General features: G+C 30.7%; 2 protein-coding genes and 1 pseudogene across 3 annotated transcripts; 2 read left to right on the top strand and 1 right to left on the bottom strand.

The window, feature by feature from the left end:
* The first annotated feature begins 190 nt into the window (after positions 1 to 190).
* Positions 191 to 1810, top strand: LOC124934182 (autophagy-related protein 8C). 2 transcript variants are annotated; one of them, XM_047474674.1, is made up of 6 exons: positions 191 to 220; positions 382 to 465; positions 942 to 997; positions 1075 to 1127; positions 1276 to 1394; positions 1490 to 1810. In XM_047474674.1, the coding sequence occupies exons 2-6, from the start codon at positions 429 to 431 to the stop codon at positions 1582 to 1584; spliced, it is 360 nt and encodes a 119-aa protein (XP_047330630.1). In that variant the 5' UTR covers positions 191 to 220; positions 382 to 428; the 3' UTR covers positions 1585 to 1810. The 2 variants fall into 2 exon arrangements, with proteins under 2 accessions (XP_047330630.1, XP_047330629.1); XM_047474673.1 differs by lacking the exon at positions 191 to 220 and adding an exon at positions 240 to 277.
* A 9851-nt stretch (positions 1811 to 11661) lies between these two features.
* Positions 11662 to 12669, bottom strand: LOC124934857. The gene is made up of 4 exons (XM_047475354.1): positions 12619 to 12669; positions 12418 to 12552; positions 12133 to 12357; positions 11662 to 12018 (listed from the first exon to the last, which is right to left on the bottom strand). Exons 1-4 carry the CDS (start codon positions 12667 to 12669, stop codon positions 11662 to 11664), a joined length of 768 nt encoding a protein of 255 aa, XP_047331310.1.
* A 24182-nt stretch (positions 12670 to 36851) lies between these two features.
* On the top strand, positions 36852 to 65026 carry LOC124934856 (annotated as a pseudogene).
* Positions 65027 to 72089: the final 7063 nt, after the last annotated feature.

Genomic DNA, 72089 nt, shown 5'->3' with positions numbered 1-72089 from the left:
TATTTTATATTTATTTTTATTATATTTATATTTGGTTTCCAAAGAATCTAATTTATAAAAAAAAATAAGATTATTTTGAAATAAAATAACCCCTAACCGATGCCACTAGATTTGTGAAGGTTCAAGAACGACGTCGTTCAGCCTCAAACACATCTTTATCCCTGATCGCGTAAGAAAGGAGTATTTGACGAATTCACGATACGGTTCATCCTCAACGAAGGTATCGAAGCTCTCTCTCTCTCTTTCTCTCTTTCTCAAATCTCAATTATTGTTTCAGGCAAGCAAACCGTTTCTTATTATCCTCCTCTAATGTCTGATTCATTATTCTGACTTCAAGTTACGATCTTTTCTCCTCCCCACCTCTCTTTCTCTGTTTTGCAGACAACTAATTTCTTTCTCGTTTTTGAAACATCGATCAAGTTCTAGCCATGGCCAAGAGCTCCTTCAAATTGGAACACCCTCTGGGTTTGTTTCTTTTTCTTAATTCGTTGCCTAATTTGTATTTTCTTCACTGTTCAAATCTAGGGTTGGATTTTGTTTTTCTTTATTTGGTGCCTTCGGTAATCGTTTGTTGATTGTTACGATTTTTCCGTATCTGTTACGTGATTTTTAATTCATGTTCTTTATGATATGCGTTTGAGAGGTTAGGGTTAGCAAATTATACAAAAGGGTGAATAATTCTATAGAAGTTTTGATGTTTCTTTGGCTTGATCAGCTTATTTGAGGCTTTTCTCAAGCTCTGTTATAGCTTGTTCTTGTAAAGGCAAGCAATTCGTTTAATTTGTTTATTCTTTTGGTTGGTAGGCAAGCCTGATATCCCTCTCAATCAATGAATCCAAATTTGCTAGTCTTTTTTCTATCAATTTGTTTCGATATTTGTAATGATTGATTGGTATGCGTAGAATTTGTTGTTGCTAAACGTATAAGATATGTTTATACAGAGAGGAGGCAAGCAGAAGCTGATCGTATTAGGGAGAAGTACCCAGATAGAATACCAGTGAGATATTTTGAATTGTTCTTCAATTTGTTGGGTTTAAAGAGTATTATTCTTAATTATTGTATTTTTATTTGTAGGTAATTGTGGAGAGGGCTGAAAGGAGTGACATTCCTGACATTGACAAGAAAAAGTTAGTTGTTTGCTTAACTTGTTATCATTCTATTGTATAATGCTGTCGTTCATCATTATAAAGATGAATCTGTCGCTTGATGATTGAGTTTGTTCAAATCACGTGTTCATGATTTAGTTTGAGAATGTTTATTTTTCGATTTGTATAGGTACTTGGTTCCTGCAGATCTTACTGTTGGTCAATTTGTGTATGTGGTGAGGAAGAGAATCAAATTGAGCCCTGAAAAGGCTATCTTCATTTTTGTCAAGAACATTCTACCGCCCACAGGTCAGTTGCGAACTTGCGATTGATAATTACATGCAATAATGAATTCTATTGAATCTCTAAATAGGCTATCGTTGAATTATTGTATTGTGTTGCAGCTGCTATGATGTCTGCCGTTTATGAGGAAAATAAGGACGAAGATGGCTTTCTTTACATGACCTACAGTGGTGAGAACACTTTTGGGTTGTTTTAGAACTAAAGGAAGAAGAGATGAATTGTGAATATATCTTTACTCATTTGAAATGCTTTGTTTTCGGTCTGTTTTAATTTGCTTCCTATTAAGATGGGATTTGTTGATATGGTATTATTGCAAACATAATTATGGTTACTTTTTAATATATGCCACTGGTTGTAAAGATGGATGATTCTCCTTTAATATGTTTTTTTTTTATGTTTTTTTATCTGAATTAATAATTTTACATGTTAGCTCCAAATTCATTTTTTAACATATCTTTTAGTCATAGCAATCTTCATGGTGGTATATAATTTCACATAAATTAACTTGTTTTGATTATTAAAATATATTAAGTTAATATTTTTTATATACTAGTGTTTAGATTTACATTAAATAACTTGTATATGAAAAACTAGCATTGGTATTTTAGTGTTATTCTTAGCTTTATTAGATGTAAGCATTTTTTTAATTATTTTTATGATCAAACATTATATTAAAATAGATGAATGTGATTTTGACTAATCATAGACAAAATTAATTTGCATACTAAATAACCTTGGTACATTATTATACAAAATGAACAAAATCAAAGCTATCTCACTTAAAAAAAAAATAAAAAAAAAAATTAACAATTTTAACTAATTAAATTAAACTTAAGTATGCATTCAATATTATAGTCACCTCTAGACGACAAAGTCCAAGACTAGTGCATACAAATCAATATGTCACGACCCGATCCAAATATGACCCAAGACCCGTTCCAAATATGATATAACTCAGACACAAGTACAACTGATCCACTAATGTTTATCTTTATCTTAAATATGCACACAAATCAATAAGAGTCTCTTAATCACGACCATATCCAACCATGAAATAACGCTTAATTTGAAAAGTTGAGGGTGTATTTCACGCTCTCTCCAAAATAATTCTCATATCACAAGGTATTTTTTCATATTTTTCTCTCTTCATTTATGAATTGTTTTTCTTTTCCACACGGTTTATATATTTTCATGAATTCTATTAATTAAGTTTCATCGTTAATTATTTTAGGTCGGTTACTCCTTTATATATATACTTATATATATATACTTTTATATATATATATATATATTAATATTTTTTTATTAATTATTTTAAAAATAAATTTAATAATTTTCCTCTAAAATATTATATATATTAATTGAATTTTTATAAAAAAAACAGTAAGAAGAATAAGAGTTTTAGTTAATATATTATATTAATTATAAAAAAAATATTTATATTAATTCAATTTAATATTAAATATTAAATATAAAAATATAAAGAATAAAAAACTTTCAGTTATAATATTATAATTATCTATTAATTTAATTTAACATTAAATAATGATTATATCAACGTATATAACTACAATTAAACCAATATGTTAAATCAACCAGACTTTTCATTTTTTTCTCCACCCAAATATTTTCTCCTATAAATAATCTTAGATCAACAAGGTTCAATTGAAGAGAGAATAGTCATATCGACTCATAATATTCTCAATTTCTCTATCAATATCATGCTTTCAATAATTGAAATTGCATTATGTTATGTTTCAACAATTCGTTGTTCACGGTTTTGCATTTTTTTCCAGGAATTTGATCATTTCAGGCAGCTACAACAACATCATCGGTCTCCAAGCGTGTTATCTCTGTATCGACTCGTAATCTTCTCAATTTCTCTATCAATATAATATTTTCAATAATTGAATTTGTATTAGGTTATGTTTCAACAATCTGTTGTTCATTATTTTGAAATTTTTATTAGGAATTTGATCGTTTCAGGCACATGCAACAACGTCATACACATTTCATCGATCTTCTTTTGAATCCGATCGTTTCAAGCAACTGCAATAACATCCTACGCATTTTATCGATCTTCTTTTGAATCCGATATGGTCAAAGTATGAGTAATGATTAGATTTTATGATTAATTAATAAAATAAAATAAAAAATTAAATGCATATGATCTCCATATTCTTAGCCTAATATTTTTTACTATTTTCAATTTTTTGTAAATATTATTATTATTTATTATAACATTTAATTAATTTATTTATTATTCACATTATTTTATAATATTTGTTTAATTTATTTATTTATTATTCTCATTATTGTATAATATATGTCTTGATTATTCTATTTAATATATTCATATTATATTAATAATAATGTGATTTAGTATAAATTTAATCATAGCATGTTGTTAATTCTATCATCATTTATTATTTGGTCATGCGGTGTTATCCTATTTGTTCTTCTCGCTAGATATCTACTGTTTTAAGATGATAACGTGATGGCTATGTATAGGAAAATCTGTAAATGGGATTTCAAATGCCCCAAAAAAAATGGGAAATGAAAGAAGACAAGGATTTGAAATCAAGAGAAAACCAAAAATTCTTTGCCTCCGTGAATTTAGAAAAAAAAAATTAAAAAAATTATTTTTTATTTAATTATTTATTTATATTATTTCATAACACAGTCTAATAAGATATTTTATAATAAATTATAAGTAAAATTATATTTTAATAAATAATATTAATATTTTAATTATATGTATATAAATGTTGGAGATGTACATCAAGCTCTCTCCAAAATGATCTTCATCATTATATGTATTTTCTCTTTCTTATATATATATATATATATTATATATATATATATATATATATATATATATATATATAATATATATATATATCATTATGTTATGTTTCAACAATTCGTTATTCACGGTTTTTGCATTTTTTTCCAGGAATTTGATCATTTCAGGCAGCTACAACAACATCATCGGTCTCCAAGCGTGTTATCTCTTTATCGACTCGTAATCTTCTCAATTTCTCTATCAATATAATATTTTCAATAATTGAATTTGTATTAGGTTATGTTTCAACAATCTGTTGTTCATTATTTTGAAATTTTTATTAGGAATTTGATCGTTTCAAGCACATGCAACAACGTCATACACATTTCATCGATCTTCTTTTGAATCCGATCGTTTCAAGCAACTGCAATAACATCCTACGCATTTTATCGATCTTCTTTTGAATCCGATATGGTCAAAGTATGAGTAATGATTAAATTTTATGATTAATTAATAAAATAAAATAAAAATTAAATGCATATGATCTCCATATTCTTAGCCTAATATTTTTTTACTATTTTCCAATTTTTTTTGAAATATTATTATTATTTATTATAACATTTAATTAATTTATTTATTATTCACATTATTTTATAATATTTGTTTAATTAATTTATTTATTATTCTCATTATTGTATAATATATGTCTTGATTATTCTATTTAATATATTCATATTATATTAATAATAATGTGATTTAGTCTGAATTTAATCATAGCATGTTGTTAATTCTATCATCATTTATTATTTGGTCATGCGGTGTTATCCTATTTGTTCTTCTCGCTAGATATCTACTGTTTTGTTTTAAGATGATAACGTGATGGCTATGTATAGGAAAATCTGTAAATGGGATTTCAAATGCCTTAAAAAAAAATAGGAAATGAAAGAAGACAAGGATTTGAAATAAAGAGAAAACCAAAAATTCTTTGCCTCAGTGAATTTAGAAAAAAAAAATTAAAAATTATTATTTTTTATTTAATTATTTATTTATATTATTTCATAACACAGTCTAATAAGATATTTTATAATAAATTATAAGTAAAATTATATTTTAATGAATAATATTAATATTTTAATTATATATATATAAATGTTGGAAATGTACATCAAGCTCTCTCCAAAATGATCTTCATCATTATATGTATTTTCTCTTTCTTATATATATATATATTATATATATATATATATATATATATAATATTTTTTCATATATACATATATATATTTTCTTTAATTCTTAACAAAATTTCATCAATAATTATTCTATGTCGGTTACTTTTTTTATATATACTTTTATATATATATATAAATATTTTTTTATTAATTATTTTAATAGTAAACTTAATAATTCTCATCTAAAATATTATATATATTAATTATAAAAAATTGCAAGAATAATAAGAGTTTCAGTTATCATATATATTAATTATATAACGTGATGGCTACACATAGGAAAATCTGTAAAGATGATTTCAAATGCCCTGCAAGAAAAATGGAAGACAAGGATTTGAAATCAAGAGAATGCCGAAGATTCTTTGTCTATGTGAATTTAGAAAGAAAAATTAAAAATTATTATTTTTTATTTAATTAATTATTTTTATTATTTCATAACACAGTCTAATAAGATATTTTATAATAAAATTATAAATAAAATTATATTTTAATTATATGTACATCAAGCTCTCTCCAAAATAATCTTTTTATATATATATATATATATATATATATATATATATATATATATATATATATATATATATATATATATATTATTTATTCTATGTCATGTCAGTTACTTTTTTATATATATACTTTTATATATATATATATATAAATATTTTTTATTAATTATTTTGAAAATAAACCTAATAATTCTCATCTAAAATATTATATATATTAATTATAAAAAACTTCAAGAATAATAAGAGTTTCAGTTATCATATATATTAATTATTAGTTAGTGAAATTTTAATCATTTTATCATAAAATTCGTTTATAAAAAGATATTTTGATTTTTTTATTGCATTAATTTCTAATTTTGTTTGGTTTGTTTTAGGTACTTTAAGTCATTGTAGGCCATTATACTATGCAAGCTATTGTACTTCTAAATGTTTGTTCACTTAAATACTTTAATTTTAAGATAATTGTGTTTAGCTCTAGATTTATATATTCATATGTATACACTAACTTGGAATAACTAAAATCAAAGTATTTTGTTTAATACTCCTATTTTTATTGAAATAATAATGTGTTTTATAAATTTAATTTTATTGTACAACTTTTATTTTTATGGTAATACTTTTGTTTTTTATACTCCTAATTTTAAAGAAAAAATGTTAGTAAAATGATGTTAGAGGTATGATTCAAACTTGCAACCTAACAAAACAAAAACAAGTACAACTCTTTAACCAACTAGGCTACAAATACTTTATATTTTAAATTCAACACCAAATTTTATAAATGCGGGACGTTTTAATATTAATATAAGTTCAACTTTTTAACTAACTAATCTATATATATATAATGATGCTTAATTTTTAAAGTGTCCAGATTGCCGGGTCGAGAGCTGTGGTTAATTTGGATACTTGGGTCGGATTATGGGTTGACCCGTTTTTAAATTTAAAACGGTTAAAATAAAATTAAAAATGCTAGAGTTATATTTCAAACTTGCAACCTAATAAAACAAATGCAACTCTTTAACCAACTAGGCTACAAAGACTTTATATTTTAAATAATCTATATATATATATAATGATGCTTAATTTTTAAAGTGTCCGAATTGTCGGGTCGAGAACTGTGGTTAATTTGGATATATGTAAGAGTAAATGAATACTTGGGTCGGATGGTGGGTTTACCCGCCCATATAAATTTTACCGTAATATTTTTTTCACGGTTTTTTATATTATTACCCGTGCAAATGCACGGGATACATGCTAGTTTTACTAATATAACTATTTATATCTAGTTATTTACTTTAATTATCTAATTTTACTATATTAATTAAATTAAATCTTAGTTTCATTTATAATGTTAATTTTAATAAAATGATTTAAATTATTTTATAACTTTAATTATTATAAATAACATTAATTAATAAATATAAAATAATAATTTGAATTTTATAAAATTAGAATTATATATATATATAATTTAAAATTTCTCCAATTTCCCGAAGAGCAGTTCATTTTGATATTCATGTGAGTGTAAACGAAACTTTGGTATGTGAGTGTAAACGATACTTGGGTCGGGTTCAGATAATATTTGTACGTTGAATTATTTAAATTCGCGAATCTAAAACCCTACTATAAAAGATTAAAAATTTATGTTTACTTTTTCTCTTTACAATTTTGTTCTATTTCATTTCCCTACAGGGTCTCTAGACTTTTAATCTCTCTCGACATGTACAATCTCCTTCAACGACACCGCTACTGTTCCTTCTACAGTTTATCCGATTGTGAGTTCCTCCCCTTTAGCTCGACCCATACCAAACCTTAGCTTTCGTGATCTTTCTTCGTACGGATCTTCATTAGATCTAAGGGCATCTCCAACCCTACAACATTCTCATACCTATAATGGGTTTTCAGTTCCAACAACACATCAAACGTAAATTTTCAACTCATAATTCCATTATCAAATCCAAAATGCAGTAAATATCACATCAAACAAATATCACATCAAACAAATATCACATCAAACAGTAATTCATCTCTAACCCAAAAATCTATTCTCTAACCCAAAAGAATATTCTTAAAATATTCCTTTCTTATAATAACTTTTTAACCTTATTAATATTATCTATATATTTATCAACTTTACTTATTTAATTTTAATCTTTTTTCTTTCATTTAATAAAATTAAGATAAAATTAATTATATATCAATAATTCATAAACATCAAAATAATTCTAATACATTTAATTAAACAAACATATTATATTAAAACAAACATGGTTAACATATTATAAGATAATTTATAAAATTAAAGTTATAAAATATAAGTTAAAAATATAAAATAAATTATAAAATATAAAATAAATTATATTAAATTTCAAGTATAATAAATTTAATAATTTAATTATATATTTAAAAAACAATTTAACTTTTTATTTTAAAAATAAAAAAATATAAGTTGAAGGATTAATTTAAATGTAAAGAAATTAAAAATTATTAAAAAAAAATAACCAAAAGCTATTTTTTAAAAATGGCCCAAATACAATATCTATATATACGTTTGGCTTGACAAGAGAGGGGACAAAAACCAATTTGAGGTTTTTTTTCAGTACGGTTAGAGCAATAAAAGGGCACTCAATACCGTTGGAGATGGTCTAAACCTAAAACTTGTTTTCCCCCATTTTCTCCCTCCCAAAACGCATATATGCGTGGAAGCATCCTATTAATTAAAATTTAAAAAAGTCTTTGAAGTTTAAAGATGTTTTAATTTCGATATTTAATATTTTTATATATTTATTTTAAACATTTCATTTGGTCATTTCATTTTTAATTAAAGTGAATTATTATATTTATTTTTTTATATATAATTTTTTTATATGTTTAATTTTTTATTTATCCTACATATTTTTATTAATATTTTTTACCCATCATAAATTTATAATAATAAATAATATTGATAAAAAATTAAAAAATTAAAAAAATACAATAATTACATTTTTTTAAAATACTTTAGAAATAAAAATTATATTTATATTGATAAAAATACTTTAGAAATAAGTATGTATAAGTTATTAATCTATAATTAATTTTATCATACATATTTTTAATGGGGTAAGTTTAAAAGAATATTATGGTTTAATTTATAAAGTTAATAAATATATAGATAGTGTATTGAAAAAATTAAAAAGTTGGTTTAAAAAGGAATATTTTTAAAAATATTCTTTTGAAATTAAAAATAAGTTTTTGAGTTAGAGATGAATTATTGTTTGATATAACATTTACTGCATTTTGAGTTTGAGAATGAATTTTTAGGTTAGAGATGGCCTAAATAGGTTTCCAATTTAATATTATGATATCAAGTACCGAAGATTACAAACAACATTTTTATGTGTAAGGTCTATGATTTATGATATCAGGTGCCGAAGAAGACAAAGATTAGTTGGATCTTCGAATAGATTTAAATGAGTTCCGATTCCGATTTCATGATTTATGATATCAAGTGTCAAAACACCTATTTATGTATAGATCATAATGATTTATGATATCAGGTGCCGAAGAAGACGAAGATTGCTTGGATCTTCAGGTAGATCTAAATGAGTTTCCAATTTAATAATTTATGATATCATGTGCCGAATGTTGGCTTTTGACTATTGGATCTTCTAAGAACAATTATGAAAAAATGAAACTCTGAGAAATAGATAAAGACAATAATCTTTGTTAAAGAGGAAAAGTCTTAAGAGTCTTAATTATCAACCATTACAAACAAACCTTATAAATGAGTAATTAGTCTAGAAACCCTAAATTACATATACATACATGCTCAAATCCATTAATAATTAAATAAGACATAATTAAATAAAAGACAATAAATGCCAACAACATTCAATTTTCTGACAATCAATGTTTAAACTCATAATCTCCACCGTAAGCTTGATTTGGTTCGAGATTCTTCACACCGAACAACTCTCACATCCTTACAAATTTAATTCTTGCTAGTGCCTTGGTGAGAATGTCTGTACGCTTCTCTCTAGTGCTTACGAACTCTACAACGCTATCGATTCTCGATGCATTCACAGATGAAGTGAAATCGAGTGTCGATGTGTTTGTTGCGTCCATGAAACACTAGATTCTTCATTAATGCTATTGCAGACTTATTGTCGATATAAAGGGTTACGAGCCTCGGTTCGTATCTGAGCACCTCGCTCTATAAGTTTCTCAGCAAAAGTCCTTGACATGAACTTCAATAGCTGTCATAAACTCCGCCTCACATAAAGATAAAACTACAGTTCGATGCTTCTGAGATTGTTAGGTGATCAGATTCCCATTGAGATAAAATACCATCCCTCTGGTGCTTTTTCTATCGTCTGTGTCACCAGCTAGGTCACTATTAGTAAAACCAACGAGTTCTTCAAATTCTCATCCTCTTCTTAACTAAATCCCATAGCTCGTCATTTTCTTTCACGTAACGAAGAATGTGTTTTACTACTTGTTGATGTAGGGTGGTAGGCTGCTCCATGTATTGACTCACTATGTCAACTGCATAACAAATATCGGGTTGAGTGTGCGTCAAGTACTTAGGACACCTGATGATACGCCTATACTCATTTAGATCCATTAAGCTTCCTTCCACATCCTTACCGAGTTACAACTTTACTTCCATTGGATACTTGCTCGAGTTGCAATCCTCATTGCAAACTGTTTCAACACCTTCTTCGCATAATCTTCCCGCTTCACCTCGATGCTATCTTTCTTCTGGTCCACTTCGATACCAAGATTGTATGAAAGTAGCCCGAGATCACTCATCACAAACTCCTTCATCATATGTTTTTTGAACTCATCAATACTCTTGACGCTTGATCCTGTCACGATCAAGTCGTCGACGTATACACTAACAATGAGTACTTCTTCTCCATGGTTTCTCGTGTACACGACCTACTCTTGCGAACATTTCATGAAGCCAAGACTCATCATTCTCTTGTTGAAGAAAGTGTTCAACGCCATTAGTGCTTGACGTAGTTCGTAGAGAATCTTGTATAACTTGTACACCTTATGCTCTTTATTCTTGATGATGAAGCCTTCAGGTTGAGAGATATAGACTTATTCTTTGATGTCACCATTGAGAAATGCTGATTTGACATCCAAGTGGCGAATCTCTTATCTACGATGAGCTGCGAAGACAAGAATTAGCCTGATTATTTCAATTTTTCCACCGGTGTAAATGTCTCCTCAAAGTCAACGCTTTGCTTCTGCACAAAGCCTTTCGCTACCAATATCGCTTTGTGCTTGAGGATGTTGTATTTGCTGTCTCTATTCAACTTGCTAACTCACTTTAACACGTTGGTCTTGTGACCGGGTGGTAAGTCGATGAGCTCCTATGTCTTATTCTTCCTGATAGACTCGAGCTCTTTGTTCATGGCCTCATTCCACGACTCTTTGACTACCGCCTCGTGATATGTTGTTGGCTCGGCGGTGGTGAGCAACAACAATTTATCAAGATCCATCTCTACTAGTGGTGCCTCCGCATAGACATCTCGTAGGATTCTGAACTCCACAAAATTTTGTACGAGCTTGTTGTTGTCGTTACACCACTCCCACTTATTCTCCTCCTCGAATACGACATCTCTACTCACATAGATTTTCCTACAATCTGAATTAGGAAACTTGTGCGCCTTGCTTCAATCATCGAACTTCACATTTTTGGTAATTTTCTCATCGAGCTCATTGAGCTTCTCTCGATGGCCCGTCATATGGTTGTGTGCTCAATTGTCAAGGTACCACATATTGGTGTGATTACACTCATCGCCACTTGCGAGGAGTTTTTCCATGACTTTCTCTTCATTAAGCAACACCACCTCTAGTTCCTCCTTATACGGTTCTTGCATGAACTCTTCAAGGTTTGTCTTCTCGTCTTCGGGAAAAGCATTTGTCACTCCTTTAACAAACATTAAGACTGGTTTCTCGTCATATAAGCTAGTGAGGTTTTCATCATCATCTTTAGGCAAAACATTCTTTACTACCTCAACAAACATTAATGCTGACTCCTCATCATAGAAGCTAGTAAGGTTTGTCTCATTGTCAGACCTTTTATTAGGGCACTGAGACGCGTAGTTCCCATACTTTTGAAAAGTGTAACACTTCACTATACTCTTGTATTTGTGGGGCTTGGTGTCTTCTTGTCGATGTGAGCTTTATGCACGACCTCGCCCTTGACCTTGTCCTTTGCCACGAACTCGGTTATCTCCACCATTGTCGCTACGACTCGACGATCTAGAAGAAAAATTGGCTTCTCCATTTTTCTTCATTCGTGGCATCCATTCATCATGCGTGAGAAATATATACTTCTCCTCTTGGTATTCATAGCCGCGAAGTCTCTCATCGTGGACTTTGAGATGACCGATGATCTCCTCGACGATCATATTCTTGAGGTCACCAAATTCCTCGATCAGTGTAACGATCTGCATGTATGTTTGTGGTAAGACTCTAAGGAACTTCTTGACGACGGAGATCTCCTCCACCTTCTCTCCCAACGAGCGAATACCAATAAAGATGAATGTCAATTTCATGGAAAAATCATCCACCAATTCCCCATTCTTCATGCGAATCGCCTCGAATTGTGTCTTCAAGGTTTGCACTTTTGCCTCCTTGACTCTCTACACTCCAATATACATTGTCTTTAGCATATCCAATGCTAGCTTGGCCGAATCCTTCTCAGCCACCATGAGAAGGACGTCCTTAGGGAGTGCTTGATAGATGGCGGCGAGAGCCATTCTATCCTTCTGTTTGTTGACCTCGTCGAGCATCACAACTTCCCACACTCCTTATGCTTGTAAGTTTACCCGCATCTTTAATGCCCACATCGAGTAGTTACTCTTCATGAGTAACAAATAGGAGAGCGCCACGTTCCCTTCTCTTCAATCTTCATTGCCGCCGCATCTTTGATTGATCTTGTCGACGATATGTTCTTCAACCTAGGTCTAATACCAAATGTTGGCTTTTGACTATTAGATCTTGTAAGAACAATTATGAAGAAATGAAACTCTTAGAAATAAATAAGGACAATAATCTTTGTTAAAGAGGAAAAGTCTTAAGTGTTGTATTATCAACCTTTATAAACAACCCTTATAAAGGAGTAATTAGCTTAGAAACCCTAAATTACATAAACATACAGGCCCAAACTCACTAATAATAAGCCCTAATTGCATAAAAGACAATAAATACCAATAATTTTCAATTCTCTAACAATCAATGCTTAAACTCACACCAAAGAATATGAATCAACCTATTTATATGTATAATAATTTATGATATCATGTGAATTCAAAGAAGAATATGAATAAACCTATTTATGTGTATAATGATTTATGATAACAGGTGACGAAGAAAATGAAGGTCGCTTGGATCTTAGATAGATCTAAATGAGTTTTTGATATGAATCAACTTATTTATGTGTATTATCAACTAAAATTAGATATGACCTATTTTCTCTCTAAAATCTCTCTACTTGTAATATGATCAAGTTTTCGTTGATGTTCAAAATCCGGTCCAAGGTCAATTCCTTTAAATTCCAATTAATTTTTTAGAGTTTACTCTATCATCCATTAGATTAGAAGTTTCATGTATTATTTTGTTTCTCTATTTCCTTTATTTATTAGAACATATTACTAATTTAATTTCAGCATATTACCGATTTTAATTGTTATTTAGGATATGTTCTTATCTACAATATAGGTTATGAGAAAAATATAAATGAGTGCAAGAAAAAGTTGAAGTTACAATATTTTAGTTTGGATCTGATCTAATTTATCTATAATTAATAAAATCAACACAATTATTGATAATAAATTGGAAGCATTCCAATACAGCGAACTATGCGATCTGTGCAATCAGTGTGTCGTGTGCACCGCGATATGCCGATAATATTATCGCGGTCATAATTTTTGTTGAAGAAATCCTTGGTCACAGTCACAAAGAAATCACAAACCGTTCATTGTCGTGCAAACTGTGTCATCTGTGCGATCTGTGTTCCGTGTGCGTTCATCTCTCGATCGGAAGGGTCGTCTTTTCGCAAAAATTTACTAAATCTCCTCGTCGATCTCTCTCGATTGACAATTGATACCATTCTCGTTCAATACTAGAGTGCATCAGGAAATCAATTTCTTTGAAATTTTACGAATTCCAAACCTATGTTTATTGTAAAGTTGTTAAAAGCTTCGCTGACACGAATCTGTCCATGTCGGCCACTTTAAATATGACTTTTGCAAACATCGTAGGTTCAGTAGTACGGGCAATTCCCTCTTTGACAACAGTTGGTACAAGCCCGACCAACTTTCTTAATCGAGTAATGGGTGAATCCAACACCTACTCCCATGATCCTAAGACTATTAATTCAAATGCAACTAATCTCCACAAAGGCTCAGTAGAGAATCTCACGAATATCCTCCTTGAAAATCATGGATCTCCATAGCCAAGAGGAAATCGTAGAGATCAGACTAACGTGAGCAAGATCAATGATAAGGATTTTATAGTCAACATGCCAGGTATGTTTTCTACCGATCCCAATAACACTCATCAGATGAATGCAAATGATAATAGAACTGTTAGTGGAATACACGCTGATAGCCTAAATTGTGATAGTCTAGGACATGCTCTAGGAAAATATAGAGTAGTTCAGAAAAATAGTTTAGAAAATAAAAATGCACAAGTTATTAACTCGGATTTAATGGGAATCAAATTCAACTTGAGACTATTGAGATACCTGAATCAGACGAAGAAGCGGGAAAATTAATCTAGAAATAATTTAAATGAGAAAGAATTAATGTAGAAAATCTGGGTGAAATAGGAAAAACGTAGAGAACGACAGCGAAAACATTGGGTAAAGAAATAGACCCGAGGAAATGGAGGGTCGGTTTTAAAGAAAGGGCCAACCTGAAAGGGCTTAGAAATCAAATAACAAAATTATTAATACTGGGCAAGAAATGACAAATCGTTTTAAGAAAGAGAAAAGTCAACCGTACACAGAGCAACTCAACCTACATTACCTGCAAGATTGGAATCTCTTAAAAAAAGAGAAGTGCTATACTATTGTGAGCTAGCCTGTTGAAACTTTGAGAGAGCTCTGTAAATGCCCCAAAACCAGAGTCTACTTCATAAAGAATAATTCTAATTGGAATGAAGACCAGGTCTGGAAGAAAGCTAAAGAACAAAGTAAAACTCAAGGGAAGGATCAGAAAACAGAGCAAAAGTAGAGTAAAGATCAGAAAATAAAGAAAAACCATAGTAACGAGCAGAATGAACAACAGAAACAGAATGTAGGGCAGAAGAACAAAGGGGAAACAAAAGCTTACAATCCCAGTTCAATAAAGGGGAAAGATTTTCCTTAGAAATATTTAAGCCAAAAGTTGAAATTACCGATTTCCCATTTGAATTCAAACTATCCTTAAGAATTTGAGGAATATTGTGTAAAGTCATGAAAGAATGTCATAGTGGGCAACTTCATCGGAAGAAACAATGTGCCATTTCTATTAACCAAAAAAACCCTAATGGAACAATTGGGGAAAATGGTCTAGAAAATGTAATATCAAACATTCATGACTTGTACTTTCTCAAATTCAAAGAAGGATTAGATCTCGAAAGTATTCTGATCAACGGGCACACATTTTTGGGAAGAACTGCATGAAACTTGAAAAATGGGCAGAAGGTATGAACCTCTTCAACAAGCCCAAAGAAACTACGCAAATCTGATTCCAATTGCGCAACATCCCTCCCCACATGTATAACCCTAAAGCATTAAGTCACTTTGTGAGCCTATTTGAGAGTTCACTCTACATGAACCCAACTACAGAAAAAGGTGAGCATATGACTTATTCTAGGATGTGCATTGAGATACACCCAAGATCAAATCTTCCATACCAGATGACGGTAACGGACAAAAAAGACGAACACACAATTATGAGAATCTCATATGAGTGGAGGCCGAGTAGATGATTTGACTATAACACATTCGAACATGTCTGTTACAAGTGCCTGAAAATGATTGATGAAGAAATGAAAAAAAAAACCGAGCAAGAGACAAAATGAAATAGAAAGAAGAACAGGAAAGGTTAGAAAAGGAAAAGGTTGAGAATGAAAGACTGAAAGAGGTTACTAAAGAATCAATATTGAGTAAGCAGAAGAATCAAGATAAGGAAGAAAATTCAGAATAGAGTTTTGAAGAACAGGGGAAGGAAGATAGAGTAGTAAGAGATTCAGAATCAAAGACTGAGAATGAAGAGGTAACAAAGAAACTTGACCCGAAAGCAAGAATCAATACTGAAGAGGTAGTGGAAAGGGAAAGCGGGGGAGAAAGTAAGAAAGGGGAAGTGGGTGAAGGAAATGAGAAAGATAAAGTAGAGGCAGCTGAATCAGATAAAACTGTGTAATCTCCAATTCAGAAGAAGGTTGACCCGAGAAACACAAAATCCCAAAACAGCAAGGTAAACAAATTAAGGAAAATACAATTCCTTATAGCCCTACTATATGGGAAAAACAAAAAGGAAGATGAGGAAAAAGAAGGGGAAGTAAAACTGGAACATCTTTTTTTCATTCATGAACTTAATGACATGGAATATTAGATGGTTAAATAACCTTATAAAGAGAAGAGAGATTAGAAGAATAACAGAAAGGAATGAAATCACATTATTTGGAATTATTGAAACAAAAGTTAGACAAAGTCAAATAGAGAACGTTGCCCAGAGTTGCTTCAAAAAAGAATGAGAATTTATTCATAACTCTGATGGGGTTAAAAGTAAAATCTAGGTAAGATGGGATAAAAGAAGGGTTGAAGTCAAGAAATGTTTTGAAAGCAAGCAAGTTATTTTGATAGAGGTTATCAATCTAGTGACAATGGTAAAAAACTTCTTTGCGGGGTAGTCTATGCAAGCAACTCTAGAACAGAGAGGAAGACACTTTGAAATGATTTGAGAAGAAGCATTATAGACGACGAACTGTGGGTTATTATGAGAGATTTTAACGTTACAAGATTTAGGAATGAAAGAAATCCTGAGATATATATAACACAAGACATACAAGATTTCAATGAATGTATTCGAGACAAAAGCTGTATTAAACCGTCTTCCTCAGGTAATCTATTTTCATGGTCAACTTCAAGAGGGGAGGACAACATGAGAAAAAGAATAATTGATAGAGGCCTAGTGAATGAAAAATTGGTGGAGTTTTACCCAAGAAGCCAAATCCAGGTTTTACAACCAGGTATCTCTGATCACTACCTTTGAAATTCTTTTAGGTGAGGAAGAAAAAACAGAAAAGACCTTTTAAGTTTTCCAACTTCTGGATGAAAGATGAAGAATTTAATGAAATCCTTAATGAAACCATGAACATCAGAATTAATGGAACAAATATGTTCAGATTGTGTGAAACTAAGTATAACATTAATAATTCAAGGAAAATGTAATTTTGTCATTAATAGTCAAATGTACACTTTATTTTGTCTTGCCCCTATATCCAACCTAATGAATATGGTATTCTTATACTCAATAATTTTTAATTTAAATCCTATAGTTTAGACAATACTATACATATAATACTAACCAAATATGAATAACTAATAATCATAACCTAAAAAATAAGAAGACAACAAAAGTCAATTTACTGAATAAACTTATCAATGTTTGGAACAATTGTTATAGTCTCTTGAAGCATAAGCTTGTATAAGATAGTGGTCTTACCAAATACATCCAAAATATTATAAACATACACATATTCATTTTTATAAATAACATTTTGAAGAATTTGGTGAATGTCAATTCCATTTTACAAAAAGTTTTAAACGACTAAATAGATAAACACAACTAACAAATATGCATATTTATTAGTGCCTATAATTGATTGATCGAGATCAAATGACATGTTAGTCCTAAGCACCATAACTTAGGAAATAAAAAAAATGTAACAAAAGTAAATTTACTACTTAAACTTAAGTTTGTACAAGATACTAGTCTTACCAGTAACATCCAAACATATTATTAGCTGAATTTCGATCCAATAAAGTCGCACAATTTTCTTGTTTATAGTTGAATTATTCAATTGATGGAGAGCCTCTTCAACATTGTTTTGAATGTCAAAAATAAATTTTAATTAGAGAAAGAAGAATTCATCTTTGCAACTTAACAACAACAAAAAGATCTTTTATCAACAATAGTTCTACCGGTTAACAAATTACACAAAAACCACACCATTTGCTGATATGTATTTCCACATAAACTATTGTTGGAATTTAAAACTAATTCTATTAATTAAATGGGAATGAGAATTTGGATAAATAAGTTAAATGTAATTTAATCTAAATAAATATGAATTCATACCAAATACAAATGTGATTTTTTTTTTGTAAAATTTAATGTCAATGGATAAGATCGAATGCCTAGAGTCTAAAAATGTCAAGAGTCTAGGAATGACAAATGTGGGATGAATTATTAACCGTTGGATTGATAAGTGAATTTATTGTGATGGTTTAATTTCCATCTATACATATCCCCTCATCTTGGAACTTTTAATATATCTCATATCTCTTCTTCACTCATTTTATTATCTCTCTAAATTTCGAAATGTTTTTTTTTTCTTTTTTCTTGAGTGTTCTTCGATTTCTTCACTCAACTGAGTGTTCTTCAAGTTTTTCACTCAATCGACTGTTCTTCGAATTCTTGACTCGTCGTATTTCCATTTAAACTCGGTGATCGATTCAAGTATTTTGTCAAGTTCTCTACGTAGTGATTTCAGTGCCGATCACTACTAGATTCGTTGTAGTCTGGGAGACAGTCATCTACGATAAACTCCAGCACAAAGAGAGACGGTGAAACTATTTTAAGGGAAATGTGCTAAGAACATGCCTCGAATAAACATTATATTATGGTGATTTCGTTCTTTGTAACATTGTATTTAACTAATTTATCTATAGCATCATTTATATATATATATATTTATGTTATTTCAAGACAAAATATCTAACAATCTTAAAATAGTTCTCGTGCTTTTACCGTCGAAAATATTTGTCTTTGATGTTTCAGAAATACGAGTTGCGATGTTGCAAAAGAGATGATGACTCATTTCGACAAGTTGAAATTATCCGTCTTAAAAAGGAGAAGAGTATACTAATAAAGATAAGTCTTTATTATATATATATATATATATATATATATATGTTAATTATTAACATTTTTTTCTTGTGTTGTCAAAAGCATAATTTTATAAGTTAATATATGCTGACAAATAATTTTTGTCAAGAAAAAAATGTATATTACATATACAAACGTTATCTTGAAAATAAATTAGAAAACATTAATTTATTTTCTTTTAAATTAAAGGTTGGTTGGTTATTAAAATTATTATTAATAATAAATGAAAAATAACTAAAAAGTTAGTTTTTAATTTTTAGAAAATTAATGGTTATATTTATTAATAGTAATTAAAATTAATTAAAATTGAAATATATGGTTTCAATTTTAAAATATTTAATTATAATATATATACATTCTTAAATTAATTAACATACATAATTAATAAGAATGTGGTATAATGATTACTAACTAAGGAGAGATGATCTATTTATTTATACATGTATATATACATTGTTTTATATGTTACAATTTTATTATGGTATTAAAATATCATTTTTAAATATGTATATATTTGTTTGTTGACAGAATTGAGTCAAAGAAAAAGAATATACTCATCTAATTAAAAAAATAAAAGGTTGTAATAGTAGTAAAGCTGGATGCCAATAAATTGAAGAGTTGTGTAGCTTGAATTTGAAGAGCCAAAAAGAAGACTCATAATTATGCGAAATTAATAGATTGATCTACTTGATTTTAAATCTCAATATTAAGACTTTGTTTGATTTGGTCTTACAAGGAAAAATCTTAATTGATTTGAGAAATTATGCGGTATATGCGTCGATATCATCGGATGCAAACGTTCAACCGAAAATAAATATTCAAGCGGTTTCGGCCAAAGATTCTTGAAACAATAAGATTTTCTTTTGAAGAAATCATGTGACACGATGATGAATATTTATTTGATTAAATATTCTAATTTTATTATTAGAAATAATAATATTCCTCCGCAATCACTACCACCACCACTACGGGCTTCCCCATTTATCTCATAGACAGAAAAATGATTTCTTGATTCCTTCAAGAATCCTTCTGTTGAGCTGCTCTACAAAATATCAAGTGAAGACCTCTCTCTAATCTATTTCGTTTATACAGATCACTGGAATTTCAATTTCCTCGGCTACACATGTATGTATATCTTTTTGTATCTTCGATTTCAGCCACAAAATGTTCTAGTTCCAAGTTGTTTTTGCAAATGTTGTCTCCTTCGAGTAATCGTTAGATCTAAAGATTACATATCAAAGCCCTAACTATATTAGACGAGGTGTTCTCTTGTGTTATATTCCCTTGTTAACCATATCTAACCCACACACGCTCTCTTTTCGCTATTTTCTTTTCTCTTTTAAGAAGAATCTCGAAACAGATATCCCACTATACCCCGCCAAAACGCTCTGAACCGTTCAGGCGTTGATGAATTCACCAATCTCAGCCACTACTTTACTTGAATCTTTCTACAATATATCGTTTCCTCCATCTACTCTCACTTTTTATATCCAAATAACTCTTACTCTATTTCCCCCTTGTTTTTTGTAGTTTACAAATCATATGCCGAACAAAAGGGGCACTAATGAAGTAAATGCTGATTCTATCTATGGTACTTAAATCCATATTGATTCTGAGGCTAATTTATACTAGTGGGATAAGTTGGGAAGTAGAAAAGAGTATACAAGGCTTCTGTAGGGCAGAGAATCAACAAATAGGGAAAGTTGTTGTTGTGTCTTTGTCTTCTTCATCCGTCACTAGCACGGATGCTTGCATTTCAGATGAAAATGGCTAGGGAAAACTCATCAATCTCGGCCAATAAGTCGAATACAATGAAAATGGCGGGTAAAACTCATCAATCTCGGCAAGCTGTAAGTTGAATACAATTTGTTTACTTCATCCTGTAGAGCAAGTGTGCATGGATTATAGACTTGCATTCGGTGATATCATTTTGAGCCTGAGGTGTTGGGAAAGAGAGAGGGTTTGAAATTGAGAGTTAAAGAATTTAACAGATGATAAGTAATAAAAAATAAGATACAAAACAAATAAAAAAATAAAAATTAATTAATGGTGTTAACGGGTGTTAGTGTGGAGTATTATATTTAACAAAATATTATAATTAGAGTTCTTAAAATGACAAAAAATGTCTTATTTACATTTTCTTAGTTGGTGCTTAATTTGATTTTTTGATAGTTTAAAATTAAGAGACGCGTTTCTTTAAAATTATTTTCATACAAATCTTAAGAAGAAATATCTTCAAAATAGATTTTATGAAATAAATTAATAAAGAAAATTTGTCCTGTAAAGTTTTGTATGACCTATAACAATGTTTACAATAATGGTGCTCTCGGAAGGTTGCCTTTCGAAGCGATTCAGTCGCTAAATCTTTAGTGTTTTCGAATTACCCTATGTTTATATTTACTCTACTTTATTATTGTGTTCTGCTCTTCAACAATGAGAAAAAAAGTAATAAAGCCAAGAAAGTTAAAGAGTTTGTTATGGAAGGTCTCAAAGAGATTTCTGAAGAATTCAATCAAGAAAAACAGAACAAAAACAAAGTAAAATCAAATGCTGTGGAAAATTCTAAAGAAAATAATACAGAAAGCAGGAGAAGAAGGTTTTGAAGAAAATAATGTAGAAAAGCAAGGAAAAAAGAAAATAAATTGGAAGGTTGGTTACAATGAAAGAGCCAAACTATTTGGCCTCAAAAACCAAATCACCAAGCTCTTGATGCTTTATAAAAGGAGAGATTGTTATTAATAAGGAGAAAGTCTAGCATATAACAACTCAACTCAATATTCATTATCTTTAAGACTGAAATTTGCTGAAAAAGGAAGAAGATGAAGATATAGTAAATTGGTCAGTGACTATAATGATGAAGCTGATGAAGGCCCATAAATCGAAGACCTATACTATCAGGAGCAACTATACCTGGAAAGTAAATGAGGTATGGAATAAAATTGCAGGAAAGAAAGCTAAAGACACTGCCTACAAAGGGAAAATCTTTTTGGGGGATGTTAAAACAAAAATGAAGGTACTTAATTCTCCTTTTCAATTTAAAATGCCCAATGAAGTAGAAGAAAAGTGCATAAAAGAATGTGAAAATGTGGTGGTAGAGAATTATATTGGGAAAAACATAGTGTCATTCTCAATCACTAAAGAAGCTTCAATGAAACAGTGGAAGGAAAATGGAATGGAGAAGATCTCTATAAATATCCATGATATTTATTTCCTTCAATTTATGAATGGGTCAAATCTGTATAAAATTCTGGAAAATGAGCATACATATATTGGATCCAACTGCATGAAGTTGGAAAGATTGTCTGAAGATTTGAACCTCTTAAGTAAACTAAAATAGACAACACATATATGGTTCAAGCTTTGGAATATCCCTACAAACATGTACAAAGCATAAACCATTAGTCATTTTACAGGGTTGTTGAGAAAACCATTATACATGGACCCAATAATAAAAGGAGGAAAGTATATATCCTTTTCTAGAATGAACATATAGGTGAATCTTCGTAGCACATTTCCGAATAATATGATAGTGGTTGACAGGAAAGGAAAATTTAATGTCATGGGAATCACTTATGAGTGGATACCAGACATGTCTATATTCTGCAATTTTTTCCAACATGCCGACACGAAATGTGCTTAAGCTATGGAAGAAGAGTAGAAAATATTAAAAGGACAAGAAGCAAAAAATCATGAAAAAGAAATAGAGTAGTCTAAAAGTAAAGAGCAAAATGTAGAGGAAGAGAAAAAAAGCAGAAACCAAGGAGGACTCTAAAAATGAAGAAAGCAATGAAATTGAAGAAAAGATGTTAATGAGGTTTCTATTGAGGAAGAGAATAAATGTAGCGATAAAACAAAGAATGAAGAAGATGAAGGAAGTTTATTCTCAAACAAGTCAAACTGTAATGCAAGAAACTAGAGAGGAGAATACTCAAAATAATCAAGCTGAAGTAGAGGTTATCAAGGCTATTGCAGAGAATACCATAGATGAAGCTAAAGGAAGCAAAGATAAGAATCTTGAAAATGATGTTACGAACAACAAAGATAAGAATCCTGAAATCCTGGAAAAAAATATTTTCTAATTAATTAACATGGTTTCGTTCAAAGAAAGATTACAAAATAAGAATAAGTAAGCTTCATATCTTCTTCAATTCAATCTCTTTTCATTGCAAGAGAAAGGGCAAGGGAAGGAGAAGATGGCCACAAAACTTAATAGGCTTATATGGAAATAAACAAATTGATTGGGATAATTAGGAGCGGATATAATTTTAATATTTTAGTTTGTAACCTTTGTTGTATGGTTGTGTGAATGTTACTAATCAGATACTTAAGGGTCTGTTGATTGTCATATTTTAATCATAGCTAGGATCTGTCTAGCTATGATTCTTGACCCTTTTACTTTTGAGATTTCTAATGAAATAATATTAACAATTTTTCAAAAAAAAAATATTTACAATAATGGTATGAAAATTTTGATCATATTTTGATTTTAACTGAAAAATCAATAAATGTGACCATTGTGTATATCATAAAGACAATGAAAATTGTTATTTCATTACGTGTCTTAAACAATATTTATTATCATTAGAAATTATGATAAAAATGATTAAATCCACTAAGGATGTGAGTTTCACTAAACGAGGTGTCAAAAAGACTTTATGTCTACAAGTGGATATGTTTACACTTGAAAGTGCAACTATATGAGTGAAAATCATCTAACAAAATTATGATTGATAGATTAAATATTATAATCTATATTCATAAATTTTTGACAGATGTAAAAAATATATTTTTTTTGTAAAATATGTAATCATTCACGAAGACATAATATTTCAAAGACATTTTATCTACTAGATATCCAAGTAAACAATATTTTTCACAAAATTTGTTTAAATGATAATTATGTATGAATGATCGGGCTTATTAAAAGATATTCCAAGATTGTCTAAAAGGAAATTTCTAATTATTGTGAAAATTATTTGAAATTGGACAAGCTTAGAGTCAATAACAAGTCTTGACATACATGTCTTAGACATAATGTCATTAGACTATACTCTGTAATAGAGTTATCACATTTGACTATATTAGTCAATGATAACAATGTGGATTCACTAACCAAACCATTGAATAGAAAGTTAGTTTGAAAGTCTTTTAAAGCCATGAGCCTACTATAAGTTGGTATGAAGGAAAACTCAACCTATACAAACTAGAGATCCTAAGAACTAGGTTCAATGAGACAACCTAATTGTGCTGACTTGGAAAACTATTGTTGAAGATTAATCATATAACAAAACAATATATAATTTGAAAAATATAATCATATTGTTTTAAATGATTCTTTGTGAGAAAAGAAATCACTTATGTGAGGGAAAAGTGAGTCCGCTTCAAAGAAATTGCACAGCTCAATTCTAGACCCTCTCACAAAACTAGACACATGTTCTATGGCCAAAACGGATACAACCATGAGAGCTTGACATGTATCAGGATGAATACTATATGAAAATGTGTAATCATTTATACAAATGGAAGAATAGTTCAAAGACATCGAGTCTAATAATCGACTAGTAAAGTTATATACTTTCATAAGGAAATGTTCAAAAGGTTACACATACGTATCCTATGTAGGATTCAAATATTGAACCTTTCATCGGGTTAATATTTCAATTTCTATTAATGTGGGGGATTGTTGGAATTTTAAACTAATTCCATTAATTAAATAGAAATGAGAATTTAGATAAATAATTTAAATGTAATTTAATTCAGATGTGAAATTTTGGTGAAATTTAATACTGTAAGAACTAAAAATCAACATCCCAATTTATAATATTAAAATAATTACTTTTAATTATTTTTAAATAAATAAGATCAAAATAATTAACCCTATGACCAAAAACCTATTTAAAACAATTTATTATGATTAATTAATGTGTTAATTAATCATATTAATTAAGGAATACGGCAAAAAAAAAATATATTTGGGATAAATGTTTTATCCATAATGTCTCAAAATAATTTTAGAAAAATTAAAAGACAAAAATAAATAATTAAAAGTGAATTTTGTATCCAATTCACCTAAAATAATTATTTATTTAAATCTAAAAATATACAAAAAAAATTGGTAAAATATTTCCCATATTTATTTTAATATTTTTTGTATTTATAAAAGATTAAAATTAAAGTCAAAAGGGTGAAAGAAAAATTAATTTCAAATAAATTCGGGATTAGCATCGAATTACCATCCGGCGCTCTAAGCGCTTCTACCCATCCTTCTACAGCCGAAGACATGTGCATCCGAGACACAGACGATTAACAAACTACCATTAGTTGAAATGCTAACGGACCGCTCAAACGCTGATGGAATGCACAACGCTAAAAAAACGACATCGTTTTGGCTATGACCTCTGTCTTCATCGCGATGCCCTCTAGATAAGCATGAAGAACAAAAGTTGATTTTGGATTTTTGGAACTCAGTCATTTGTTGATGGTTTTGACTGATTAAAAAGACAGAATGATCACCCTACGATGGTGATCATTCTCCCTACAACCATAGGCCTCGTCAGTTTCTACTTCGGCGAATTGACTAAAGAACAACTAAAATACATTTAATGTATTTTAGTTGATTCAAGTCACTAGGCTTTGTGAACCGACCTAGGAGGAATATAAATACCCCTCAAGTGATTCCGAAGCTAACCAACCAACACAACCCTCTTAAATCAAAGAAATTTGAAATCCACCATTAAAGTTTGAAGTTTTCAGATTTTTCAAAATATATGTTTAAGCCTTGGAAGATCAGATCTGTGCAGCCAAAAAGCTTTCATAAGGATCAAAGAATATTTTCCAATTCTTGGTAAGGTTTCAATCATCTTTAAATTCATATTTACAGTTTGAATTTGGAATTTTAATATTTCAAATTATAGAAGCTTGAATGCTTGCTTTTATGTGATTTGATGATTGAATATTGATCATACGATCATTTAGAAACTATCTTGATATGATAGAATCGATGAATCAATTTAATAAACAAAAACCCAAAGTTAAATTTTCAAAATAAAAAATGGGTTTGTTGTTCTTGGGTTAATTCGATCGAATCACAACCTACAAAGCTTCCTAACATGATTGTAATGAAGTTGGAAAACTATTTGGATTATGTTTGATCCATCCCGATCATGTTTGATCAAAATAATTTTTTTTAAATAAAATGAAAATTTTGATGTTCTTGAATTGGTCAAAACGAATAGCCAGTGTTCTTATTTTGGTACCAATCAAGTATATGTGATACATGGAAGCTATTACATAGCTCCTTTCAATTCAAAACAATTTTAAAATAAAAAACCCAAATTTTGATCACAAACTATTTTGAACAAATTAATCATCATTTAGATCGATCCATACCTTGTGATGATGATCAATCTGTTCCTGAGATTTTTGTGAAGCTACCCAACTCTTAGATCAAAGAATCAGAGTTAAAAAAATTACCTTTTAAAACTATGTTTTTGTTGTTCTTGAGGTCCGAGGCCCATGAGCCGAGTACCAAGAGTTAGGACCAAGAATCATTGGTCTTGACCAAGTCCGAGGACCGATAATAATAAACTAGGACCGAGACCTAGGACATGTGTTCTTGAGTTATGACCGAGTCTTATGACCGATATTCTTGAGCTAGGAACGAGAATCCCAGGACCCACGATCGAGGAATCCAAACCTGGGACCGAGACTCCCATGACCTAGGACCGAGAATCCCAAACCTAGGACCGAGGAACTTAGCCTAGAGCTAGCCCCGCACCTAGAGGTTTATACATTAGACTGAGAAACCTAGCCCTAGGCTAGCCTAGGGCCGATAGGTCTTACACCTAGACCGTCAAGATTAACTAAGGACCGAGAGTCCTTAACACCTCGACCAAAAGTCTTCGGTACTTAGACAGAGAGCTACCAAGCCTAGACCGAGGGTCTCTAGACCCCGATCGATAAAATCGGACCCAAGTCTTAGGATTCCGGTCCTAAGGCCTGTTTGGTTTCACTTTTTAAAATCCAAAATTATTTTTGTAATTTTGGGACTTCAAATCATTTTCTAAAAATCCAAAAATATTAGAAAATGTATATTAAATATTTTTGGGATATTTCTACAAAAATTGGCTTGTTTGGTGTTTATTTCTAAACCTAATGTTTTTAAAAATGAATGATATTCTTTAGGTATTTTCACCCTATTTATCATCCGCAGGAGGTACCAACATTTAAATATTGATGTTTCAATATTCTAAATAACGCTAAAATCTAGAAGCATGACTAGGTCTGGGAGAATAATTTATTAAAAACTAAAACGTGATACAACCGATTTTTGAAATCCAAATTTATATGTAGAGACCGTCTTCGGACGGGTACGGAGGATGAAGTGCAATAGACCTTTCCCGAGTATCATCAAACTTCGAACAAAAAATGAAACTCTGGTATAAAATACATGTACAAGTATACATTTTTATTTAGCGACTTTGCCTTCAAATAAATAATTTTTCTTAAATTAATTATGTTTAATTAATTTAAACCGGATTTTATAATCCCCAAGTTATTAAAATTTGAATAAAATTAAGTTTTACATAATTAATTTTAAAAGTGACCAGGTAATGTCAAAATCCTTTAAAAAATAATGTTATATTTTAAAATATGTTTGACACGCAAACCAAGGTTGAAACCATCAAACCTCACGCCACCCCAGGTCTCACTGTATTGCCAAGTGTCCTCCAAACACTTGTTAAGCTATAGGACAAGGGTGATTTCTCGGGGGTTACAAACGTCAATGGATAAAATCGAATTCCAATGGTTAAGATCGAATGCAAAAAGTCTAGAAATGTCAAAAGTCTAGGAATGACAGTCGTTGGATGAATTATCAATTGTTGAATTGATAAATAAATTTATTGTGATGGTTTAATTTTCAGTTATATATATCCCCTCATGTTGGAACTCTTCATATATCGCATATATCTTCTTCACTCATTTTATTATCTCTCTATAATTCAAAAGGTTTTTTCTTTATTTTCTTGAGTATTTTTCGAGTCTTCACTCCACTAAGTGTTCTTCACTCCACTGAGTATTCTTCGAGTTTTTCACTAAATCGAGTGTTCTTCGAGTTTTTGACTCATCATATTTTCGTTGAAACCCGATGATTGATTCAAGTACTTTGTCAAGTTCACTACGTAGTGATTCTAGTGCAGAATCACTACTAGATTCATTGTACCATAGGAGACAACCATCTGCGATAAGCTCCAACATAATGGGAGACGACAAAACTGTTTTAAAGAAATGTGCTAAGCACTTTCCTCGAATCGACGTTGTATTCTGGTAAAATCGTTTTTTGTAATATTATATTTAATTAATTTCTGTGTAGCAATATATATATATATATATTTATGTTATTTCAAGACAAGATATCTAACAACTATCTCCCCATACTACAAGAAGGTCCTCATCAGTAACACTTGGGTCGTGTTCTTTAACAAATATCTACAAAAGAAAAACTTAGCAGGCACAACAAGCCTTAGGATATATGATATCAATTCAGAGAAATGTTTACAACATAAGGAACATCCCGACGGTGATATTCCCCTCTTGAATCTCCCCGGACAAGAAGCGATTAACACTTTTATTGCTTTTCATCCCGAAACCGTTTGACATCACCTAGACAACTTCTTCCCTAACTATCATCTCAAAGATTATGAGGTAACTAACATCTCAGAATTCACATTCGCTAAAGTTGTGTAGTTAAATTAGTAATATCATTTATTTATTTATTTATAAATTCTATGTGGATAATAAGTTAACAGCGTTTTAAATCGTTAAAACAAAATCTTGTTTTAGATAACTTTAACCATAAATAGCATCAAATTGTAAAGTTTAAAAATAGAGATTGAAATCTCAATTGGCTCCAATAAAGAATCCAATTTAACATCCATTCTAATTTCATATTAACTCAAACAACTTAAAATATTTGAAAATAGTAATTATTAGGAGAATTTAAAGATAAATATATATAAATATATTATTATTTAAATTAATATATAATTATATATATATATATATGAATAATTTAACTTAAAATTATTATCAATTAATTAAAGACTATTTTTTTTATATATCAATAAATGTTTGCCATAGATTTTTCAACCTTGTTTAATTTTTCTATTGTAACCCCCGAGAATATTTCCCGTAGCTTAGCACATGTTAGAAGACATGTCGCAATATGGAGAATCACATGGTGACTCAAGGTTCAATGTGTTTCAACATTAGTTTGCGTGCCAGACATCTTTTAAAAATAAAATATTATTTTAAAAAGATTTTCATAGTACATGGCTGCTTTTAAAATAAACTATAGAATAATTAAATTTATTCAAACTTTAATAATTTGGGGATCAAATGATCATTTGATAAAAACCCGGTTTAAATTAATTAAACATAATTAATTTAATAAAAAAATTATGTATTTGAATACAAAATCGCCAAATAATTTTAGAAAAATCAGTAAAATGTACATGTATAAACTTACTTTATACCAAAGTTTCTATAAGGGGTTCATTTTTGGTTACACTAGGGAAAGGGCTTTCGCGCTATGTCCTCCGCGCTTGTCGTAGAGAATTTTATTTTTTAAAAGTCTGGCTATCAAAAGTTTACTTATAACCTTTATTTTAATATTAGTCCGGGGTCCTAAACAGTGGTAGGTTTAGATTGCACAAATAATTGTACAAAATTATTTGATAGTGCGTACATGCGATTGCGTTGATATAAGACTAAGTAAAAATCTTGAAAAATATCATAAAAGTAACAGAATTTAAAAATAAATTCCAAACGGGGTCTTAGTCAAAATATTTGTTTGAGAAATATCCCGAAAATATTAAAATATCATTTTCTAACCTTTCGGGATTATATGAAAATGAGTTTAGTTACCAAAATTACAAAAATAATTTTGGAGTTTCAAAAGTGGAACCAAACAGGCCTTAGGAACGGATCTAGGCTCAGATGGGCTCAGTCTAGACTAAGGGTGATTTGTATCGGGGCTCGGGACACTCGGTCAAAGGACTAGAGGGTTCGGCCCTGGTGTTTAGTATGCTCGGTTCTAAAATTAGATTGCTCGGTCCTAAGCCTGGGAGCTTCGGTTCCTGACCTAGCTTCTTCGATCATGGGACCTGGGAGTCTCGGTCTTAGGTCAGACGTCTCGGTCCTATGTTAGAATCATCAGTCGGAATTCTTGGTCCTTGCTCAAGAACACTGGTCCTAAGTCTCGATCCTAACTCAAAAACACCAGTCCTTGGTCTCGGTCCTAGGTTAGTTTTCTCAGTCCTCGAACTCATTCAGGACCGGGAATTCTTGGTCCTACTTCTCGGTCCCGATTCTATAGGACTCGATCGTCGGGGACCGAGTGTTCTTCATTTGATATGAAGAATTGCAGGTTTATAACTTTTGATACAGATCATGAAAACATGATCTTCAAGCTGCAAACAAATCGTATGAACATAGGGATCATAATCCCTAACCCTAAACACGATCAATCGAACTCCATAACAATTGATTTTTAGGACAAAAATTGGAAACTTTTGAATTAGGCCATCTCATGGCATAATTTTTTTTCCAACAACTTTGAAATGATATTTATAGTAGAACACAACCAAAACAAGATTATCAATCAAGCTCTGTAACAACTTTTAAAACTGAAATTCAAACTTAATTTTTTTTAAATTTCAGATAGATCAAACATGATCGGGATGTTGATTATATGATTTAAAAATCATCCTAACATGTTTAAAAATATGTTAGATAGCTAATTGAATAAAAAAAAATTCAAGTTTAAAGTTCAAGAATATGAAATTCGAAATTTCCAGATTTTCATATTGATTTTGGGTTTTTCGATTAAGGTCGATTTGATGAAATTTCTTTTGATAGAAAGTTTAGAAAGCATCTTAGAATAAAATTCGACTATACAAAACACAACATTGACCATGATACAAGTTCAACCCGACTGAAATTAAAAAATTTCAATTCTAAATCACAATATGAATTACAACAAGTCTGAAAGCTTACTATTAATTAAAGAATATTTCGATGACTTCAAGGAAGTTTTTTAGATTTTGGGATCGAATTAGGGATAACCAGAATGATTTCTTAAAAATCAGTTTTTTGAGATTCGTTGGAAATCTTCGTATAGACTGTGATTGTGGGATTTTCTTGGATGGATTGGAAGAAGAACTCCTAAAGACTCTTTATACCCGAGCTGAGTCAGTTCTATGGCCGAATTCAACTTCGATTTGGCTTCTGAAATCATATCATTTGAACTCTATTTTGTCTTCAGCAGCCTAGTTAGAGCATAGGTTTTGAATTCAAAGTTTAAGGGTAATGATGGCGAGGGAGAGACGTGCTCGTGGTTGAAATATGGAGGGATAAGGATGGAAGATGTCGGAGTAAGGTTTATGGAAGGTCGCCGTCGTCAAGCGCGGGCCTTTGGCGTTCGCGAAGAAGAAAAACAAAACAACGTCGTTTTGTTTAAATGAACACTCTGTTGGCATTCCGTCCATCGCCTGGCGTTCCGTATGGCGTTTGGGCTAACGGGGTTTGTGTCTCTGTTAGTTGATCCAATGTGGACCCGGGTGCTCGCGTGCTTCGTTACATCCAGATGCGTGGAAGCATTTGACGCGTTGGATGATGCCCAGATGCTCATATGATGGTCACGGGTTCTACTACAGAGTTTAAACATAATTTATGCCACACAGGATTATCAGATTTTATTTTAATAAAATGGTTATTTGAAATCAAACTTTTAACCATTTCTTATGTTTTTCTTCACCAAATTAATACACAAAAATATTTTTGACATCAAAATAAAAAATATTTTAATTTATTTTATTTTTGGGTATTTTGGGGTAATTATTTAATTGTTTTAAGTCATAAATTATACATAATTAATGTTTAAAATCATAATTAAATAATTTCAACTCTTTTTGGGTTTAATTTGGATAAAATAAAATATAATATTTTAACCTCAAATTATTTTTGAATTTTTATTTAATATTTCTCATTTTTAATCTCTTTTAAATTATTTTAAATTAAAACTTTTAAATTATTATTTTTATATTATTATTAAATTATTATAAATTGGAATATGTCAAATTTTTATTCTTACTTTTTATTATATAATAAAAGTAAAAAAAAATATACTTTAAAATAAAGAATATTTTAATATTTTGAGTAATAAATTGAATGATATGATAGAGGAAAGAGAGAGTGATATAATGATTTTGAGTCGTAGTTATTTAAATAACCTATACCTACTAGTCTTAAAATTTAAAAAATAAAAAATAAAAAATGAAATAAGAAAATTTAAATATTTGAATCATAGATTATTATTATTATATATTAGATTTCCTATTATATTCTTATTGTCATTGTCATGCATAATAGGGTTTATTTGAGATTAAATTATTATTTATATAATATTTAATTATAAAACATTAAAGATGTATAGATTCATAATCATGTTTTTTAATTTATATAAATATTTATTAAAGAAACATACAAATTATTAAAGAAACATAGAAAAACAAGGTAATATGAAGATACATATTTAAAAAAAAAATACATTATATAATATGTAAATATAATGAACAATTTAATTAAGAATGAAAATTTTTTTTATTAACTAATTTATTATTATTATAAGTATTCACTGGTGAAAATGGGTCAAAACCGAGAGTAAAAACTCTCGGTTTTGACCCTATAACTTTCGGTATAGACACATTACCGAAGGTTTTGGTAACTCTCGCCATCCCTCGGTATTGACTCTTTCGTTAAAAATAATGGGGCATTTACCGAGAGATATCGTAGAGTTTTCGGTTTAGATACCCTAGAGTAAAACCAAGAGTTATATGAAAACTTTTGATTTTCCTCTTTGTGGAAAAACCGAGAGTTTTCAATATTACTTTCGGTTTTCTCCATTAGAAATTTTTACCCTTCCCCATACTTAGAAATTTTTAAGATTTTTTTAAACAGGGGTCAAAACCGAAGGTTTATTTGAAAACCTTCGGTTTTTACCCTTCCCCATACTTAGAAAATTTTAAGATTTTTTTAATAGAGGGTCAAAACCGAAGGTTCATTTGAAAACTTTCGGTTTTTACCCTAAGAAATTTTTAAAATTTTTTTAAACAAGGGTCAAAACCGAAGGTTTTCAAATAAATCTTCGATTTTGGCCAGGCTGTTTTTTTTTAAAAAAAGGTGAAAAGTAAACAAAAATAAAATAATTCATTAACAACATATTAAAACCAAACCAAACATAATAATAATTCATGAATATTAAAACAAAACACATAAAAAGATGGTCATCGTTCGTACGGAAAAACTAATAAACACATAATTAATCTAGAAATTATTAGATGGGGTGGGAGGAGGGGGTGATTGATTCAGTCGACTCCTCAACAATACAAGTTCCTGTTCGAGATTCTCTAATCTCTGGGCCATTTCAGCCCTGTCTGCTTTAATTTCACCCAGCAATCGGCCTCTTTCCGCATCCCTCAATCGGATTTGCTCCATTTCCAGCGTCATCTGTCTCACCTCTTCCTCACGTGCCGCAATTTCTGCTTGTGCTAGCAAATTCTGGTAACACAGAGGCAGTTTCTCCGGTGTACGCCGAAGACTATTCCATGAATCACCCATCCTAAATGCATTTCAAATATATGTATATATATATATATATTAATCAAACAAAATAACCGTAACCTAAATCTAATATATATAACTTCAATCAAACAAAATAACAAAACTAACATATATTTAACAAACTAACATAAATCTAATCTAAACAATAATGTATAGACAAATCTAAATCAATGAAACAAACAAATAATTTAAACTAGCCTAAATCTAGATAATATATATAAACTAAAGAAATCTAAATATAATAAAAAAAAAACAAAAAAAAAACCGAATGAAACAAACCTGAACGAGAGAGAAGAGAAGAACCGGCGTGGAGGAGGCGGCTGCGGCGCGGGAGAGAGAGAAAGGGGAGGGTGGAATGAAAAAGAGAAGGGTTAGGGTTTGTATTTATAGAGGTAGATGCCGAAGGTTTTCATATAACTTTCGGTTTTGATATTAGTCAAAACCGAAGGTTTATTAAAAACCCTTCGGAAATAACCATTACCAAACTTAGAATTATTTTTAATTTAGCCAAAACTGAAGGTTTTTTGGAAAACCTTCGCAAAAGAGAATTTCAAAAAAGGTAAAACCGAAGGTTCTTTGAATAACCTTCGCAATTAAAAATCTTCGGGATTTCAAAACCGAAGGTTTTATTAAAAACCTTCGCAATTAATCCACATCCAACACTTAGAATTTTTTTTGGTTTTTTGGGAAGGTAAAAACCGAAAGTTCTATAAAGAACTTTCGGTAATAATTAATAAACCCGAAGGTTTTACATCCCTCTCGGAATCTATTTTTAATACCGAAGGATTTGTTCCTTTCGGGAGTATTTAGGAGAGTTTTTATAAAACCTTCGGAAAGAACCGTCGGTAAAGGTCGATTTTTTACTAGTGATTGTTAATATATATATATATATATATATTAAAATATGAATGGTTAATTCAGTGAATTAATATATATTATATTATATTGATTTCTTCTATTCAACGTTAATTCCTTAAAATTGAAAATTATATTTTGAATAAAAAACAATTTTTACAATATATATTATACATATTTATTTTTTGTAAATAATCAAATTAGTCAAGAAATTAATTAAAATATTAAAATGATTAAAGACATATTAAAATTATTAAATTATTCATAAAATTTAATTTTTAAATATAAATAACTTACTTTTAACAATTCAATCAACTGAACATATATCAAAATAATTAAAATAATTTTATTTATTTAATAAAAATATATAAAAATAAATAAGATTGATATATAATAATAGTAAATATATCAAAAAATAACACTATATATATATATATAAATAAATAAGATTGATATATAATAATACATAAATATTTAATACAAAGAATTAATAATACATCTACCTATAAATATTTATTTACCTTCTCTAATATAACTATTAAATTCATCTTCTAATACGAAAAATTAATAATACAACTATAAATATTTACCTTCTCTAATATAACTATTAAATTGATCTTCTATTAAGTTGATACTTGCAATATTTAGTTTATTTTCAAAGATATTCGCAAAAGCTATCTTAAAGATAAGATAATTCTCAACAATAAAAATCACATTTTTTCTCCCACCACACCATGTTACCTACCTGGGAATCTCAAACAATTCGCTCAAGTACTAATTGAGAGAATACAAGTCCTCAGGTGCATCTCTTTCCCCCTATAATCTGACCGAAGGAATTTCAATTTGAACGGAGGAATCGGGAGAAATTACGATTAAAGTTTATGGATCGGATATTTAGGTTGTTTTCGGCACGATCGGCACAATCGGCACGATCGGCACATTCGGCACGATCGGCACGATCGACACGAAAAACACAAACGACACAGATTCTCGCTGCGACCGTGCTTCTACATCGGAAGTCGGCTGCCATCCTCTAGCACCTTCAATCAGTTGTCGTGCGCCCTCTAGAACGTGCTCTGTTGTGCAAGGAACGGTCGCGGTCATCTTCTCTTACCGTTGACCGGAGCATTTCGTCAAACCCCCTTTTTGCAGAGACTTGACGTCGAATCGGTGTCGGTCGCCCTCCTCTTCTCACTTTTCGTTTACAGGTTAGTTCGGACCTCGGTCGAGACATCAAACCACACCGCAAGGCGCAGGTAGGTCTCCATTGAACTTCTTTCTCGCCGTTTGAATCAAGTGTTCGGTATGGAGGAAGCTTTTGTAGCTACAGACCGTTCCAAAATTGCTTAAACCCTTTCTTGTTTGAGCAATTATTTTCAAGCCCCTATTCCGGTGCGATTGGTTTCCAATCGTGCTGTTTGCGCCCACCCTTTGCTGCAGAATTCCAACCTCTGTGACTCTTTTGAAGATTAGGCAATTTGCGCTTGATCTTTCCAATGACTGGTACGCGCCCGTCCAGTGTAGTTACTCGGGCAAGGGACGTCCCTCAAGTCCGCCCTGATGATCCTAAGAAGGTGCTGAAGGGGCCGTCGACAAGCACCAAGGCTAGGTCTGATAGACGAACTCGCAGGTCTCTTAACAATCCCAGGAAACAGAAGCCAGAAATCATGGATGAAGTCCTAAACAACGAAGAAGATGCGCCTATTGATTCTATGCCAAATACATCATCGGGTAGGAGTTCTTTTCCACATGCTGATGAATTACATGAGAATAGTTCTATTGGGGATTCATACTGTAACAATATGCATGTTCATAATAGAAATGATATAATTGAATTGATAGGAAAAAACAGTACTGCATATAGAAATGATAGGACTTTAATTCCAGAAAATTATGTTGTTACTGGACTTGCTGCACAGAATTGACCGTTAGAGTCGCTGGTTGGTACCATAGACCTGACCGGTCATTCTGTTAGGAAATTGGATTTGAAATCTTGTCTTGCTGAAATTGATGACAATCGGGTCGCTTGTGCTGAAAATTCGGTCCCAATGTTGGAGATAATCTGTCAAAAAGGCTCTAAGGTAATGCAGGAAAATGGCATAAATTGTACAAGTTTATTGGGTCCTATTGAAAGCTCAAAATTGGTGTCTATTTCTGAATTGGGAGAAAACATTATGCTGAGATTTATGTCTGTTTTGAATGATCCTACTGAAGTTGGTACTGGTGTTCCTATTGAGGTAAGTATGACAGAGCTGAATAAGACTGCTGATCGAGAATTAACAGGTTCAAAGAATATTACAAGGTTGGGATCAGTTTCAGAAGTAGGAAAACATGATAGTTTGGGTAATTCAGGTGCAGAGAAATATCAGAAAACAAATTTTACCGGTCCTGCTAGAGAGGATGCTAAACTAGGCAAAATATGTCATTTTGAAATTGCCTCTACAGGGTTGGAGATATCAGTTGCTCAGAGTCCATTAGGTCCAAAGAATGATATAATTTCAGAGTCTTGTTCTGCAATGGAAAATCTTGCAAATCTAAAAGTCTCGGGTTCCATTAATGATTAGAATGCTAAGTCTACCTGTCCTACTAAGGATCAAATGGAAAGTCAGATATCCAGACTATGTACTAGGCTTGAAAAATGTCTGACAGAAGACACTAAATGCGCCTAGGATTCTGAAACTGAGGCTAAAATTGCAGGATCTTCTAAACAGTCTGCACATCTAGCTGAAACTGTTAAAGGACATAGTCTAACAGAATCTGGAAACACTGAAGAAATTGGATCTGAGTTAGAGCTATTCATGGAAATAAATTCAGCTAAATTAGAAAAGCCTAATAATACAGATCTAAATGATGATGAACTGAACTTGATTGGTATAGCCAATAGTGAAAGCTTGACTGAATATTATATTGATTCGTTGATTGATGACATCACGAATGACAATCTGTTTGAAAATCTGAGTCTGGGTATGGATCTCATGGAAGCTACAAATAAGTTGGGTTAGAATATAAGTCAGGGTATAAGAGGTGAAGAATGTATGAAACTGGAAGAATTAGCCAACGATTTTTTCTTGGCCGGGTCTGATGAGGGGTTAGCCAACGGTTTTTGCTTGGCCGGGTCTAATATGGGGTTAGCCAACGGTTTTCGCTTGGCTGGGTCTGAAAAAGATAATTTGGTTGCAAAAAAGTTGGGTCTAACAAGGGTGGATAACATGAATATTCAAGTCATTGATCCTGAACACACCCGTCCTGGACACACTAAAACTACTCATGGCATTGGTCATATCTCTTCAAATGTCGGTCCTAGCTCTTCAAATGTCGGTCCTAGCTCTTCAAACGCCAGTCATAGCTCTTCAAATGCTGGTCCTAGCTCTTCTAATACCAGTCCTAGATCTTTTAATGCCAGTCCTAGCTCTTCTAATGCCAGTCCTATCTCTTTAAATGTCGGTCCTGACATCACATATCCACCTTCTACCGGTCCTAATCGCCAAAATAATAAATCTACTAACAAAGCTAAGAGCCACCGGTCGAATCAAAAGAACCAAAGCTTAGATGTTGATTTGGAATCAGACTATAGCACTGACTATGATGAAACAATTATATGCGACCTCGAATATCATAAGTCAATGAAGAAGATATCGGCAACAAAGATCAAACCAAAAGCAAAGAGGCATAATTCTTCCAAAACAAGTGCTGAAATTGAAAAGATCGATCAAGAAACCGGATCGAATAATTCTAAAACAGCTAAGAAGGGTAAGAATGGATCGAAAATCAAATAAAGGAAAAACATGAAGGCAAATAACTCAAGTTCTAAGAAGAATGTTGAAGTAAATCCCAAGGGAACTGTGACACCCGAGGCTAACCCTGAGATATTGAACCTGGGTGCGTTTTCTCCACTCGTTAATCTGGATCCTGAAATGTCAATTGATAGCATTCAAAAGAGGAAAACTGATACACAAGAGAAGAGCACTAAAGGGGATATTCTAAAGAAGATTGGAACAATTAAAGGCAACGGTTTTGTGGGAAATATAAGGGTTAGATGGGCGGAAAAGAACAAACAAGTCAGGAAAGATAGCATCCCTGAAACAGTCATCTCCTCAGCTCCTCCTACTACTGTAATTCTTGGCAAAGAAAATGCTCAGGCTGATAACAAGGATCCTACTACTGGTTCAACGTGGTCAATGAGGAAAAACGAAATAGCAAATTTGGAAGGACTGAGAAACCAGATGAAGAAGCTATTTTTCCAAATTAATAAACAAGAGATTACGATGCCCCAAGAAAGAAATGATCAGTTGAATGATCAGTTCAACAGTCACTATTTAAAAAATTGGAATCTCTTCAACAAAGACCAATATGATGAAGTAATCAAGTGGACGGTTGACGCCATGAAGGAAATTTCGAAATGTAATAAAACAAAGGTGTACACAATCATGAGCAACCTAAACAAAACCTGGCAAGAAGGAAAGGTGTGGAATGGAAATGCCATGAGCGATCCAGAAAAGGGAAAATTCCAGATAGACACCTTATTCCCAAAGGTAATTACACTTGATCATCCACACCAGTTTGAGCTCCCACCAGAAATTGAAGAAAAATGTGTCAAGGCATGGGAGTTTGTCATAGTTGGTCATTTTATGGGCAACATGAAGGCACCATTTCCTGAGGTTAAAAGAACGTTGATGGGTCAGTGGGAATCCTCTGGTCTAGAGAGGATCACAATCAATGATCACGGATTCTACTTTCTATCTTTCAGGAATGGAAGCGAAATAAAGTCGATCATAGAGAGCGAATATACTTTTATCAGGGGAAAAAGATTCAAGTTGTACAAGTGGAGCGAAGAACTTAATACTAATCATAGACCGCCTGAACTTGAACTAATCTAGGTGAATCTCAAGAATGTTCCACCACACATGTGCAACCCGATGGGCCTGGCCTATATTTCAAGCATTATAGGCAAATCACTTATGTTTGACCCAGCAATGGAAGGCTACGAGCGTGCATCTGTGGCCAGAGTTAGTGTCGAAATCCATCCAAGTAGCTCTCTTCCAATCAAGCTTGAACTTAAAGATAGATTGGGAAATTTATTTGACATTGGAGTACAATACGAATGGAAACCAAATCGATGTATATGGTGTAGCACTTTCACACACGCTACGAATAAATGTCCAGTCAATAATAATCTAAAATCGAAGGCCAATAACAACACTCAAGTAAGCGGTATCAATGACTCTAACTAGGCTCAAGTTGAGAGAAATGTGAACAGGTCTGAACTTAACAGCAATGAACGCACTAAGGATGATAAGATGGGCAACCAAAAGCAAGAACAGATAAGAGTAAGGAAGAAGATAGGAAAAAGAATGAAGTGGGTAAGGGTACAAGTTGGCCCTACTAACGTTGATCATATTGGTCATGTTCAGGGAACCGGTCCTAGGGATTCTGTTTTCTCAAGAATAGGTCCTATTCAAAATGTCAGTCTTGGTCAGGGTATCGGTCCTAATAAAGCTGGACATAGACACACCGGTCCTAGAGCTTCTCATAAAGCTACTATTCCTAGCCATATTGACCATATTAAGCATGGTCTTGGACTTGTTGATCATGAAACTACTCAAGCTTCCGGACTTGCTACTACAGGCCCTGATGAAAAATGTGCAACCATTGCTGATCCCGGCTATATTGGTCCTAATACTGGCACAAGTCCTATTATTGTGGATTATACTATTGTTGGTCCTAACTCCACCGATCCCAATACTAATCAAAGAACTGGTCTTGATGTAACTACATGTCCTGGTTCCAAAGTTTCTGAAATTCAAAGATCTATGGGACGGGGAATACTTGGCCCATATGAAACAAACAAAATTGGATCTGAAAGCACTCCAATAGGTCGTGAGTCTACACTTCACAATTCTAGGAATGCAAGTAGTAACCAAAAAAACAATGTCATCAAAATTCGAAATGACCTGATCCTTGGGCTCAGAGCCACCTTTCGAGATGATGAACAGGAGAATCTTGAAATAAGTAATAAAGAAGCTCTTGAGAATGGACTAGGAAATCTTGGGTTTTGTGAAATCAAAAGATCAAGTGCAGAAGAAGAGAATTTGGTCTTGAATAAGGCAGTGAGCCTTAGTTCTGAAGTAGGGCGAATGAAAACCGATAACAAACATGAATCTAGTAGTGAAGAGGTTCAAAGTTAGAAAAGACATACTAAAACAGAACAAGATGAAAATCGAAGACAAAGCAGAAAGATAATGGATCCAGAAGCCACTAAATCTATCACGGGAGAAGATGAGATCTACATGAGGCAACCCTCACTCAATGGCAATAGTATTCCATGTAATCAAACTGTAGCCATTGAGGATAGTGAGGCAAGTGATGCTTATGATTTCTCTGATGAAGAGGTCCAGGACAGTCTGGAAAGTCAGGAACCCAACACTTATATTCATTAATGAATATAGTGACATGGAACATAATGGGACTCAATGACCCTCTAAAATGTAAAGAAATCAGGAGGATCATTGAGAATCAGAAGATCACTATTATGGGTATTCTTGAGACAAAAGTCAAAAGTCGGAACGTTGAGAAGGTTAGCAAACTGTGTATTGATAGTAGCCGGGAAATCATTCACAACTCAAATGACAAAACGGACAGAATCTGGGTTATTTGAGATAACAAAGTTGTTGAGGTGATGACTCTCTTTTCGAATGATCAAACAATCCTGGTGGAGGTCAAAGACAGAATCACAAGAATCGTGTTTAATCTTGCTATTGTCTATGGTAGCAACTCAAGCACTGATAGAAGACTCCTCTGGAATTGTCTTAGAAACTGGATCGGTATTGATAAATCTTGGGCTGTCCTTGGTGATTACAACGTAACCAGAAACGAATCTGATCGTAGCCCAGAATCTGAAATTACTCGGGATATGATTGACTTTAATGACTGCATCAGAGATATGGGTTGTATCGAGCCTACCAATTCTGGGAACTTCTTCACTTGGTCTTCTACGAGAGGGAATGAGCAAATTAGAAAAAGTAGAATTAACAAATGTCTGGTAAATGAGAACTGGATTAACCAATTTCCGAGAAGTCAACTTCATGTTTTGAATCCGGGTATATCTGATCACTACCCGATTAAATTGTTCTGGGAAAAGGAAGAAAGGTTCAAAAGGCCCTTTAAAATTTTCAATTTCTGGATGGATAATGATAAATTCAAGGGTATTCTCGAAAGCGTATGGTCAACATATGTCAGAGGTTCCAACATGTACAGGGTTTCTGAGAAGCTTAAGCTCCTAAAGAATCATCTCTAAAGCTTTGACAAGAAGAAGTTCACCAATATCTCCAATAGAGTTCTGGCTGCTAGAGAAGAACTGGAAGAGGTTCATAAAAAGTTATTAAGGGATGATAGTGATGAACAACTCAATGAAACAGAAAGATATGCGCTTGAAAACTTCAGGAAGCTGAGTCTGCTTGAAGAGAATTTTGTTAGACAAAAATCAAGACAGAGCTGGCTTTCGTTGGGTGACAAAAACACAGATTTCTTCTACAGAAAATGCATGGCTAGAAGTATGAGAAACAATGTGTACATGTTGAAGAATGATGATGGTGAATATGTTCAGGGTCAAAAGGGTGTCCAACATCTGGCTATCGATTTCTATAAGCAGCTTATGGGTACAAGAAAGCAACATCAAAGTCACCTAAATACCTTGTATCAAATTATTGATAGGAAAATCTCTACAGAAGATAGTCGCGAGTTGATAAGGGTGGTCACGAAGGTTGAGGTTAAAGAAGCTCTGTTTAGTATTGATGGGAATAAAAGTCCGGGTCCTGATGGATTTAATGCACAGTTCTTCAAAGATAATTGGTCGATTGTGGGTAAAGATGTTACTGATGGGGTTCTGGAGTTTTTCAAAAACAAGAAGATGTTAAAGCAATGGAATACAGCGGTCCTAACTTTGATCCCCAAAACTGCGGTACCTGAGAAAGTAAAAGATTTCAGACCAATTTCCTGCTGCAATGTGATTTATAAAATAATTCCAAAAATCATTTCTAAACGTTTTAAAAATGTAATAGGAAAAATAATAAATCTTAATCAATTTGCATTCATCCCTGGTAGGACAATCTCTCATAATATTCTTCTCATGCAGAGCCTATTAAAAGGCTACGGGAAAAAGAAAATATCCCCGAGAGTGGCTTTCAAAATAGATATCAAGAAAGCTTTCGACTCTGTTAGATGGGAAGCCGTTCGAGACTTTCTGGTTGTTTCTGCTTTTCCTATGATTTTAATCGATTGGATTATGCAATGCATTTCATCATCCTGCTTTGTTGTTAGCGTCAATGGAGTCCACATAGGCTATTTCAAGGGTGAAAACAGGGTAAAGCAAGGGGACCCCCTCTCTTCTTACCTTTTCGTAGCTATCATGGCGATCTTTGAGAGTATCTTCGCGATGTTCCGAAAGAATCGTCCATACATCTTTCACCCATTCTGTGAGGTAGAGGAGGTAACACATTTATGCTTTTCTGACGATTTGTTCATTCTAGCGCACGCAGACATTGATTCCATTAAAACTATTAGGGCTGCAATAACGCTCTTTTTTAAGGTAACAGGTTTAACTATTAATGAAAACAAAAGTGTGGCATTTTATGGAGGTGTGAAGGACGAAACAAAGCAGAACATCTTCAACATCATGGGCATCAAGAAAGGCAGTTTTCCCATAAGGTACTTAGGAATTCCGTTAACTGCAAAGCAGATCGAGATCTCACACTGCAAGCCGCTGATTGAAAAGGTAAAAAACACTATATCTGGCTGGGCAGCAAAAAAACTTTCTTATGTAGGGCGAATCGAACTTATCAAAACCGTGGTTATGGGCATAGTTGGCTATTGGGCATAACAAATGGTCATTCCGAAGAAGGTAATGAAGGAACTTGACACACTGATGAGAAACTTTATCTGGAGTAGTAGTAGAAGAGGAGGAAAGAAAGTCAAATGGACCGCTCTCTGTAAACCGAAGGACGGGGGAGGCATCGACTTGAAGAACTATATCGAGTGGAACAAGGCTCTAACCTTCAAGCACCTGTGGGCTTTGGAGCGCAATCAGGAGTCACTATGGATCAAATGGGTGCATACGAGGTTTATGAAACACGAAACCAGCATCTGGACCTATAAAATTCACGAAGGTATGAGCTGGTCTCTGAAAAAGATTCTTAAACTAAGAAGCGATATTGCAGATCTTTATGACATCCGACTAGGGGACGGGAAAGACACTCTATTCTGGCACGACCCTTGGTTTGAAAACCATCTTATCATCGACAAGGAGGAGTTTCAAAATACTCGTATCAGAAGGGACTGCGCAAAAGTGAAAATCAGAGACATCAAAGACGAGAATTGGAACTTGCTCTTGAGAAGAATTCCAAAAGGAAAGAGGATACTTGATCATATAAGTAACATACAACTACACGACAGACCGGATATTCATGAATGGAAAGCTGAGGACAATGGGAAGCTGATATTGAAGAAAATATGGGAGGTAATCTGGGAAAAAGCGGCAGAAAGTAGAATGGGCTCCTCTTGTATGGTCAACGAAGATTATCCTTCGACACCAGTTCATCCTATGGCTTGCCTTCTAGGAAAGACTCAGCACTCGTGATCGTATCAGTAAGTATATGAGCATCCCGGATGCGAGCTGTCTTCTATGCATAGGAAATGAAGAAACCATAGATCACCTATTAGGGAGCTGCTATATTGCTTCGGAGCTTTAGGACAGATTCTATAAAATCTTGGAGCTGATTAGTTTCCCGAGCGAATGGAATGAAATCAAAGAAGCAGCACTACTCAAAGCCAAGGGAAATAGATTTGCAACAAGCGTGTTCAAGTGCGACTTTGGAGCAATGGTGTATAACATATGGCAAGAACGGAATGCAAGGGTATATGACAGAACCCGTAGGAGCATTGACGAGTTATGGAAAGATATTGTATCGGATTGCAGCGCCCTCGCGGGAACGTGGAGAAGAATTCCAAGCACGGAGCAGAACTGGAATATCTACAGGAACTGGAATTTACCGTTTTTTAAACTCACTAGAATTGAAAGCATTGTTACGACTTCAAAATCATTCTAGGCCTGTCTAGAATGATCTCTTAAACTCGTGATTTTTTTCCCGTTTTTGGTAATTTTTAATGAAATGACGCTAAGTCGTTTTTCCCCCCAAAAAAAAGTACTCTTGGACTTTAATTTATTTTGTAAGAAGAAGGCGAGAAACTACATTTCAAATGAGCTTGATATGGACAACCTAGCCACTTAACCCATGATGACAATTTCGTTCCTATCTAATATCTCTTTGATATGGGAGAATACTATATTCTATAAAGTTATATTTGAATGTGATTTTATACTAGGTCATAGTCATGGTGGTGAAACAAGAGAATGCAAATTCATTGTAAAGACATTAACCCCTAAGGAGAAACTTAATAAACATGAATAATGTTTACTACGATAAAGGAGTACGATAAAAGAGTAGTCTATTATTTATCACATTTTAATTGCTCCTATTTCCAATCAAACAAGCATTTTTATTTTCAATAAAAATAAAAAATTGAGGTGAAGAATTATTCTCATTAATACTTTATAACTATAAAGTTAAAAATATATATATTTGAAATGAATGTTTAAAACTAATTAGTTAAATAAAATATTCATAAAAAAGGTATTTTAAGGAAGGTTTAATTTCCCAATTTTTATGGGAGCCATTATATAATTAAAATTAAAGATATTTAATGTTTTTTATATATTAAAATAAAAATAAAATGATCAACTCAAATTAAACAGTCACCTAAATCTTTTATTCTAAATACTTAATCATTAAAACTATCTTATTTAATTTTTAAATATTTAAAATATATAATTAAATATTTATTAATTTTATATAAAATAAATTATTTGTTTTGCCAAAACCATATTACAAAACAACAACAGGGTTTTTAAGATGATAGAGGCCGATATATATATATATATATATATATATATATATATATATATATATATATATATATATATATATATATATATATATATATATATATATATATATATATATATATATATATATATATATATATATATATATATATATATATATATATATATATATATATATATATATATATATATATATATATATATATATATATATATATATATATATATATATATATATATATATATATATATATATATATATATATATATATATATATATATATATATATATATCAATAATATGTTTGAACAACAAAACTACACAAGTCTTTCCTAAATATTCTAGGAGAACAGTTACAATCCATGGAAAATAAAATTGAAAAATTAATAAAATTGATAAATGAAATCAAACCAAGTACGTTAAAAATAACCCAAAAGAAAAGGAAGCTTTACCAACTTTCCAACCACCTCCAATCATATCTGATTTCAAACTAAGGCCAATGCAAGAATTTGAGAAAATTCTTGAAGAAAAATTTAGCAAGTTAAGTATTAAGACCTTAGACAAGAAAATCAGAGATCGGATTAATAAAATAGATAAATGGGCTAATAAGCCTATACAAAGTAAATTTTACTATAATAGACCAACACCAATGGATGTTTTACATGAAGAATGCACAGATACAATTAATATTATTTATTCAGGAAACAAAATTTATGAATGGAATATTGATGGATGTTCAAACAAACAGATTTATAATACAATACATAGGATGTTAATGTACTCAACGGTTTGTAAAAATAGTAAAAATAGTGATAAAACAATAGCGACAATGATTGTTGCTGGATTCACCGGACAATTAAAAGGCTGGTGGGATAACTATTTTCCCAAGAAAATAGAAATTCTATTCTTATCACTGTAAAACAAGAAAACAATAGCCTAACTGAACATGCAGTTTATACATTAGCAATTAACATCATTGAACACTTCACGGGAAGGTTTAGTGATAATAGTGATACAATTAGAACATTATTACATAATCTAAGGTGTAAGACACTTTCAGATTTTAGATGGTATAAAGATACCTTTCTAAGTAGAGTAATGGAACTACCAGAATGCAATAATGTGCATTGGAAATCCAAATTTATTGACGGCCTCCTTAGCCTATTTGCTGAAAGGGTTAGAAGAAACCTCAAAAAGAGTCATTCAATGATACCATATGAAAACTATACATATGGTGTATTAATAGATACTTGTATACAGGAAGGACTAGCCTTATGTAATGAAATAAGGTTAAGCCAACAAATTAAAAGATAGAGTCAAAATGAAAGACAACAATTAGGTCAATTTTGCCAACAATTTGGTATAGATAGTCCTGCATCTAGAAAAGAGAAAAGGGTGAAATATAATAAATTTCACAAATATAGAAAACCACCCTGAAAATACTTAGACATAAAACATGAGAGGAGGGAAGAAAAGGTTAAAAACAAGTCAAAAGGTTTCAAAAATGGAAAGAAATGCTACAACTGTGGAAAATTTGGACACACATCAAAATACTGTTGGGCAAAGAAAAAAATTAATAATCTTGAAATCCCAGAAGATACGAAAAGATTAATAATCCAAACTCTACAAAACTTAGAATCTGAAGAATCTAATTCAGATTCAATACCTAGTGATTCTGAAATAGATGACCTAGATAATGAAAACATTTATGAATCAAGCTCGGAAGACTCTGAATGTGAGCCTTGCCGATCAGGATTAAGTTGTCCTAAAAAAGAAACAAATAACCTAGATCAAAATATTGACATATCTGAATTATATAGAATCATATCTCAATTTTCAGATATGAAAATTTATGTTTTAACATCAAATCATACTTTTGAATTACTAAAAGCCATCAAAGACCCATAATTAAGAATGCAGATCATAGATCAGTTTAATTCTGAAGAAGAAAATTCATCCTCTAAATATGAAGAGCCAGAAGAAAAGAGGTTCAATTATAATAAAAAATGGTATCAGAGCCAGTGGGGTAGTTATGCAAAGTGATCAACACACCTTACTAATCATGAAAGTAATGAATCAACTTAGACACAAGATTCAAAACAAAGAACAAAATACAACCCTCACAAATCTTTACAAAGAAATTAATAATTTAAAGGAAGAAATTAAGATATTAAAAAAGAAGAATATTATTCAAGAGTCTAGAATAACTAAGCTTGAGGATAAACCTAGCGAAAATAATCAATATGATGACAACAAAGCAGGAATTCAAGAAAATATCTTCTCAGAAATTTTTTTATTCACAATAGAAATGGTTAAATCCCAAAAATGGCACATAAAAATATCTCTCCTAATAGATAATCATTATACAAGGTCATTTACTGCTCTTGTTGATAGCGGAGAATATTTAAATGTTATTCAGGAAGGACTAATCACTACTAGGTATTTTCATAAAACAAGTCATACCCTGTGGCATGCAGGGGGGATAAACTCCAAATCCAATATAAGCTTCCAAAAGCCTATATATGTATTGATAATAATTGCATTCCTCAAAGTTTTATACTTGCTAAAGATATATCAAATCAGGTCATACTTGGAACCCCATTTTTAAACACAATCTACCCTATTAAGATGATTAATAATAAAGGTATTACAGGAACCTTCCAGAAACATGATATTTTTCTAGAATTTATTGTGGAACCGTTTACTAAAATGTTACATAGTATATATGATAATATCAAAGCAAAACAAGATCAAATATACTTTCTAAAGCAAGAAATAAGTCTAATAACAATAGATGAACAACTAGAAAATCCTAAATTACAAGAAAAAATAGCTTTGCTAAAAGACCAACTTTCAATAGATATTTGTAATGAACATCCTAATGCATTCTGGGATAGAAAGAAACATATAGTTTCACTACCATATGAGGAATCTTTTAATGAAAAGAATATTCCTACAAAGGCAAGACCATGCCAAATGAATTCAGAATATCTGGAATTATACAAAAAGGAGATAGATGCACTATTGCAGAAGGGGTTAATAAGTCCATCACAATCACCCTGGTCATGTACGGCTTTCTATGTAAATAAACATTCAGAAGTCGAAAGAGGCGTGCCAAGGTTAGTAATAAACTATAAACCCTAAACAAAACGGATAAGTCGAGAGAGAGTACAATACATAGTCGACTTATCCTTTTTGTTTAGGGTTTATAATTTATTACTAACCTTGGCACGCCTCTTTCGATTTCTGAATGTTTATTTACATAGAGAGCCGTACATGACCAGGGTGATTGTGATGGACTTATTAACCCCTTCTGTAATAGTGCATCTATCTCTTTTTTGCATAATTCCAGATATTCTGAATTCATTTGGCAAGGTCTTGCCTTTGTAGGAATATTCTTTTCATTAAAAGATTCCTCATATGGTAGTGAAACTATATGCTTCTTTCTATCCTAGAATGCATTAGGATGTTCATTACAAATATCTATTGAAAGTTGGTCTTTTAGCAAAGCTATTTTTTCTTGTAATTTAGAATTTTCTAGTTGTTCATCTATTGTTATAAGACTTATTTCTTGCTTTATAAAGTATATTTGATCTTTTTTTGCTTTGATATTATCATATATACTATGTAAAATTTTAGTAAACGGTTCCACAATAAATTCTAGAAAAATATCATGTTTCTGGAAGGTTCCTGTAATACCTTTATTATTAATCATCTTAATAGGGTAGATTGTGTTTAAAAATGGGGTTCCAAGTATGACCTAATTTGATATATCTTTAGCAAGTATAAAACATTGAGGAATGCATTTATTATCAGTACATATATAGGCTTTTGGAAGCTTATATTGGATTGGGAGTTTATCCCCCCCTACATACCACAGGGTATGGCTTGTTTTATGAAAATACCTAGTAGTGATTAGTCCTTCCTAAATAACATTTAAATCTGCTCCGCTATCAACAAAAGCAGTAAATGACCTTGTATAATGATTATCTATTAGGAGAGATATTTTTATGTGCCATTTTTGGGATTTAACCATTTCTATTGTGGATAAAAATTTTCTGAGAAGATATTTTCTTCAATTTCTACTTTGTTGTCATTATATTGATTATTTTCGCTAGGTTTATCCTCAAGCTTAGTTAATCTAGACTCTTGTATAATATTCTTCTTTTTTAATATCTTAATTTCTTCCTTTAAATTATTAATTTCTCTGTAAAGATTTGTGAGGGTTGTATTCTCTTCTTTGTTTTGAATCTTGGGTCTAAGTTGATTCATTACTTCACTCATAGTGTAAGATTTATTATGATTATTATAATTGAACCTCTTTTCTTCTGGCTCTTCATATTTAGAGGATGAAGTTCCTTCTTCAAAATTAAACTGATCTATGATCTGCATTCTTAATTCTGGGTCTTTGATGGCTTTTAGTAATTCAAAAGCATGATTTGATGTTAAAACATTAACTTTCATATCTGAAAATTGAGATATGATTCTATATAATTTTGATTTATCAATATTTTGATCTAGGTTATTTGTTTCTTTTTTAGGACAACTTAATCCTGATCGGCAAGGCTCACATTCAGAGTCTTCCGAGCTTGATTCAGAAATGTTTTCATTATCTAGGTCATCTATTTCAGAATCACTAGGTATTGAATCTGAATCAGATTTTTCAGATTCTGAGTTTTGTAGAGTTTGGATTATTAATCTTTTTGTGTCTTCTGGGATTTCAAGATTATTAATTTTTTTCTTTGTCCAACAGTATTTTGATGTGTGTCCAAATTTTCCACAGTTGTAGCATTTCTTACCATTTTTAAAATTTTTTGACTTGTTTTTAATCTTTTCTTCCATTCTCTGATGTTTTATGTCTGAGTATTTTTGGGGTGGTTTTCTATATTTGTGAAATTTATTATATTTCACCCTTTTCTAGATGTAGGACTATATATACCAAATTGTTGGCAGAATTGACCTAATTGTTGTTTTTCATTTTGACTCTGTCTTTTAATTTGTTGGTTTAACCTTATTTCATTACATAAGGCTAGTCCTTCCTGTATACAAGTATTTAATAATACACCATATGTATAGTTTTTATATGGTATCATTGAATGAATCTTTTTGAGGTTTCTTCTAACTCTTTCAGCAAATAGGCTAGGGAGGCCGTCAATAAATTTGGATTTCCAATGTACATTATTGCATTCTGGTAGTTCCATTACTCTACTTAAAAAGGTATCTTTATACCATCTAAAATATGAAAGTGTCTTACACCTTAGATTCTGTAATAGTGTTTTAATTTTATCACTATTATCACTGAACCTTCCCTCGAAGTGTTCAATGATGTTAATTGCTAATGTATAAACTGCATGTTCAGTTAGGCTATTGTTTTCTTGTTTTACAGTGTTAAGAATAAAATCTATATTTTCTTGGGAAAATAATTATCCCACCAGCCCTTTAATTGTCCAGTGAATCCAGCAACAATCATTGTCGCTATTGTTTTATCACTATTTTTACTATTTTTACAAATTGTTGAATACATTAACATCCTATGGTACTATATTATAAATTTGTTTGTTTGAATATCCATCAATATTCCATTCATAAATTTTGTTTCCTGAATAACTAATATCAATTGTATCTGTGTATTCTTCATGTAAAACATCCATTGGTGTTGTTCTATTATAATAAAATTTACTCTATATAGGCTTATCAACCCATTTATCTATTTTATTAATCTGATCTCTGTTTTCTTTGTCTAAGGTCTTAATACTTAACTTGCTAAATTTTTCTTCAAGAATTTTCTCAAATTCTTGCATTGGCCTTAGTTTGAAATCAGATATGATTGGAGGTGGTTGGAAGGTTGGTAAAGCTTCTTTTTCTTTTGGGGTTATTTTTAACGTACCTGGTTTGATTTCATTTATCAATTTTATTAATTTTTCAATTTTATATTTTATGGATTGTAACTGTTCTCCTAGAATATTTAGGAACAGACTTGTGTAGTATTGTTGTTCAAACATATTATAGATATGCTTGCATGTTATTGGGAGTGTATCATTTTCAATTAAATTTTTGTATGGCGCGAAATTTATTATTTTTTCTCCCTTTTTAATATGGAAAGGTTGCTGAGGTGGATATGTCCCTAAATAGGTTTTCCATGATTCTAATTTAAAAGTTCTTTCAATTACCGAAATATAATTTTTTACATAGGTGCTTATGAACCAAGAGGTAAAAGGAATTAAAGCATTTTTAGCAGTACAGAACTCATAAAATTCTTTTTCGAATTGTTTTATTTCTGAAATGTTAAAACTTTCAAAAAACCATTTTCTGAATTGGGTATAACCCGAATTTTTGAATTCATTTGAAATTATTTTTCTGGCTGGAGAACCAGTATTGAAATCTATTTTGGGTGTACAAATCATTTAAATAGAAAAGTTCATTTCCGACATTGTCGGTTCTAGTTTGTTTAGGGTTTGGGTATTATTTTCCCTAACAATGTTTTTTCTGTTGATATATAATCTTTCTGTAATTGGAGTTGAATCTTCTGAAAACGTTGTTTCCCTTATTTGAGAGGTGGATGCCCTAGAAGGATATTCAACCTTGTAATCTAATGGTGAGATATATGATTTGATAGAGCTATGTCTTTGTATTGGACATAACTTTAGGTTTGTGTCAAATCTTACTTCGACACTTCCTTCCTCACTTTGACAAATATCTAATATATTATTATGATTCTGGACCTGTGGTTTTACAGGTACAACTTGTTCTATTTTCCAGTTATCTGGGAACGATATTTCTTCCCATTTAATTGGTCTCCTACTAGTTATGTTTGATTTATCACAATTTGTTTGTATCAAAATTGTTTCATTATTGGTTATGTCTATTATTCTACATAGTGGATTTAAAGTGAATAAGGGTTTATAGTATATTCTATAACAAACACACATTACTTCCGATCCGGGAGCATAATTATATCCATGTGTTTTAACATTTAATGTTAGGGAGTCAGTTATATTTGCATCAGATAAAGATAATTATAAGTTTGGAAAAACGTTAAAATAAACTGGTCCTTGAGCTAAACTGGATTGTATTATTCCCATTAGGGATTGTTTCCAATTTAGGTTTCTTCCATCTCTTAGGGCTGCCATAAAGCTCTCTGGTAAACCCTCTAAGGTTAAAGGTTAATGCAACCTGCACTAGTCCTATATGTAGAAATTTATAGAATCGTTTATAATATGCTATATCCATATCTGATAGTAATTTTATTATCATATCACTATTATCTAGTGAAACTGACTCTTCAGTAGTTTTTATTACTCGTTTTAAACCCATTTTTTCAAATGTTCCTAGTTGATATATCAATCTAGGTTCAACTTTTGGAATTGTCCACTTATTTAGGAGGTCTAAATCCTTAGGAATATCATATTCATCTTTCTTTATATTCTTTATGTTTTTATTTCTTGAGACGATGTTCATTAGATTCATGATTAGTAAGGTGTGTTGATCACTTTGCATAACTACCCCTGGCTCTGATACCAATAAATAAAACCAGATATAATAAATAAATAAAAATAGAGCTTACAAAGAAAGTCTGACGAGGGACAACTCATGTGTTTAGGATAAAAAGAAATACCTATCAACCAATTATAATACTTAACTTTAATTTAAAGTTCCATAATGTCCAACATGCCTAAACAGTGGCCATAATTTAAATCCTTGAAGTGTCGATCCCTTTTATAATTTAGGGTTTAGTCCTATTTGGCCACATTTTCAGTATCTTCATTTCCTCCATGATTTCTGAAGGGAGCATCAAGTCGAACAGATGACCCTCCATTGGAAGTTAAAAGAACTCCGCATAAACCGCTTCGTCAAAAGAGATCTCTTTTCCGTTAACGGTTGCTACGATTGAATCATCCACCATAACTGCCGTTTTGAAAAACTCACGGACTTCATCTTCATAGAAGATGAACGGTCCGCCCAGATACTTTCTCAACCCAGAATATTCTAGGGTTTGGAACATCTTCACCACCTCCGGCTGATCAAACGAGTACACCGATGGAAAGTCCACCTGCAAAGTACAGTGACCGAGCGTGATTTTCTTCACAATTCTGAGAGAATGTGAATCGATACGATATTTCAGAGAGTTTTAGTGAGAGAAATGCAAGAAAACTAGGGTTCTTAGAGATTTGAGAGATTGGAAGTTTTCAAAATCATGCAGGAATGTCCTTATATAGATGAAAAATGGAAATGCTGAATAACCGTCTATTCTAGGGGTATGACCCATTAATAAATGTTAGACGTCCTTTTTCAAGAAGTAATCATTAAAAATGAGGGTATATCAGTCATTTTCTCTAAACTTGATAGACACGTGTCTTCATGTTATTAAGAGATGACTGTTCGATATTTTGAGCGGGAAAAGTAGATAGCTCTCAGCGTGTGAGAGCTGTCCTTGATCAGTCTAATTGACACGTAGTTAGACGTTTTTCTTACTTCACAAATAACACAGCGTCTATTAGACGGGTGAGTATATTAGACGCATACGTCTAATTCCGTGTTTATAACAAATTCGTCTAATGTTTATTAGACGTGTCCGTCTAATTCCGCATAAACAACACGTGTTAGACGTGTGTTTATTAGACGTGAGCATCCTTTTGCTCATGACGTAGAAACGTCTAACGTCTATTAGACGTGTCCGTCTAATTGCGTGGATATAAAATCTCAACATATAGACTTAGATGTATGGATTGTGAGTAAAAATACGTCTAAGTACATACTTTTTCTTTTAGACAACCTTGTCTAATTAGACCGATTAAGGATATTCGTCTAGAGAATATCTTTAATTCCAAAGAAAATTTTCTTCTCAAAAATGAATATGGACATTAGAGTTTTATAAACAATTTTTGTGGTCCAAAGACCAAAAATATTTTTAACAAATAAAAGCAATTATTCTTCCAGAATGGCAAGTGCCATTGTTGATCTTCCAAGCTGTGTACTCAGATGAGTACTCTTCTAGCTTCCTTCTTGCTATCCTCCTGCATCACCTACAAAATAAACTATTTACAAATCTTGGTACACACACTCAATTGGGTCCTCGATCAATTAGTCCCTTAGGAATCCATATTTGAGTTATTCTGATGGATTTCCCATTTTGTGTTGTGATTAATGCATAAGATTTTGACTTAGCAGATGACTTCCTGCTAGCCACTGATCCTTTGACTTGTGAAGAATGTTTTCTTTTAAAACTCCTTGACTTAGAGTCAGGTTGTAAGTTACCAGACTTATTAATTTTTTCAAGTTTATTCTTAAGCCAGCTAACAGTTGGTAGAACATAAACTATTTCATTTTTAAAAGCCACTTCTTCATGAATGGGATCAAATTCAATGTCAGTCATACTTCCTTTGACAAAACTTATTGGCTTAAGTTTGTCGTTTGGCTTTGACTTTTTGCAGGACAGGTTAGGATCATTGCTATCAAATCCCAATCCGGATCTAGATCCAGCAGGTTTCAACATGCTGATCTGATATTTGACAGCATCACCAGACCTTGTCCATGCACAGACAACATAGTTAAGCCTTTTGTTTTCAGATGAAAGAGTTTGAATCTGTTCTTTGAGTATCTCATTTTCAGATGAGATCTCTTCAATCTTCTTTTCAAAAACATGTGATTCTTCCTCTTTAGACAGATTTGGTTCATTTAAATCTGATGAAGGTTTAGTTTCATTTAGGGATTCTGCTAGCTTTCTATACTCGATGACCATCTCATCTAGTGCAACTACCAGTTGTTCCCTTGAAAACCTTTCGGAGGAGAAATCAAATACCTCAGTTTCCTGAGTTCTTTCCTCATCTTCTCTGGCCATGAAGCAAGCCACGTCTTCTTCATCTCTTTCACTAGATGAGAAGTACGAGCCACGACTGCTTCCTCTGTTCTTTCCGTCACCAGCCATAAGAGCCTTCAGCTCTTTTCCATCTTCCTTGGCATCTTCATGCTTTGGCTTCCGGCATTCCGATGCATAATGACCTTTAATACCACAGTTAAAACAAGTAACATTAGCTTTAGATTTTCTAATATCATTAGAATTTGAAGAGTTTGAGTTAGAGTTGCTCTTCTTCATGAAGTCGCCAAACTTCTTCACAAAGAGAGACATGGCATCGCTGCTCAGCTGCTGAGCTGTCCTATTCACGTCCGGAGCAGTTGGTGGCTCTTCAGCAGTCACCAACGCCTTGGCAATAATAACGGACGAGGGTTGATCTTCTTCCATCCTACAGTTCAGCTCGAACTCGTAGGCCTTGAGGTCAGCGAAGATATCAAAGAGAGAGATCTTGTTCAGATCTTTGGATTCTCTCATCGCCATAGTCTTTATGTCCCATTCCCTTGGAAGAGAACGCATGACCTTGATTGCGAGCTCCCGGTTGCTATAGGTCTTGCCTAGGATGGACAGAGAGGAGACGATTTTGTTGAATCTGGTGTCGAAATCGTTCATTGTTTCACCAGGACGCATTTTGAAGTTGTCGAACTGTTGAGTGGAAACCATGATCTTGTTTTCCTTGGTTTGCTCGTTTCCCTCGCACAGTTGAATGAGTCTGTCCCAGACCTCTTTGGCAGTATCACATTCGATGATGTAGTTGAACATACTGTCATCGAGAGATCTGTACAGAACATTGAGAGCCATGTTGTTGAGGTTGTTCTACCTCTTTTCATTAGCGGTCCAGTCGGCCTTCTCCTTATCAATCTTAATAGGACCTTCTATGACAACACTCCACATGTCATCATGAAGAGAAGAGAGATGAGCATGAACTCTTTTCTTCCAAACAATGTAGTTTTCACGAGATAGAGTTGGAATGGCTGTAGCACTGGTATATTTGGGTATTTTCGACATATTTCAGGAAAGGCTTGAGAATAGAAACAGGGCTCTGATACCAATTGATAGGATCGGCTTTATCAATAGAGACGGGGGTCTGGCTAATGATGGAGGCTTATGAAAAACGGTTTGATAGAAATCTTGTTAGGGATTAATATCTCTTTCTATTCTACGCAAACTTGTGTAAACACTTGAAACAGATTCAAGGCGGAATTGTTTACTTGGGTTTGAAGCACAAGATGAAATATGAAAAGATGACAGAAAATGAAGAACACAACAATTTGTTTATGGATGTTCGGAGAAACTCTCCTACGTCACCCCTTCTTCCAACCACCGGAAGGATTCACTATAATATGATGAGAATCAAATACAGTTTACACACACACTTAGCTCACTATTGAACAGAACACTTTTTGTTCAATTACAAGTTGAAGAATATCACTCATCTAATTGTGTTTTGATTCTAGCTCTCTCTCTCTCTCGATTCACAAAAAGTACAATCAGAAAGAAGCTTCACAAAATGAGTTTAGTAAGCAAGATGATTGAGTAGTCTCTCTCTGCAAAATCAGATTGCTTGTTCGTAAGATTGGTTAAGGCAGATTGTCCGTTGTCCTTAGGATTGATTAAATACTGAGCAGGGACTAACGGTCGAATTTTCAAGAATGATACGTGGCACTCTTCCATTGGAAAGCCTCCATTGTACACAGCAGGTTCTGAGCACAAGGATCGTGGCCGTACCGAACTGGTAGTGCGCCGAATATTCCATCAAGGATGTACCTGCAAAACGGGTAATGTGAGGAAAATTCTATTACGTGACATTCCTTGATTGGATGCATATAGCTGTTGTACTAATCTTCACTGGAAAGTGGAGCAGGAGTAGGGTACAGCTATAGCACGTGGATAGGAGAAATGGTAGATTCAAGCGTACTGCTTGAACAGAGCATTAGACGTATTTTAGTTAGACGGATTTCAAAAAACCAGTCTAATGAAATAAGTCAACTCCTTCTAATGAAAAACGTCTATTAGACCGCCTAGTCTAATATAATTAGACTCGCGTCTAATTTCAATAACCATTAGACGGGTAAGTCTAACTCCACTAAGTTAGACTACACGTCTAATTTCGGTTCTACCTCAGACTAATCTGAAGGAGTTAGACTCACGTCTAACTTTCGCTAATTAGACAACCCGTCTAATTATAATAATCATTAGACCGGCACGTCTAACTCCACTGAGTTAGACTGCCACGTCTAATTCCGGTTCTACCTCAGACTAATCTGAAGGAGTTAGACTCACGTCTAACTTTCACTAATTAGACAACCCGTCTAATTATAATAACCATTAGACCGGCACGTCTAACTCCACTGAGTTAGACTGCCACGTCTAATTCTGGTTCTACCTCAGACTAATCTGAAGGAATTAGATTCACGTCTAACTTTCACTAATTAGACAACCAGTCTAATTATAATAACCATTAGACCGGCACATCTAACTCCACTGAGTTAGACTGCCACGTCTAATTCCGGTTCTACCTCAGACTAATCTGAAGGATTTAGATTCACGTCTAACTTTCACTAATTAGACAACCCGTCTAATTATAATAACCATTAGACCGGCACGTCTAACTCCACTAAGTTAGAATGCCACGTCTAATTCCGCGTATTCATTAGACCATCTGTCTAATTCTTTACACATCTATTAGACTTACACGTCTAACTCCGATGAGTTAGACTGTACATCTAATTCTATTAGACTCACGTCTAATTCCATTAGATTCACGTCTAATTCAGTTTATTCATTAGAACATACGTCTAATTCTTTACACATCTATTAGACTTACACGTCTAACTCCGATGAGTTAGACTGTACGTCTAATTCTATTAGACTCACGTCTAATTCCGTGTATTCATCTGACCATCCGTCTAATTCTTTTTCATTACATTTAGTTTATTTAGGTTTGTTAATAAGAAACCCTAGCTTCTCTTTGTTTCATCAATACTAACATGGAAACAACAAATCACAGACCACATATAATAGTTTATCCCGTAATGTAAATATTTATTTTGTTTTGTCTTCCTATTTTAGATGAGATTGGTTTATTTTTTAATTAATTTTAGTAGCTTATTATTAATAAAGTGGTTTGAAATTAAATAGGAATGTGCTATACTCGGAATTTCTGAGGTGGACAACAGTTGTTGTTGATGTTCATCACATGTGTATGGATGTGGCTATTCAAAGATATTGAGTGAATAAATTTCCATGTTAAAATCGGTCTATTCAAAGAAAACACAAATCTTAGAAAACGAACCTATCTATTTCTTCAATTGCAACTATCTTCTCCTAGTAACGGAACTAATGACTTTTGTGTTATAGGTCAGGTAATTATATTTAATAATAATTAATTAAGAGTTTTATGTAAATATTAGAATATCATTGTTAATTAATTTTTTTTGAATATCAAGACAAATATATAAAATATGAAAAGAGTGGAGGTACAATCTAGAATATGTAAATATAAAATAAAAAAAAAGATTGGAGGTATTGATTGTGAGCTAGAGTATCTATTGATTGAATAAATAAATGACTAAATAATATTTGCCTATTTGCAAATCTCATATGTTGACAAAAGTCTAAGAAAGATAAAAGTGAATGATTATTTTTACTTATTGGGATTTTCCCATTGTTCATATATCATTCTTGTTCATTTTCTAATTGATTTTTTGTTGTGTAATATTAACATTAAGAGCTGATTTTATGGAATATTTCTAAGCTTATATATTTTATTTTTAAGAAAATATATATATTATCACAGGGGAGCAAACGTAAAACCGTTTTATTTAAATATATCCGAACCTTATTAAATTCAAATTAAATTTATTTTATTCTTAATCAAACTATTTTATTAATTAATACAGATATGGATTGGATTATATAGTTTGGACAATCTAAACTAAAATATATATATATATATATATAATTTTTTATTTTATTTTATTTTATAGAATGTTAACTTGAAATTATTCAATAATAATTTGTTTTATAATTATTTAATTAATTTTATTTGTATTTAATTAAAAAAATGAAAAAGTGAATTAATTTTATTATGTATATAAGTTTATATTTATATTTATTATATATATATATATATATATTAAAATAGAGATATAATTTAAAGAAATATTTATTTATATACATTCAAAGTTTTAATATTATAAAAATTAAATTTCTCATATGTGCTTATACATGAAAAGAAAGGATTAACTTGTATTAAGTGATAGAAAAATTGTTTGGAGGAGGGAGAGGAGAGAAAAAAAATATTTTAATTTAAATTATTTTAAATTATTTGGATTATCTAAATTTAATTTGAATTTAATTAAATTTGAATTTAATTTAATTTTATAATTAGGATTCGGTTTAGATTAATCTAATTTAATAATTTTTATTACTTATTTAATTTTTAATTTATTTTTTTTATTTAATTTTTAATAAACTTAATTATCAATTTTTTAAAATTAAATTATAATGTTATAATTAAAAAATATATTTAAAATTTGAACTTAAATTTAAAATAAAAAATTAAAAAAGATATTTTGATAATTAAGTATGCGGAAATAAGTAAAAAAAATATATTCGGGTGAATTGTAATTTAAAAACAAAAATTAAAAAATATTTTTTAAATTAGTATTTTGAGGATCATATTAAATTTCGAATTAATTTATCAAATGCTCACTTAATATATTAGAAATGAAAATATAATATTAGATTTAATAGTTTAAGTGAGTTTATCTGAAGCTAGTGTGACACTCAGTTTTAACAAATGCCTGACTTTTTATTTTTCTATATCAATCTTAATGGTTTTATTTTTTAAGAAAATTAAGTATTCAGATTATTAGTTGAAGAGCTATTTATGAATTTGTTTATTATTTTGCTTATTTTCTTGAGAGTTGTTTCATGTTCAATTATTTGAAAATAAATTTATTTTTGAACATTTGAGTATAAACAAGGAATCTTTATTTATTTTTATATATATATATATATATATATATATATATATATATATATATATATATATATATATATATATATATATATATATATATAAAGGAAATATACCAAATACATTTTCATGTTTGGTGTTTTAGGTTTTATAGTTCTTTTATAAAAAAATCTTTAAAAAAATGAAAAAGTTATTTAAATTTGTACGTAAATTACATTATTATTTTGTGTATTTAAATTTAAATTTAATAAAATAAGAATATTTTAATATATTAACTAACTAAATTATAAAATAATAATAATATGATTGAAGTTTTAAAAAAAAGTTTAAACTATCAAACCATCTGAGTACGTTGTTGATATGAGTACGTTGATATTGGTTTATTTAGATATTTATTAATATTTTCTAAAAAAAATAAATATAATTATTTGATTAAAAATTAAGTTATTTAAGTTTTAATTTAATTTAATTATTATAATATATATTTTTTATATTAAAAATTGAAAATAATAAAATATTTGAGTATTTAAGTTGATAAACTGAAAATTTACATTATTGAATAAGAAATTTGATGAGTAAACTTTAAATAATAAAAAAACCGACAACAAACATGAGAGCTTTTTTAATTTATTAGTTTTAGTACTTTTATTGTTTAAATTTTATTTTTATAAAGAGTAATTATAAATTACAAAAGAAAGACATGCATCCAGAGAGGAAGATGAATCCAATGTAAATATTCTACCTCAACAACATCTTTATTTTTTATTTTTTTTATTGGCCACAATGAATTTCTCCATAGCCCTATTGAATTGAATGAATTGAGTTCAAGAGAACATATGGTAAATGGGAAAACAGATAAAAATATTATGCTTAATAAAAAACAAAAATAAAATAGAAGAGTATTAGTTATAATTCATTTATTCTATAGTGACTATATATCTTATAATATACAAGTATAATTTTCGTGCCTTCTAATATACCACGATAATTTACGTGCACAGGCAAATGCACGGTAATGATATAAAATATTATTTGTGAATAAATATTTTTAAAAAATAATATTATTCAAATTTTGAACTGATTTTAATAAGTTTGAAATTTAATTTTTATTTATTTGAAATTTTTTAAGTAAATATATTGTATAAAATGTGGGTCCTAGATTTACTAATCACATAAATGAAAAATATCTATTAGCTAAGAAATTATTTTTTTACAATATATTTTCAAATATTAAGTTTTTTAATATAACCCATTCTGTTATTTTAAAACTTAAATTATTTGGTTAAATATATTTATATATATTTATTTATTTTTTTAATTTATCTTTTGAGAATTGAAAAAGTTTTTGGATGATGTGAAACTTTATAAAAGAGAGGTTTTTGGATGATGTGAAACTTTATAAAAGAGAGGTGGAAACTTGTAAGAGGAAAAAAGGTCTTTGATGGTATAAAGAGATAACAAAAAATTGGGTGGAACAACATAGGTGTGGAGAATGCACATGCACTAATATTTACTTTTACTTTTGACTCTTATAGACTTGGATTACATGATCTGGGTGGAGCCTCTCACAAGTATACACAGCTGTAGCCCTCATCTCCTTAATAAATATATTTTTTTATTTCCAACATAAATATTATTAATATAAAATATAATATATTTATTCATAATTACGTACCATCATAATTTATTAATTCTTAATAAATAATTAGACTCAATAATATATAATTTATTCATTCTTATTTTTTTTAATTTATACATTCCTAATTAAATTCAATTATCTATAATTAAACTATATATAATTTATTCAGTTTAATCAAAAAATTATTTCCTTAATAATAATAGTCACAGTCATAATTTGATTTTTTTTCTTATTAAATATTAGGTCTTTATAATTTTGTAAGACTAAAACGAAGGACCTAATAGTACATGATTTACAGGATGTCGCCACATAGTATAAGTTGAATAATGTCAAATGTACCTGAGAAAAAATATGAATCGTTTAAGCACGAGACAACATATGACATCGTTTTTTAGATAGTCCATGCATGATGTCGCCACATAGAAAACGAAGGACCGTATTTTGCCAACGTATTTCTATGTGGTGATAACTTGTAAAGCATGAAATATTTAAAAAACGATGTCATGATTTGTTTCGTTATGCTTACACAATTCATATTTTTTTAATATATTATTTTATTTAAAAAAAGAGTAATGATAGGGGGAGCGAAACATTTGCAGCGAATGGGGCAGCCACGTGGAGTGCTGACTAGACAAGCTGACTCAATATTTATTTTCATCAATAATTTTCTTTTACTTCTCATTACTTACCTTTTCTCTCTCTATTAATTAAATTAATTAATACTAAATATGTTTTAATCAATTATTATTATTAAAAAAGATTTAATAATTATTCTCTTTAATTTTTATTATCATAAATATGTTTTTTTAAAATTCAATTAAATAATTATATCATCTATTAATTTAATAATATATATTAATAATAATAATAATAATAAATTATTAATCATTTTTACTCAATAGATTAATTCTTTTTTTTAAACTCTTAATTGTTGAAAAGTTTAAAGGAGTGACAATATCTAGTGTAAAAACAATACACTCTCCATGAGGGCCATCCACCCACAAAGAGAAAATAATATGTTATTGAACAAATTATGAAGAAATCAATTACAAAGACTATAAAAGGTTTGATTTATTATGTTTTAGACAATTATTTTAGGTATTAAATTATATTATTTTTATTTTAAATTATATATTGTTTCTAATTTGTCTTGTAAATTTGAAATTTTCGATTTCAATATGTTTACAATAGAAAACTAGTAAAAACTACTATTGCGATGAGATGATTAAAGACAATTTATCGATTATATTATGTTGTTTGATTTTGTAAAAGTAGATGTTATAATACATTTTGGACCATGTTTTTTTGGTAAGTTTATTTTATATTTTGGATCATGTTTTTTTTTTTTGTTACTTTGATTAGATTGTGTAATTTATTAATAGAAAATAATAGATTAACCCAGTTAAATATTTTTAATTAAATATAACACAATTAATTATTATTTATTTTAATTTGAGTAAATTTTATTATTGAAAATAAAATTTATTTTTTTCAATAAAAAAAGAAAATAAATTTTATTTTTTCAATAAAAATAAATAAATTATTGAGAGAGTGAAATAATTAAAATGTGTATAATAATCGTATATGTACAATAATTAAAAAAAACATATTTATGATAATAAAAATTAAAGAGAATAATTATTAAATATTTTTTAATAATAATAATTGATTTTTTATTGAATGAGTCTTAATTAATTTAATTAATAGAGAGAGAAAAGGTAAGTAGTGAGAAGAAAGAAAAAATTATTAATGAAAATAAATATTGAGTCAGCTTGTTCGCTGCCCCATTCGCTGCAAATGTTTCGCTCCCCCTATCATTACTTTTAAAAAAAATTGTGTTATACTAATTTTTGTAAAAATGTTTTTAGTCTAGGTAAATTTTTGCTCCGCCCTTAATAGTCTTGGAGCTAATATGAACACTTTATGTATAGGGCCTTCATATATCAATCACGAGGAATATTTTTTCTTTATACTACATGGAATGCTGGAAGAGATGGTAGAAGTGACCGATTTGTAGCCCATTCCTAATATATGTGATGTGTCTGTCCTATACAATATTGATGAGCCAACTGTTCGGAGCCTTAATGGAGATAGGGTTGCAGATGGAATTCTTAAGCTTGTTCCAATTGTGGAGCATTTTCGCACAAGACTACGGTGTTTAAAGATTTGGGCTAAAAGTCGTGGTATTTATTCAAATGTCACCGGTTTTCTTAGAGGGGTGAAATGGACTCTCCTTGATGTCCGAGTTTGTCAACTCTTTCCGAATGCTGCACCCAGCATGTTGGTTACACATTTTTTCAGGATGTATACAGTGGCATTGGCCAAATCCTATTATGTTATATGAAGTTGAACAAGAGGAATTGGGGTTTTCTTTTTGGGACCCTCGTAAGAATCCTCGTGATAGAACTCATCATATGCCAATAATAACTCCGGCTTATCCTCGCATGAACTCTAGCTACAACGTTTCAATGAGAACCCTTAGGGTCATGATGGAGTAGTTCCAGTTTGGCAACAAGATATGCAAGGGCGTTGAGCTGAACAAGGGATCAAAATGGAAAGCTTTGTTTGAGCCGTATTTGTTCTATGAAAGTTATATAAACTATCTGCAGGTTGACATAGTTGCTTCTGATAATGGAGATTTACTTGCTTGGAGAAGTTGGGTTGAGTCCCGATTGAGACAACTAACTCTGAAGATAGAGCGAGATACCTACGGAAAACTACAGTGTCATCCTTATCCCAATGTGTATCTGGATCCATCCAAGACTTGTTCTCATTCTTTCCTTTTTTTTATGGGTTTGCAAAGAAAGCGAGGAGAAATAGTCCAAGAAGGTCAGTAATTTAATTTTCGTGGAACGGTTGATGAGTTCAAGCATGCGGTCAATATGTACATGTTGTGGAAGTCGGGGATGGATATCTCTGTTTCATATTCGGAAAAAAAAAGATTCCTCTTTATGTTTTCACATATCGATCATCATGAATCTATATAGAAGCGGATATCGAGAAACCCTGAGTCTGGAATATATAAAGAAGCGGATATCGAGCAACCTTGAGTCTGGTATAACTAATTCAAGTCCGGGGAGTTGTTGCACCAGGAAAAAAGTAGTTAATGTGAGTAATGGTTTAGTTGGTTTTATATGTGTGGACTTGAGACATTAGAGAATTATCAAGATAAATATTTTAATTATTTTTTATCTCCTATTATATATATTTCTCTCTTTCTAAATAAATAAATATATATAGAGAGGTGGGTCGGTACGATATACTTTATACCCTACTTAGGGGTGTCAAAAATGAACTCGACCCGCCAACCCGACACGAGTCGACCCGAAGAATATTGGGTTAGGGTTGTGGGTTTTCGGGTTTGAATCATTTCAGGTCAGACCCAAAATATAACCTGAAAAAGAAAATTGGGTTGGATTGGGTTCGGGTCAACCCGGGTTGACCTGAATTAAAAAATCAGGTCATTCATCAACCCGAACTCACCCACCCAACCTGACCCACCTAATATATTAATAAAAAAAAATAACTTGCCTACCTTACAAAAAAAACCCTAACCCTAACGTGACTAACCCATATCCTTAATTTCTATTCCTTTTCTTCCTTCCGTCTTTCTCACTATTCCTTTTCTTCCATCTTCTCACTTCTCTTCAATATACATTCCTTCTCTAATTTTCATCTTTTTTAATCTCTTGAACTCCGCTAGTATCCAGTAATAAAATGAGTTCACAAATTAATCTTGATCTTGAGGAGGATAGTATGGAGGGTTCACCTATGGCAAATTTAGATGCAAATAATGAAACGTGCATTGATTCCCAAGATCAAGTCTCCAAACTACTGAGGTGGAATTGGATGATTTGACTGAAAATATTATGAGTTTATTCATAAATGGGGACGATGGCTCAAATACTACTTAAACTATGAGAAGAGATCATTCAGATTTCAGACATTAGTATTGATACTTGATATTAAAAAGTAAGTAAGTTAAATTAATATATTTTTAGGAGATTTTAGAATTTAATTTCTTTTAATTTCATATCTTATTTCAAGGTTGAGCTTATACAAAAAGGTGTACAACGATGAAGAAGTGGAGTTTGAACTTGAAAATACTTTTGTGATGATTGAAGACTTTTTTTTTATAATTATATCATAATTTCGTTGTATAATATTTATTTTGTGAAAATTTTGAATTTTCTAAACATAATTATTATGTTTATGCCAATTTTATTATTTTGTATTTAAATTAAAGTATTATTATTAAGCAAAAAACTTATTTCGGGTAAGTCGAGTTGGTCGGGTTGGTCTGAGTTCGGGTTCGGGTTTGTTATTTTCAGGTTGGTTCAGGTTCGGGTTGAAAATTTTGTTATAATGCACCTCCTTCAACCCGATTTGAACCCACCCGACCCACCTGAGTTGACACCCCTACTTATACCTTATCTGAAATTTCGATTTCGGTATAACTTAATTTCAGTATACAAAAAATTCATACATCTACATTACCTTAATTTCGGTATACCTTAATTTTGGTACGATATCAGTATTATAACTTTGATATCTAAAAAAATATTAACTTAAAAATAAAATCAATTTTATCGGGAGGGTAGAGATTGAATACATTGAATAATATTTCAGTATAATTATATTGTGATATTATTCAAAAATTATATTTTTATAATTAATTAATATCCAATCTATTTAATTATTTCCTTATAAGTATATATTATATATATATATATATTATTTTAATTTATAAATATTATTTCGGTATATCTCGATATACTAAATTTATTAAAATCTCATACGTTTATCGTACCAATAATTTCGGTATTGGTACCACACCTTACATTTTTTCGGTATACTTTAAAAATCGATGTTACGGTACGGTATTTTCGATATACCTATAATATCAGTAATTTTTTTCACCCCTAATTATATATGATAAATTTGAATTAATTATTTTATAATCTATATAGTTATATATTAAATATATATTTATATAACAACATATTAAAAATTAATTTGTAATATATTTAAATAAAAATAAATTCTCTTTTTATATACAATATATAAATATATATATATATATATATATATATATATATATATATATATATATATATATAAAATTATAAAATAATTTTAGCAATCACAAATAGTGTAAGCTTGATACTAGTGTTTGAATCTTAGCTGATGCAGATTTTATGATACGAACTTTAGAGGATATTATTAATATTAAAATGTAATAGTGGAATATGAGGGGTGTGAATTTGAGAGATTGTTAGTGCATAATGATTAAGTATGATGAGAATTAATAATGCATTTTTATTTAGTGTTACAATTATTAATTATATATATATATATATATATATATATATATATATATATATATATATATACAAAAATTCATAAAATATAATAAATATTTATTATTTTAATTTATAAGGTTCTCATACTCTATTTTAAAATGTATATAAATTAAAAAAGAAATTTAAAAAGAAATTTATACATATTATATAATAATACTTAACAATAAATTATTTTAACAATTTCATGTTCTTTTTTAAATTTCACAAGTTTAGAGTCCGGTTATATTTAATTATAATTTATTTTTAATTCATTATAGAGTTTGATTATAGAGAAAAGCTCCTCGAGGATAAAGATCCTTATGAATGTCGCAGTCTTCTGCTTTGAGATTTTGGTGAGGGAAATTTTTTTATTAGTGCAACATCGATAAATCGTACAACATCGATAAATCGTATAGATGTCTTCTGATTTGAGCATTTTGTTTAGTTTTCTTTTGTACATATGAAAGGAAATATATGAAAGTGTGTTACTTCATTTCATGTAAGGTGTTTTAGGATTTTTATAGTTTTTTTTATAATAAAATTCTTTAAAAAATTTAAAAAAAGTTATTTGAATTTTTTGAAGATAAATTATTAAATAATTTTGTGTATTTAAAATTTAAATTTAATAAAATAAGATTATTTTAATATGTTAATTAATAATTTATCTACTTTATAAAATAATTATAATGATTGAAGTTTTAAAAATAATTTCAACTATGAAACCAGTTTACAATAGGTTGATATTGGGTTATTTAGATATTTATTTATTTTTTCCAAAAAATATAAATGACTATTTTATTAAAAATTAAGTTATATAAGTTTTAATTTAATTTAATTATTATATTATATATTTTTATATTAAAATAATAATAATAATAATTGATTATTTAAGTTGATAAATTGAAAATTTATATTATTGAAAAGAAATTTGACGCGTAAATTTTAAATAATAAAAAAATCAACCACTAGGGGTGAGCATATCTTGAGTTGATTGGGTTGAGTTTAATTTGGATTCGGTTAGGGTTACTCAAATTAAATAAATTTAATTTAATTTTCTTTTATCAATCTAATATAAACTAACCATGTTTCAACTCCAATTTATTTTCTTCATTTTTACTCCGTTGATCACCATTATAGTCAAATATAAAATAATAAAAAATTTTAAAACTCATTAATAATATATTTATCATAGTCTAGTCATACCTAACTAACTTATCACTAATATTTTAAAACTCTTTAATGATTTAATTTGTTTATGAAAATTAACCTAGTTTATAATAGTATAGACTTGATTTAGTTTAAAGATTTAAATATTATTTAAATAATTCATATTAATTTCACCTATTATTTCTTCAACTAATTTAGTAATTAAAATATTAAAATAATTTTAAAAACATCAAAATTATATTAAACAAATAAAAACGTATAAGAATGCCAAAGACATATTAGAATGAGCAAAAAACAAATTAAACGGACCAAAAATGTTAAATGTGTCACAAGTGTGTTAAACGGACCAAAACGTGTTAAACATGTCAAAATATGTTTTTTTGGAAAAGAAGGGACAACAAATTAAGCCTGTGGTCCGCAAACACACTTAACCATTTAACTAGGCGCAAAACTTGTCGTCTGACAGGCTCGAACCCAAGACCTTAAGGTGAGAATATTTACCTCTTGTTACCGCTAGTTAGAAGAGGGGATGAAAAATGAGAAAACGGATTAAGTATGTAGCCCGTAAACACATTAAACCATTAACTAGGTGTATAAATTACCGTCTGACGGACTCGAATCCAAGACCTTAGGGTGAGTATTCACCTCTTATTGTTGCTAGACTAGAAGAGGAGATGTGACAATACGTGTTAAATGTGCCAAAAATGTGTTAAAGGTGTCAAAACGTGTTAAATATGCCAAAAACGTGTTAAACTTATAAAAAATGTGTTAAACTTGTCAAAAACGTGTTAAACGTGACAAAAACGTGTTAAACGTGACAAAACATGTTAAATGTGTTAAACATGTCAAAAGTTGTTAAATGTGTCAAAAACGTGACAAACGTGTTATAAATGTGAAAAATGCGTTAAACATGTAAAAACGTGATAAAAATGTATTAAACATGTAAAAACGTTTTAAATTTGTCAAAAAAGTGTTAAATGTGCCGAAAACGTGTGAAATTGATTAAAACGAGTTAAAAAATATTAAAAAAAAACTTAATAAGCCAGTAAAAACAGGTCAAGCAAATTAAATATTAGATAAATGAGTTAAAAACGTATTAAATTAGGTAAAATGAATCAAATAATTATTAAATGGATTAAAATGTGTTAGCCAGGATAAAAACGTGTTAAATATTAAATAAGTAAAAAACGTAATAATATGTTATAAACTAAATTTGAGTTACCCAACTCAACAAATATTATTCATTAATATGGGTTCAATAATAATAAATATTATTCATTAATATGGGTTCAATAATAATAATAAGTTAACCAAATTTAATTTGGTTGAATATGATTGGAGTAATATAAGTTGAATATATCCATTTGCACAACCCTATCAACACTTGCCCATATAACTTTTAATTCATCAGTTTTAGGAATTGTTAAAATTTTATTTAATAAGAGTAATTATAAATTACAAAAGAAAGAAGCGTTTCAGTATTCTTATAATATATCATATATAAAGATTAATACATGCCAATAATTGGTTTCAATGGCTTATTTTTGTTTTAAAATATTAATTCCAAACGAATTTTATTTATTTCCTAATTATATTATGAAATATTTCCAAACTTGTTTTAGTTATTTCCTAATTATGCAGTTAATTCAAAATCTTCTAAAACTAATTAATAAAATGCAACCAGCCAATTAAGAAACAAATTTAATTCCTAAAATAAACTCTTTGAAATATGCGGCACCCTATAAATATACACTTTAGGGTATTTTCCAATAAAAACATAATCCACCTATTTCAATTGTATTCATTTCTAAAAACTTTCTAAAGCACTCCTACATCGGCAATTGGAATTTGAAGAATTCAAATCACATCAGTAAAACAACCGGTCAGAGAAGACACCTGAAACGAAGAAGTGTCCCGCATTATGTAAGCGTGTTCTGTTTTCTTTTTATCATAAGTGGTCATTCAAGTTTCAAGTTTAATTTTATAAACTTCAATTTATAATTTTGAGTTTATATTCAATTATATTATTTAAATAATAATGTGACAGACAAAACAAATAGCCAAACAACATTATTGTTATGGATCATCGGAATATTTTAGGTAATAATCAATTATACAATCATAAAATTTATTCAACAATAATCTTCATTATATTTAATATTATCACCGTATGCGGAAGGTTGACTATGCAACTAGATTCAGATACCTTTGTAGGAGATTCAACGACAGTCTCTTTTCCTTTTCCAGGGACCTCATCAGGTTTAGGTTTAGGAAAGTACATAGGTTCGCGAAAATTGATGTTAGGGGCTCCTTTTGTTGATCTCATAATTTAAAAAGGGGTCTTAGGCTTTTGAAATACTCCTTCTGGAAAAACGGATAGAATGCCCTTCCCGATAAAATTTATTGCATTTCAGTAATCTTGGCCGCGAGAGGCTCAACAACCGGCAGAGTAAGACCCTGCTCAGATAATACAACAACAGCAGACGTTGGAACAATGGTCTTCTCTATTTCAGAGGGGATAATGCTAGCAGTCTCAACAACTGTTGGCATTTCAATAACATTGGAAGCGACAACAACCACTGACATTTCAATAACATTGGCAGCGACAACAACCGCTGACACTTCGAGACGGACAAGCGACGGGACACTGTCATCATTTTTAATAGTTGGACCGAACAGTCGGCCCACCAACGTCTAATGGAGTTAGACTGCCACGTCTAACTTCACATCCCATTAGACTACCACGTATAATGGAGTTAGACTGTAACGTCTAACTTCATATCACTTCAGACTAATCTGAAGGAGTTAGACGTCCACATCTAACTACGTGTCTGTTAGACTGGCAAGTCTAACTACGTATCTGTTAGACTAGCACGTCTAACTACGTATCTGTTAGACTGACACGTCTAACTACGAATCTGTTAGACTAACACGTCTAACTACGTATTTGTTAGACTAGCACGTCTAACTACGTATCTGTTAGACTAACACTTCTAACTACGTATTTGTTAGAATGACACGTCTAACTACGTATCTGTTAGACTAGCATGTCTAACTACGTATCACGTCTAATTAGTCTGCTTAAACCATGTCTAAGTTAACCAGATCAAATGCACCTGCATAGAAAAAATTAGATGACTTAACTTTGTTTACACCAAAACATCATCAAAACTCAATTGATTAATATTTAGCATTTCTGTGAATTAACTCTTTACTTAATCTATTCAAAGAATTTTCTTCTAAGTTAATTAACTCTAAATTTTTCCCAATAAAATATTTTTACATAAATGTGTTAGTGGTTTTATATGAACGTTTATATATATTTAATATAAAATAATTAAACCCCTTGAGTGTTGTAAATACATGTGAAACAAGTCTCATCAGATAGCGCTTGTTTCATATTTTTTTTGTAGGGCTTACATGAACGCATAAATGCTTTTACATAAACGTATAAATATTTTTACATAAATGTGTTAGTGATTTTACATAAACTTTTATATATATTTAATATATAATTATATAAAATAATTTGTTTAAATAT

Source organism: Impatiens glandulifera, chromosome 4 (genome assembly GCF_907164915.1).
Source record: "Impatiens glandulifera chromosome 4, dImpGla2.1, whole genome shotgun sequence".
In the NCBI taxonomy this organism is placed as follows: domain Eukaryota; kingdom Viridiplantae; phylum Streptophyta; class Magnoliopsida; order Ericales; family Balsaminaceae; genus Impatiens; species Impatiens glandulifera.
This window is presented reverse-complemented; position numbering and strand designations above follow the sequence as displayed.

Bases quoted from the DNA above. Each gene is read 5' to 3' on its own strand.
- LOC124934857 (XM_047475354.1), bottom strand. From the start codon at position 12,669: ATGGCTCTCGCCGCCATCTATCAAGCACTCCCTAAGGACGTCCTTCTC. The intron at 12,358-12,417 runs GTGGAGGAGATC...ACATACATGCAG, and splicing joins TTCGCTCGTTGGGAGAGAAG to ATCGTTACACTGATCGAGGA. The intron at 12,019-12,132 runs GTTCGTGGCAAA...ACTTTTCAAAAG, and splicing joins ACAATGGTGGAGATAACCGA to TATGGGAACTACGCGTCTCA.
- LOC124934182 (XM_047474674.1), top strand. From the start codon at position 429: ATGGCCAAGAGCTCCTTCAAATTGGAACACCCTCTGG. The intron at 466-941 runs GTTTGTTTCTTT...ATGTTTATACAG, and splicing joins CAAATTGGAACACCCTCTGG to AGAGGAGGCAAGCAGAAGCT. The intron at 1,395-1,489 runs GTCAGTTGCGAA...ATTGTGTTGCAG, and splicing joins GAACATTCTACCGCCCACAG to CTGCTATGATGTCTGCCGTT.